The sequence below is a fragment of the Astatotilapia calliptera genome, chromosome 9, assembly GCF_964374335.1.
Source record: "Astatotilapia calliptera chromosome 9, fAstCal68.1, whole genome shotgun sequence".
NCBI lineage: Eukaryota > Metazoa > Chordata > Actinopteri > Cichliformes > Cichlidae > Astatotilapia > Astatotilapia calliptera.
Window position 1 is genome coordinate 12,663,236 of NC_137430.1, and position 72,089 is coordinate 12,735,324.

The 72,089-nt window shown below is 39.4% G+C and overlaps 2 protein-coding genes and 3 long non-coding RNA genes across 5 annotated transcripts in view; 2 read left to right on the forward strand and 3 right to left on the reverse strand.

Annotated features, from left to right (window-relative positions):
* Positions 1-7,612: 7,612 nt before the first annotated feature.
* Positions 7,613-12,972, forward strand: LOC113028799 (myelin-associated glycoprotein-like). Its single transcript, XM_080306478.1, has 5 exons — positions 7,613-7,633; positions 9,388-9,439; positions 9,669-10,052; positions 11,755-12,060; positions 12,130-12,972. Exons 1-5 carry the CDS (start codon positions 7,613-7,615, stop codon positions 12,399-12,401), a joined length of 1,035 nt encoding a protein of 344 aa, XP_080162604.1. The 3' UTR covers positions 12,402-12,972.
* A 2,029-nt stretch (positions 12,973-15,001) lies between these two features.
* Positions 15,002-16,240, reverse strand: LOC113028805 (uncharacterized). The gene is made up of 2 exons (XR_013911444.1): positions 16,025-16,240; positions 15,002-15,936 (listed from the first exon to the last, which is right to left on the reverse strand). It is a non-coding gene; the product is annotated as an uncharacterized LOC113028805 (long non-coding RNA).
* A 15,914-nt stretch (positions 16,241-32,154) lies between these two features.
* On the reverse strand, positions 32,155-37,055 carry LOC113028795 (B-cell receptor CD22-like). The gene is made up of 7 exons (XM_026179246.2): positions 36,303-37,055; positions 35,484-35,867; positions 34,844-35,149; positions 34,473-34,733; positions 34,285-34,372; positions 34,093-34,132; positions 32,155-33,935 (listed from the first exon to the last, which is right to left on the reverse strand). Exons 1-7 carry the CDS (start codon positions 36,382-36,384, stop codon positions 33,693-33,695), a joined length of 1,404 nt encoding a protein of 467 aa, XP_026035031.2. The 5' UTR covers positions 36,385-37,055; the 3' UTR covers positions 32,155-33,692.
* Positions 37,056-38,602: 1,547 nt separating this feature from the next.
* LOC145431084 (uncharacterized) lies at positions 38,603-42,198 on the forward strand. The gene is made up of 2 exons (XR_013911440.1): positions 38,603-41,041; positions 41,968-42,198. It is a non-coding gene; the product is annotated as an uncharacterized LOC145431084 (long non-coding RNA).
* Positions 42,199-67,056: 24,858 nt separating this feature from the next.
* LOC113017715 (uncharacterized) overlaps positions 67,057-72,089 on the reverse strand; it is a 5,198-nt gene continuing 165 nt past the window's right edge. The window contains exons 1-2 of the long non-coding RNA XR_013911259.1: positions 67,230-72,089; positions 67,057-67,128 (exon numbers count right to left, since the gene is read on the reverse strand). The exon at positions 67,230-72,089 is cut by the window's right edge and continues 165 nt beyond it. This is a non-coding gene — a long non-coding RNA (uncharacterized LOC113017715). The remainder of the gene's footprint in view (positions 67,129-67,229) is intronic.

The window sequence follows — 72,089 nt, forward strand, 5'->3', positions numbered from 1 at the left end:
TGAATGTTGATTTTTTTTTTAAATGTCCAGGCAAGTATATACATTTTAAATAACAAGATATAATGATACCAATTAACAGAAAGCTTCAGGTTCTTTATATCTATATTATAATTCTTCATAATTAAACAATAAGAACAAGTAGTCTGATGTCCTCTAATAATTATGGAGCTATAATTTAAAATACAGTAATAACACATTAAATGTATGTACAAAATATCAGAATCAGATCACTATCGTTGATACCACCTTGAATTTTGCTTTGTATTGCACATAACTAACCCATATCAGTTTGATATTTCCCCCCATTAACCTCTGATATGTTTTCAATCTTCCTTTAATGTTTTTGAGCGGTGTATAAAATGCTGTGAAAAAGTGTTTCCCTCCTTCCTCATATCCAATTTTTTGTATGTTTGTCGCACTTAAATGTTTCAGATCACTAAACAAATGTAAATATTAGACAGAGATAACACAAGTAAACACAAAATGCAGTTTCTAAATGAAGGTTTTTATTATTAAGGGGAAAAAAGAATTTCAAACCTACACAGCAAATTCAAAAGTGTTAAATTTTTTGGTGTTAATAGTCTCCTTGCAAAAGTAGAGTTAATTTTACTCTAAGCAGAGTCACATTCTTTTAATGTAACTCTGAGGTGTAAAATGATAGTAGTTAAAATCGAGTGTTAAAAATGAGTGTTTCTCTGTCAAATCTGGAGGTGTTAAAATGGAAACATTAACTCTTGACCTCTTAACTCTGAACTCCTAGAGGGGCTATGACACCAACAGAGTAAATTCACAGACTCCGCCCTCAGCACGGCTCCAATCGAAGCTGAAGTGAAGCCGTTTCAGAACATTTTGCTCTACATATTCGAGTTGTTTGCCATGCTTGGTAAGTCATTTTTTCAAAGATTGTTTCAATTATTATTATGAGCTTTTACTTCTGTGGCTCTTTGGAGTTGAGACAAAGCTGTGTGAAAGGCATTAGCCGTGTTGCTCGCTGATAGCATAATATTCTGTTTTAGCTAGCTGAATATGGAACGCCAGGACTGCCATAATGAATTAATTAAATACACCATTAAATAATTAATTAAATGTGGCAATAATTAATTAAAATTGGAATTAATTAATTAAATAAATAGTTATGACACATGTAATTAATTAATTATTGACACATTTAATTAATTATTTATGTATTTCACATTTTAATTAATTATTGACACATTTAATTAATTATTGACACATTTAATTAATTATTTAATGATATATTTATTTATTTCATTTTGGCAGTCCTGACGCCTGGCTCTCGTCATGAAATAATTTTATCTGTCAGCCTCACCCATCAAACTCAGGGGGCGGGGTTAACGCTGCCCATGCAGCTTCTCTAACATTTGATTGGTTGCCGTGCAAAGTAAGTCAAAACAGGTCGATCCTAGAAAATCGATTGCTTGTGTAGACTTGGGGCAGCCAGTTATCCCAGAATGCAGATCAATTCAATTCAATTCAATTCAATTCTTTATTTATTTGTCACATGTAGTTATAGCTGGTACAACATACAGTGAAATGTTTTTTCTGGCTAAAAAAGTACTCCCCCCGACTGTGCAAACATGCTAAAAAGGATTTTACATAAGCTAAGAAAAAAAGGAAAAGAAACAAAAGTTAAAAGTAAAAAAATATATAAAAAAACAATGTAAAAGTCCATATGTTTGTGCTTATAAATATATATCCATGACGTGCAAGATATTGCACTGTAATGAGTTGAATGAGAAGACTATAAAAATATACATATTTACATAGTACAGATGTATATAATAAGGTACGGATAAGGTTCAGAGAAGAAAGATAAAGTGCAAATTATGTACTGTGTGTGAGATTGTCCATCATGTTGTCCGGTTTGTGTTTTGGTTGAGGAGTCTCACAGTTTGTGGGTAAAAACTCCTCCTGAACCTTTCTGTTCTTGTTTTCAGGCTACAGAGGCGCTTCCCTGACCTCAGTGGCCTGAACAGTTTGTGGGCGGGATGGCTAGAATCCCTAATGATCCTGATGGCCCTGGATCTGCACCTTTCAGCATAGATGTCCTGCAGTGCTGGTAGAGATGTTCCCATAGTGCGTTCAGCTGTGCGCACAACCCTCTGCAGGGCTTTCTGTTGCTGTACTGTGCAGTTCCCGTACCACACCATGATGTTGTTGCACAGGATGCTCTCAATGACACCAGTGTAGAATCTCCTCTGTATATTCTTGGAGATCTTAAACCTCTTTAGACGCCTCAGGTGATAGAGGCGCTGTCTGCCTTTACTAATGAGGAAGTCCGTGTGTGTACTCCAAGTGAGGTCCTCGTTGATGTGGACACCGAGGTATTTGAAGTTGGAGACTCTCTCCACAGGGGTTCCATAGATCTGAATTGGGGTGTGAGTTTTCTCACCTCTCTGTTTTCTGAAGTCAATCACCATCTCCTTTGTTTTACTGATGTTCATGGAGAGGTGATTTGCCACACACCACTTTGCTAGTCCATCCACCTCACTCTGGTAGGCCGTCTCGTCGTTCCCAGAGATGAGTCCCACCACCACTGTGTCGTCAGCAAACTTCACAATGGAATTAGTGGGGTGTCTGGCCGTGCAGTCCGCGGTGTAGAGGGAGTAGAGAAGGGGGCTCAGTACACATCCCTGGGGGGCCCCTATGTTCAATGAGAGTGTATGGGAGTACACATCCCCTATTCTCACTGACTGTGGTCTCGTGGTCAGGAAGCTATAAATCCACCTGCACAAAGATGTACTGAATCCCAGATCTTGGAGCTTACCCGAGAGGGTGTGGGGAACTATGGTGTTGAATGCTGAGCTGTAATCTATAAACAGCATTCTCACATAGTTCCCACATCCCTCATCTAGATGGCTCAGTGTGGTATGCAGGACCTGTGCTACAGCATCTCCGGTAGATCTGTTTGTCCGGTATGCAAACTGCAGTGAGTCGAAGTCGGGAGGAAGGAGGGAACTGATGAAGGGTTTCATGAGCCTCTCAAAACACTTCATCACTACAGATGTTAGGGCTACTGGGCGATAATCAAATCACAGGCAGCAATGGTGGTGGTGTAGTTTTAAAATACCCCGTTTTTCTGTCACCAGCTACACTTTTAACAGTGTTTTAGCCGCGAATGTCGCGCCGTATGTCTGGTCAGGTTGTCAACATAGAACATGTTTGCAAAAGTGCTCAGATGTTTTCAGAGATTTCACTAGCTCTGCTAACAGTTAGCATGCAGAGTGCACCGAGGGGGTACGTTAACCGGTTTGTTTACATATTCCACTCTCCGTGTTCCACATGTTGCATTCGCAGATTCTCATTTTCACCGAACGATCGTCTCTTTCCGCCTGGTCTTGTGTCTCTGTGCTTCTGTAACATAAAGAACGAGCTGACATTTTTCTCACGAAACCAGCGATCAGCTCAACAGACCCTCAGTTTACCTGCATGCATCCTCCTCCTCATCTGTCAGCTGTTTAACACCTGCTGCTAATTCAAGAAACACGCCTAGTTACCTGGTGATAGTCACAGTTTAACTGGGCAGCCGGTGCTCGATATAACGCAATGTCAGCGCATTTTTCTGCACAAGATAAGTAAATATAGTGTTTTCCCCGAGCGCAGAGCTGCTGGAGCTCGTTTCCTTACAGAGCACTTTATAGGCGAACAGCTTTATCAGCGGCTGATGTCCAATCACCGGCACACAGCTTTGAAACCTCGCCTGAGTTTTAGCTCTCAGTGGTTAAACGCTGGACTTCATTCACTCAGGTTCTGTCTGTCGGGTCACGTTTACTTCGCTGTTTTATTTACAACTGAGCAAATCGGTTTGGCTGAGGTTAAAGTTACGTTTCATAACTGCATAGTTTCACAGACGTTTAATGGTTCACTGGCACATGTGTTAGACTGAACTATCATCTAAATATCATCTGTTTTTTAATAGTTATTCAACTGTATTCTAAGCACCAGCTGTCTGTTAGAATGTGATTTTTTTTCTCTATCTGTTGGCAGAGGTATAAAAATGCGCAGGAAAATCTGACGTGCATGGCAAACTTCACCGACGATATGTAGGGAGGAATAAACACACATCAAACATAAATGAACCATTTGTCTGTCTCCATAATTGAGAGAATTTTCTCTTCTTATGTCAACACTCTCTCTCTTTTTTTTTTTTTTTTTTTTGCTTTTTCGGTCATGTTATGTTTACCTGTCAAAGGCTTGTTACAAACTATGAAACACATGGTGCAGACTTCTGGATGTTAGAAGAAAACGAATACTGCTCATGAATGAGACTAAAGGCAGGAAGGTGTCCTTTAAAACTAAACATGTTAATAGGACCTCCCTGTTTATATCATAGTTTATGATATAGCACGTGTATTTCAGTAATAGCTGAGGCCACTATACGTGCTGGCCTCATATCAAATGTGAAGGCAGACTGAGTCTATGTTTGACGTTTTTTATATCTAATCTTCCTTTTCAAACATTTAAACAGCAGCGAGTCTGCAGCTGAGGGAATACAAATTCAAATTGTCGGAACAGGTTTGCTCGTTTCTTGGATTCATTTGGTGATTTATTAAATGTATAACTGTTATTCTAATCTGCTGCTGAGTCTCTTACACTTTTCTTTATGCTGTATATTTTCACGTCTCTGGAATAGTTGGCAGTTAGATAGTCAGCTGGGAAACTTTGTGTTAACTCATGGAGCTGAGGATATCGTGGATATGCTGACCTCGCTGCGTGGTGTACAGAGCGAGGTCAGCATGATTAATATTCACAATAAAAATATTAGCCGAACATCATGAAGTCTGTATGTGTTTCATAGTGTCGAACAACCTTTGTACAGTTAAAGCCAGCAGTTACTACATGACGGAAACACCAACGTTATCTCTTTTATGTGTTTATACACAGGTCATGCTGATTACTGAACAAAAACCCAAAGATCAGATGTTAAACAGATTTATTTGCTCTCTCTCCTCCTTAAACATGTTTTTAATGTTAGTTATAATTCAGAATTGGCGACTGAAACACGTAGGACACATAAGAACATCAGGAAATAAAACATCGATAAATATAACCTCAGTAAAAGAAGTCAGCGGGGGTTACTACAGCTGTGTACCGGGGCCTGCGCTTTGTCGGTGGGATTGCTTGCGAGGCGAGCGGGTCTATCCCACGCTTTGCCGTGAGACTGGGCAGACATCTCCGAAATCATCGAAACACTTTTGCAAAGAGGCTGTATCTTGACAAACCGACCAGACACATGAAGATTAAACCACTACATTCTCGGCTAAAAAAATATTAAAACGGTATTTGGTAACACACAAACAGGGTTTTTCAAAGCTCAGTTCTGTTAGCTTCCACATGCCGGTTGTTGTGTGCTAGAAACAATGGCCACCAGGCCAAAGCAATGGTTTTGACTCGATCAGCGTTAACCCCGCCCCCTGAGTTTGATGGGTGAGGCTGACAGATAAAATTATTTCATGATGAGAGCCAAGCGTCAGGACTGCCAAAATGAAATAAATAAATATATCATTATATAATTAATTAAATGTGTCAATAATTAATGAAATGTGTCAATAATTAATTAAAATGTGAAATACATAAATAATTAATTAAATATGTCAATAATTAATTAATTAAATGTGTCAATAATTAATTAAAATGTGAAATACATAAATAATTAATTAAATGTGTCAATAATTAATTAATTACATGTGTCATAACTATTTATTTAATTAATTAATTCCAATTTTAATTAATTATTGCCACATTTAATTAATTATTTAATGGTGTATTTAATTAATTCATTATGGCAGTCCTGGCGTTCCATAGCTGAAAGGTATTGTTTGCGGGCAAATACCACAGCCTTGAAAAAAAGCTTGCATGTGAATTTTCAGTCAAACTTTTGGTCAAATACACCTAAAACAATGTCTAGAATGTGAAATGTTGGTATAATGGTGCTACTTGAAGCCTGAAAACGATCGCCCATAAAAAAACAAAACAAAACGAGCAAACAGCAGTAGCAGACGTCCTGACTGGGTTCTACGTTAGCATTTAGATCCCTCCAGAGTTTTGTGCACACGGTTTAGGTAAAAATGAAAAAGGTTTTACATTTAGTTCAGTATTACCTGTTGCCTGTGTCCTTGTCTTTTGGGAAAATACTTTACACAAGTAATGGCTCAAAGAGGATTCCTTTTTTTTCCTTTTACTGTGCTGCAATTGATTACTGGATTATTTGTGCCATTAATTAGTGTCAACTAATTTTTATTCGATCTCCGCACAGGATATGCTTGTGAAGATGGAATATGGGGGAGAGCAGAAGTGCGTTGAAGTTCCACAAAGGGATGAATGAAGGACATGCATATTGTATTGAAGAAATAAGTGATGAGATGCTGTTATTTGCATTTACCATGTCAGACCTTTTGATAAACAAAATTCTAATGAAAGTGAGAACATGTATACTGTTACATCTTTCAGAAAATGTTTTGAAATTGTGGTGCACAGTTCAGAATAAATGTTTTTCAAAAACCATTGCATCTTTTTAGTAAATGTTTATTTCCAAAAGAAATTTCTAGAAGTTCAGAACAGTAAAATTCCCGCTTTTTAGAATGAATTAGAAGATAACTCTTACGTAGTTAAACTAAAATACTCTTTGAGAGTTAATATCTAAACTCTTAACACCAAGTGTTAAATTATCAACTCCAGACAGATTTGGTGTTTAACACTAAATCAGAGTTAACGTACCAACTCTCCAAAAAGAGTTAAATTAACACTCTCTGGTGTGGACCCATATAGACACTTTAATAGTGTTGAAATCAAATCCGACAGTGTTAATTTGGACATGCTGGATTTGCTGTGTACCTGTGTGAAAATCTTCCTAAATATATTAGCTGGTTGGGCCACCCTTAGCAGCGACAACTGCAATCAAGCATTTGTGATAACTAGCAATGTCTTTTTAGCAGTTGTCTTTTATGAAGCTTTGGAGGAATTTTGGCCCACTCATCTTTGCAGAATTGTTCCAATTCAGTCACATTGGAGGGTTTTTGAGCATGAACTGTCTGTTTAAGGTCATGCCACACCATCTCAGCGTCATTGAGTTTAGTCTTAGACAAGGCCTTAAAAAGCTCTTTATTTCGTTTCTTTTAAGACATTCAGAGGCAGACTTGATGGTTTATTTTTGATAATTGCCCTGCTGCAAAACCTGTGTGCTTCAGCTTGAGGTCATGAACAGATGACCAGACTTTGTACTACAGAAGAGCAGAGATGGAGCTGTGAATCTGAAGTATCTGAAGATTTAACAGGGGTCTAACCCTATATAGGAAATTGTGAGAGAAACTTTTTCCTGCACTTCTGTAATTTTTAGGTTTTTAGTTTTATTTATGAAGTAAATGTCTTTATTAATACAAAGCATCACACACCCCTGGCATTTTATATTGCCTCCACATATTTCCAGTTGTCTCTATTTGGGAGTGATCCTTTCTCTAAAGAAAACAAACCCTGCTCCTGCTGCAGGTATTACTATGTTAATGTTAGTTAGAAAAACTGCTTTAAACCCTGTTTGGACATTAGACTTTAATGTTGTTTAGACTTTAATAAAGATGTAACTGGTTAGTATATGATGTATCTGATGACTGATATGGTATGAAATTTACACTTCAGTGGTTTTCTTCTCGTCAGAGAGCTCTGAGTTTGATACGTGTGTTCATATATGTTCATAAAAGGCTGACTAAATCACTAGAGATCATATTTAGATGACATCATGTGTGGAAGAAAGGAAATTGCAAAGGTTTGTCACAGAAATTTGTGTGCCTGTACTCACACAGGTGGCAGAAACTTTGACTGATAACAAACTTCCCCAATGTGTTTAAATGTTTCTGCTTTTATTTAATCAGTCATTTATTGGTTGATAAATAGATTTACATGTCAGCCAAAAGCTGCCATATAAATGGGTTTCTCCATTAATCTGGAGTGGTTTTTTCTATGACCCAAGAGGAGAGAAGGATATGTAAACACGAGTGAAGGCTACGAAGAACTCTACACTGAGGTGAAGAAAATACGAGAACTGTAGTGAAGTAGCATAACATTAACAAGAAATATGAAACCTATAAATGTGTCTCTTTTACAGTTTAGTGAAATTACACAAACAACATCCTGCCCCTTTTTAAGTTCAGTTTTTGTCTTAACTTCACCTGTAATAACTGTTTTCAGGTGATTTCTTGTGGTTATAACAAGAAGCAGAAGTTGAAGGAGGAACTCTTTTTTTTTCACAAAAACAGAAATAGTTCTGCAAAATGTACTCTCCACATACTTCAGCTTTTTAAATTTGAGTCTTTATGTTCCTGCCAACATGTTTTGTATCTTCTTATGGGATTTGTTATTCATATGGGAGCTTGAAATCTTGAAATAAATGTCCAGCTACCATTGGGTGAAACTCTGTAGGCTATGGATGTATACAAAAAGTGTGACATGTTGTTAAAAGTGATCAGAATGTTCAGTAAGACAAGAAAAGCACTGTGTAAATCCAGCCAGCAAACTGAGAAGAAACATATCAAAAAGGGGGTTTGGGGGCTCAAATGATTAAATTGGAACCTGAGCTATTATTTCAATGAGTGTTGGAAACACACATGAAAAATTTCCCACCACTGCTTTGAATGTGCAGACTATAGTAGTTTGAAATAAGCAGTGCTTGTCTGGGGTAACACAGGCCGTGATACTGTGTGATAACACGTTTGGCTCCAAAAACAATTATTATAAAAATAAATTTATGTTACAGAATGATTGTGAGCCAACAGCATGTCTCAGGAGTGAGATATAATATTTTAAAAGTCTTTATTTAAGGGAAAAATGCAAGGTCAAAAAGTCAAAGCAGCCAATAGTCACAAATAATGAAGATCAGATTGTAGGACAGAAAAAAGTGATCGGATAAAACAAAGTAAGAAGACAACTGAAATGAGCGACTCTGAGTACAAGGGACATAATGAAGGAATGAGGAACAGGTTAGTGTGTGAGTGAAGGGTCAGCACAGGTGAATGTGGAGGCAGGCAGGTGGGAGTGGCAGTGTCTGAAGTGTCAGCAGAGTGCATGATGGGAACATAAAAAGCAGATTGACTGAATAAAGAAAAACAGAAAACTAACAGTTTGCTTTGACATTACAACATCTACACAGAGAAGTGTTTCACTCGCTCTGTTTCTGCTGAAATGACACATTGACTTTTACCTTGTCGTCTCTCGTCTGTAGCAGTCTGATCATTAGGTAAGACATTTGTTTTAAAATTTGAGCAATTGTGCATGTTACAAAAAACCCAAACACCTTATGAAAGATAATTTCTAGTTTGATATTTTATTTGTGTAATTATGTATTTTCTTTATACAGGTGATTTGTTTTGTGTCCAGTCTGTGAACATCATGACAGGCATCATGTTACTGAGTCTCCTCTTTATTCCAAGTGAGCCGTCTCATTACAGTCATTTACAGTCTGACAGATCAGTGCAGATAGAGAAACTTTACAAAGTCACCCACTTTATATTTGTAAGTTAAGTGAAACATTTTGTACCGAAGGTGTGGACAGAACAGGAGAAAAAAGCAAACCCACGACACTTAAAGTCAGTTTTGTAAATATGAATTTTCTCTTCATTTAGATTTGCACATTTTAATTTTGCTCTCTGGATTCCCAGACTCTTTGGCTGCTTGTCCTGATTCTACAAACCTGTTCATCACTGCACCAACAGAGATGGAAGCTCTGAGTGGATCTTGTTTACAAATCCCATGTAACTTTAGTGATGCTGGACCAGTAAAGTTTGACAGCACAAGACCTGTGTTTGGAGTGTGGATTAAAAATAATTCTGATATTTTTGCACATCCAGAAAATGTGATTTTCAACAACAGTGGGACAGTTAACATCTATCCAATGAATATTACAGGAAACCTGAAGGAGAAAAGCTGCACCACTCTGTTTTCCAATTTAACCACAAATTATACAAACACATACTACTTCAGAATTATGAACTGGCCTTTCCGAGCAACAGCTTCTTGTGATCCTCTTAAAATAACAATTAAAGGTAAGAGAGTTTAATTTCATTCTTATTAAGAATATAAAGTCCAATCATTAGCAGTTTAAACATCAAAAAGCATTATGGTCAAATAAAGAGGCTGATATCACTCTGTTTATTTGCCCACAACTGTAAAGTGAACTGGAATGCAGAATATTATAATAATATTATAATAATATTATATTTTGTATTCTTTATTGTGAACAGTAAAATTGGGATTCATTCAAAAATACCTTTAAAAAGTATTTAACAGTGCTCTGCAGTAAATATAGGTTTTAAAAATCTGTACTGCACACTGTCAACAGATATATTTACCACATATTACTCAAACCTCCTTGAGGTCAATACCAGTTGTTCAGAAGACCTTAATCAGCTTGTGCAAAGCCCTTAAAAATGAACACAACTTCAGCAAAACTGCAAGAAAACTGAAAATTAAAAATCAAAGAGAAGAAATCATTCAAATGAATAAGTAGTGACTTCTTCACAAGCTACTGCTGCATCAACACAAACTAACTTCCTGACACAAATCTATCTTTACATCTCTTTCCCAACATTCCCTGCACTTAGAGGGGACGCAAAAGGAGAAATCCTTTCTGTTAGTGATTAAAAACTTAAACAGTTTTTGCATATTTGTCACTTCTGCATGTTTGAAATGAAATAAAGTTCACGATTAAACAAATATAACCTAAGTAAATTTAAACATTCACTTTTTAATGGTCATTTTATGTATTTGGGGACATCCAGGGTTTAGGCAGACCTATCTGACCCTGTATGAAAAATGGCACTTTCTTTAAAAACACATCACAACCACATTTTCCAAAATTTTCCAAGCAAGACCAAAGCATTACATTTTTAGGGGGATGTAAGCCTGAGTTTGTTTGTTCTTTTTTTTTTCTTGCTGGTGCGTTTTGGACCTTTGTCCTGCTGCATAACCCAAGTGAGCTTCAGGGCACAAACAATTGGCTGGAGATTTTTCTTCAGAATTTTCTGGTAGAGATCAGAGTTCATGGTTCCATCAATTAGGGAAAATCATCCTGAAGCAGCCTCAGACTGTCACACAACCACCACAATGTTTGATTGTTGGTATAATGTTCTCTTGATGAAATGCTTTGTTAGTTTTATGCCCATTGTAACAGGAAATTTCAAGTTTCATCTTGTTACTCGAAAGAGTATTTTTGGCAGATGTAAGTTGTGCCTTTGTGTTCTGTTAGCTCTATTTATTTTCTCCTTAAACTTTCCCATGGAGACCATTTATTGCCCAGTTGCGTATTCTTATTTTTGAATCATGAACTCTGACCCTAACTGAGAAAAGGGAGGCCTGCAGTTCTTTGGATGATGTTCTGGGGTCTTTTGTGAACTCCTGGATGAATCATAAATACACTCTTGAGTAATTTTGGAAGGTTGGCAAGAAACTTCACCACTGTTCCAGATTTTCTCCATTTTGTGGATAATGGTTCTCACTGTGGTTCATGCGGCATCACAAAGCCTTAGAAATGCTTTTGTAATCCTTTCAGCCTATAATATGTCAATGACTTTGTTTCTCAGCTGGGTCTTTAAATCATGGAATAATGTGCTGCTGTTTGAGGAGTAGTCTGGGAGTAGTCAGTAATTGTCACATCTTGTATTGTTTTTATTCAATGTTGTCACGTTTTTCTATCCTTTTCTTGACGGTATTATCAGTGTACAAACTGTGTTTAATGTGAAACCACAGATTCTCCTTGGAGGCCCAATATTACAATCCGAGGTGATCTGAAGGAGAAGGAGTCTGTCACTATAACCTGCTCAGCTCTTACTCCCTGTCCACACTCCCCTCCTCAACTCACCTGGAATCTCCAACAAGACTCTCACAACGAAATAGAGGAAAACACAGATGGAAGCTTTACAACTAAAATCCAGCAGAACATCACTCTGTCAGACACACATGAAGGAAAGAAGATCAACTGCTCTGCCAGATATCCTGTGAACCAAGGAAACGACACCAAGACAGCAGAGACAGAAGAGACTCTCAGTGTTTCATGTAAGACAATCAGAGTTTGTTGTTGAACTGAATCCCATCGGACAACATGATTTATGTTTTTCTCTCCAGATGCTCCTAAAGACACCTCAGCATCCATCAGTCCATCAGGTTTGGTGTCAGCAGGCAGCTGGGTGAAGCTGACCTGCTCCAGCAGAGCCAAACCTCCAGTCAGCAACTTCACCTGGTTCAAGAAGAGCAGAGATGGAGCTGTGAAAGTATTTGAAGGAGAGATTTACAGCTTCAATGTAACAGATGGAGGAGTTTATTACTGTGTGGCCACTAATGATCTGGGTAATCAGACATCAGCAGAGATTAACGTGACTGTTGGAGGTAAAGGCTAAAGTCATAAATGTGTTAGATATTCTCCAAAATTTTCCTTTTTTTCTTTTTCTTTCATCTAACTTCAGGTTGTGAACAAGAACAGCCTGGATCAATGAGTCAACATTAAATCATGCTTTATTTGTTTTTTACTTGCTGTTTTCTGTAGGTCATGTTTCATCCCAGTGTCCACGTATAGGAGGAATCATTGGAATCATTGTACTCTTAATCTTACTCTGTTTGATTGTCTTTGCTTGGTAAGTATCGTCTATCTAAGCAAAACACATGAGTCAGTTAGTTAATTTTATTTTTACCTTATAATAAAGACTGTTTTTTCCATCACACTTGACTTTGCTCAAATATATATTTAAACTAAAACAGAATATAGTTAATACAACTGTCTCTGACGTCTTCCAGGTGGTTGAAGTCAAAGCATCAAACTCAACAACAGACTCAGGTAAGAAAACTGAAATACAACACTACCTGTAGTGTTACCTGACTCTTCAGATAAGTATTTATTGTAATACTTCTATCAGAGCAGTCTAACTATTTAACACTTTTGTTGTCTTCACATTCTATACATAGCTGTTGCTCTCAGGGTCAGAATTGTCCCATTATCACCAAAGATCTAAAATAAAGCCATTTAATTTTAAATGCCAACACCATTTTGCATGAAAAAAACCTGTATGGGAATACCAGAGTTTTCCTTTTTCCCAGTGCAGAATGACTGCATTCATCCAGTTGCAACCACTCATTATTATCTTAAGAAAGCTGCCACATTATGTGTTTCTCTACAGCAACACATAACAAACATTTATGTCTGAATGGAACCAGCTGCCTGTTGGGTGTTACTTCAGTGCTAGGGTTGTAGAGTTATGGCAGCCACTTCACTCAGTTGTCCCAGACCTCGCTTACGGCGGGGCATTAGTATATCTGGAATGTGTTTACAATGCTTCACTTGTCACACGCCTTATTCCTAAATGGATTGATCCATATCTGCCATCTCCAGAATGGCATGTTGTTTTCTGATAGCTAGTGAGATTACCAGATGAAATGTTTGGACAATTTTCTCAAAAGGGGAAACTGCATATATTTTGGGTCGTAGAGCCATCTCTGTGACATTTAGTGGTGCCATGCTCCCCTAGTTGTCATATGATGGTGTGGATTATGTTATCTTGCCATTTTTTGTTATACCCTTTGAATTTGAAAAACCAACATCTAAGGGGTTTTCTGTTGTTAAACACATTTTAATGCCGTTTTTGAAACAAGGAAAAAAGGAAGGTTAATGTAAAATGTCTAAAAACATGAATAAGAATAGACCCAACTCACAGAATCATAGAACCTTCTGTTGTTTTATTTCAACAGATTCAAATAACTGAACGTCAGGTTGATGAAGAGCCAGCAAGTAAAACAGAAGGAGAGGAAGAAAACATCCATTATGGAGAGATCAATTTCTCTACGCTGGGATACGAAGTGCCCTCTGACTCAGTGCAGGACAGAGGTGAGCAGCAGGATACGGTGTACGCACAGGTGAAAGTCAACAAGCCAGAAAACAGCTCAACACAGAGTGCTCTTGGCCAAGAGGAACTTTTTCCTGAAGAAAAATTGAGAACTATAGTGGAATAACAAGAAGAAACTCGTCCAAATGACTGCAAGGAAACTCTGTTACTCTGATTTCTGGGTAACATCCGTCCCTACTTTACCTTCCACCATTTAATCCTCCCCTCCACCTTCCATCTTCTTGAGTTCCAAAGTCCTCCTACAGACTACCCAATGATGCTGCCTACCTACATTCTCCTCCGACACCACCTCACTGTCTCCTGTCTCTTTTCAGATTGCAACTTCTGTCCACATGTGTACAACTTCCTCCACTTTTATTCATCATCTTATATTCCTCCTCCTTCCTGAAGTAGATGTCAACCACAGCTATTTCAGTCCTGTTCATAAAATCCACTATTTGTCCTTCTCTTCTTAAGACCATACTTACCCTAAATCTCTTCATAGCCCTTTTTAACTTCACCTAATAGGTCATGGGAATTTCTTTTTCTACTGACATCCAACCTGTGGGGAATACACACTGACAACAGCAAGACATCACAATTACCATGAATTCCAGGATTAAATGATTCTAATCCCTTTTCTTCAGCATTTTAAAAAAGTCAGCATGCTGCATTAATAAAAATAAATACTGCAGATTCACACCACCAGGTGGTGATGACCTGACATCTCTGCTACACTTTTTATCCAAGTGTTTGGATAAAACACATTTGCAGTTTTTTGATACTTTTCCTTAATCCTTCGATGTTAAATGCATCTCACTGTGTTGAATGAGTGTTTAGGATAATTATTTTGTATGTCTTGCTTTGTGGTACATAAGAATGAATGAGATTTGAAAAATAAAATGTAATATTGTTACACCTTGTGAGTCCATATGTGTCTTACTTTAATATGGAAAAATGCCTACCATTTATAATCTGGAACAAAATAAATAAATAAAATAACCCCAAACCAACTGCAGAATCATTGGTCGCTGTTTTATTTTGTATTCTGACTGAAAGACCCTGATGATATGTGGAATTACTGGAATTCTTTGTATTTCTAGGACAGCTTGACTCTGAGGAAGTTCTTTCACAGAGTTTATTCACAGAGTGTAAAAAAGTTCAGTGAAGAAGATGTTGATGAATGTCAGACTTTGCAGTTAAACACTTATAAATTTAACACGTGTGTCTTAGGCATTTTTTAGTCAGCAAAGCTTTCCACAACATCAAGCAAATAAAATCCAAGAATTTGAATAAAAGATTTAATAATTACATTAATTCCAGTTGTTGTAATGTATTGCCACTTCACATTTGCAAATGTAAAGAACACAAAATACAACTTATTAACTGCTTAATTTCATAATTGTATTGTACATATACAATTAAAATAAAGGGTTATTCTATTCTATTTGATAAGGCAGAGTTCTTAATTTAATATTTTTTAATAAAACATGCTTTAATGGCAACCCCTTAATTTTCACTAACATTTTGGCAAAATCCCACTTTGTCAAAAATTGTACTTAGTTTATTATTGTGTGATGAATCAGAAGTATCACAGTATTGCATTTGATCTTTACAGAATTGCTTTCAGGATGGTTTTGTTGCATTTGGACATCATTTGAACAACATCTTTGTTAACTCTGATACATTTATACCAAGATATCTAACATACAAATAAATCACAGGAGAGCACACACAGCATCTGAGCATGGAAAAACTGTATAAACATGATCATAAACAAAGGAGCTATATTTAATCACCAGGAAGAAATAAACAGCAGTTAAATTGAGTACAGTATTTAATTTAGATTTGAGAAAAATTAAATGTGATTTGAAACAAATATTTTTAATGTGCAGGTAACATATTTGTGTCAGCAACTTTTTTTCTGTTTTCTGCTTTGAAGTGTGATACTTACCAAACAAAAACCATTAAGCAGAATAACATTACAGAAGTAAGAGGTCAACAATCCCAATGATTCCACCAATAAGTGGCCACAGTGTGACTTCAGATGAAATGAGACCTAAAGAAAAGATCAAGTAACAACAATTAATTTTGCATGGACACAAAGAAAAACTCATTTGAGAACAGATCTTGGCTACAGCTGTTACCTCCAACAGTCACATGAATCACTGCTGATGTCTGATTACCCAGATCATTAGTGGCCACACAGTAATAAACTCCTCCATCTGTTACATTGAAGCTGTAAATCTCTCCTTCAGATGCTTTCACAGCTCCATCTCTGCTCTTCTTGAACCAGGTGAAGTTGCTGACTGGAGGTTTGGCTCTGCTGAAGCAGGTCAGGTTCACCCAGCTGCCTGCTGACACCAAACCTGATGGACTGATGGATGCTGAGGTGTCTTTAGGAGCATCTGGAGAAAAAAAAATGAAGTCCTTTAAACATTTTTTTAATGACAGGATAAAAAAAAACAACCAAACAACGAGTGTCTTACATGAAACACTGAGAGTCTCTTCTGTCTCCGCTGTCTTGGTGTCGTTTCCTTGGTTCACAGGATATCTGGCAGAGCAGCTGATCTTCTTTCCATCATGTGTGTCTGACAGAGTGATGTTCTGCTGGATTTTAGTTGTAAAGCTTCCATCTGTGTTTTTCTCTATTTTGTTGTGAGAGTCTTGTTGGAGATTCCAGGTGAGTTGAGGAGGGGAGTGTGGACAGGGAGTGAGAGCTGAGCAGGTTATAGTGACAGACTCCTTCTCCTTCAGATCACCTTGGATTGTAATATTGGGCCTCCAAGGAGAATCTGTGGTTTCACATGAAACATTTCGTTACACCAATAACGCAGGAAATAGAGTCAAGAAAAAGATGCAGATCAGTGATACCATTGGATAATAAAAAATATACACCGTATGTAGTGGACAAAAAGTATTTGCATACATTTTTAACATGTTTTTAATTTTTCGTGGTTCTCTAAATATGTTTGAAGAACTAAAAAAATGTGTGTAAAAAAGTAAATAAGATATTGTACAAAATACCATTGCAAACTATGTTATGATTTTCAATCGCTGTCAGAGAACAATGCTCTTTTTGTATCTCATTGTAAGCACAGGCAATAGTGGAGAACAGAGAGAATCGCAGTAGGATTCTAGTTTGTGATGACCATTAGTTATTTTCCTTTGAAATCAACTTGTTATACAAACATGAATATGCATTCACATTGTGTATTTTGCATTATTGCATTCATGCTTTAACTGATATTTTAATTTGTTGCTTTGAGTTTTACTAGAAGGAGCCACTAAGAGTTTTTTCTTCATTTGCATGATTTTTTTCGATTTTTAATTTTCTGTTTTCTTGCAGTTTTGCTGAAGGCTTGTTCATTTTTAAGGGCTTTGCACAAGTAGCAAAACTTGTGCAAAGCTGTTAACAGTGTGAAATATAGTTCGTATTTTAGGTTTTAAAAACTGTGTTTACTATACACTGTAAAATAAATTGTAATATAAAAGTATTTTACTGTGTATTTTACAGTTTTGCACTGTTCTTCTAGAACATCATTAAATTTACATCAATAGACTGTGATTTTACATTTCAAATGTAAATTAACGTAAAATCACTGTAAATCTAATAAAACATAATTTTCTTGTTTTTTAAATGCATGTCTGTACATATGCATACTTAGATTGTTAAAATACATTCACAAATGTATCATCATTTCACCAATATTTGTCCGTTATTTGAAAGATTGAACTGTTAAATTCAAATGTAATGCTATGGAAAAATATATAAAATGATTCTTATAAACTTTTTTTATATCAAATAATAATTATTATTATTGTTACTTAGGGCGATCGTGGCTCAAGAGTTGGCAGTTCGCCTTGTAATCAGAAGGTTGCCACTTCGAGCCCCAGCTCAGAGACTCTCGGTCGTTGTGTGCTCGGGCAAGACATTTCACCTACCACGTACTGGTGATGGCCAGAGGGGAATTATAAAGTGGAATTGTAAAGCACTATATGAATGCAATCAATTATTATTTAAACCAACTGTTAACTGTATATTTTTGTACATTTCAGTATTATTATTCATATTGCCGCATTCATTGACCTTGTTTATAGGTAATTTCATTGTTTAATCACGTTAAAATGTTCTTAATTTAATGTTTAAAAGCACTTGAAAAAGGCAAAATCCCATGTAAAATTAGGCAACAAACTGTATTGTCATTACTGAAAATAACCGTATTTTTATGAGAAAGTTATTTTCTGTTATTTTCTGGTATTATTTTGGCTCCCCAGCTGCCGGAATATTACTTTTTTTTAGGATTTTTTTTTTTTTAACGGTGTAGAGCACTTTTGAACACATTATGAATTGTTTTTTTTTTCATCCCCCATGTCTTTGTTTCTCATGAAATGAAGTTACAATTTTCCATTACAAATCAATTAAACAGGTTGATTTGCACATTTGACCACAACTGCTTTGTGTTGTTTACACAAAAGTTGTAGCTGTTTAGGATTTATGTTCTTAATAAATTGAAAGAAAACTTTCTCACCTTTAATTGTTATTTTAAGAGGATCACAAACAGCTGTTGCTCTGTAGGGCCAGTTCATAATTCTGAAGTAGTATGTGTTTGTATAATTTGTGGTTAAATTGGAAAACAGAGTGGTGCAGTGTTTCTCCTTCAGGTTTCCTGTAATGTTCATTGGATAGATGTTAACTGTCCCACTGCTGTTGAAGATCTCATTGTTTGGATGTGCAAAAATATCAGAATGATTTTTAATCCACACTCCAAACACAGGTCTTGTGCTGTCAACCTTTTCTGTTCCAATTTCACTAAAGTTACATGGGATTTGTAAACAAGATCCACTCAGAGCTTCCATCTCTGTTGGTGCAGTGATGAACAGGTGTGAATCTTGAGGACAAGCAGCCAAAGTGCCTGGAAAAGGTAAGAGCTAAATTAAAAGGTGCAAATCTGAATGAAGATAAAAATTATAATGACAAAATCAACTCCAAGAGCCATGGATTTACTTCGTAAAGTATATCTATCTTCACTGATCTTTCAGACTATAAATGACTGTAATGAGACGGCTCACTTGGAATAAGGAGGAGACTCAGTAACATGATGTCTGTCATGATGTTCACAGACTGGACTGTCACAAAACTCATCACCTGGAAAAAAAATATAAAAAGCCATAATTAGACAAATAAAAGATTAAAACAGAAAATCATGTCACAAATTTCTAAACCTAAGGAGTAAATTTAGGCAGTTACTTTTTAGAGTATTATACAATTTTATATAATTACTATATGTAAAAAAAAAAAGTCTTACCAAATGATCAGGCTGCTACAGAGGAGAGACGACAACGTAAAAGTCAATGTGTGATTTTAGCAGAAACAGAGTGAGTGAAACACTTCTCAGTTTAGATGTTGTAATGTCAAAGCAAACAGGCCTGTGATGCTTTGGGCTTTCTGTCGTTCTTTATTCAGTCAGTCTTTTTATGTTTCCATCATGCACTCTGCTGACACTTCAGATGCTGCCACTCCCACCTGTCACCTGTCCTGACCCTCCTCTCACATTTTAACGTGTTCCTCATTCCCTCAAAATGTCCCTCATACATAAAGCTGCTCATTTCCATCAGTTGTCTTTTTACTTGTCTTTGTCTGAGCTTTCCAAAGATGTCCAAAGATTTTGTTACGTCTGGTTCAGTTTGGGTAAGAAGGAAAAACAGCCGAGTCCGTGTAGGTGACAAACATAGTGATTTTATTACATGCTTCTAAGACAGAAGCATGGGAAGACAAGCGTACAGCCACAGATCTCCAAAGAGTGGACCGTTCCCCATCCTTATATAACCCATCACACAGTTAGACCTTACTGGAAATGATAACAGTCTCCCCATAGTCCAAAGTTCTCTTTATACAAACATCAGATGATACTTTAGAGAAAAACAAGTGTGTGACATGGCATGTTGTGCAGTTCTGTGAGCCTGTGTGTCCAACTAGAGAATGTCCTGACATGACCTCCCTGTATAAATAAGGGTAAACGTGCGTGTTTACATAACTCTCTATGTGCATGTTCTGATGTAGGCCTGCAAATGAATTAGAACAAGGTCCTGCTGGACCCTCCAGTTATGGACGGTGAATACAATGCTGTGGATACCATTTGAGACTTGATTACAATGATGATAACCTGCATACATTAATCTTTACTCAGATTACCATAAATATAAAACAAAGATTATACTGTCCTCAGATTCCACAATGATAAATGATTAATGATTGATACTTCTAATTATAACTGTGATCATAAGAATACAAAATAAAATATCTCCTGGTCACAATTTCCAATTTTTTTATTCCTGCCAATTCTGAGCTTCATTTTCTGTGACCACTGGCTACTTTGACCTTTGCATACTTGTTTAATAACGTAAATTTAGACTTTTCATTTTATATCCCACTCCTGAGTTGTACTCTTAGTCCATAGATCTGATCACTTAAGACAATAAAATAAAAGTCTCACTTTTCTGTGAATAATAAAGTGCGAACTCAAGTTCATTACAGTATGTGTATGTGAGTACATCCTGCAAAGGCTGCCAGTCTATCTCATGGCAGTTAACCATTCAGGCTCACATTCACAGCTATCTAAATCACCAGTTAATCTACTGGTCTACACTATCTGCATGTCTTTGTATTGTGTAATGAAGCTGGAGTACCCAGAAAGAACTCACAGACAGGCCCTGGCTGGATGGTGGATTCATACTCACGGCCTTCTCGTTGTGAGGCAGTGGTTAGTGTCTGTGTAACTGTTTTATCATACTGTTTTATCACACTTTTAATATATTTACAGAGGTGCTTTTTATGCTAGCCTCCCTGCAGTCATTTGGACAAGTTTCTTGTTATTTAAGACATTTATTTCCATCTTCTTCTATCCTCCTCTGTCCTGTGGCAGTCAAATCCCAGCACAGAGCAGCTGATCTCTTCATAGTTTTCTTCCTCTGCTTCTTTTTTAATTGACAGTTCTTAAGTAACCTGCTCTTCATTTATTTCATACAAGAAAATAAATCATAGATGATCTATCATATAGACCTTCTAATTTTGTAACCACCTGTTAGATATTTTAAAGTAAAAGAACAGATTGCTCAGGTACAGGTACTATAGTAAAAAAAAAAACGATCTGAAGAGAGAAGGAGAAGTCTGTTGAGCTTGATGCTTTAGCTTTTACTACCTGTAAGTCCAGAGAGAATTTCTCCTTCTTTATCTGGGACTGGAGACTTTTCCTTGTTCCCATCTTGAGACAATATCTCACATTTTGACTGTTTCTGCAGGACACTCACTTTTCCGAAGTCTGGTTTTTAATCTCCACTTGGGAAAACAACTTGTGCCCTTTGGGTAGTGACAGATTCCTAGAAATTAGCTGCCTCTGATAGCTCTGGTAGCTGGCTTCGTCTTTAGAGATAGGGCAAAGAGCGGGTCCATTCAAGAGGGGCTCAGTGTAGAGCCACTTTTTCACCATATCAAAAGAAGCCAGTTGAGGCGGTTCAGGCATGTGACTAGCATGCCTGCAGTGGACCTTTTGGGTGGGGTAGAACCCAGGTACTCTGGAGAGATTTGGCTGGATAGACATAGGTATATAGCATGTGTCACTTTGAGTTTGATTGATGCCTTTGACCTTGGGACTTTCCCACCTGTCACCTGACTTGAAGTTTTGTTGCATCACTGTTCTGGGTAATACACCAGATCAGGGATGCATCAGAATCTTTGGTCAAAGCACATATGGCTGCTTATAGACACAGATTGATCATGGTAGTTAGCCTGCTTCTGTCAATTTTTCCTATGTTTTCTGTTAAGTAAGTGTAGGTGGCAGCTGGCCATTAGTTGGAGCTTGGAGGAGGCAACTTTAAACTGGGACCTGACATGACTGGCATTGCTCTGCTTAGTTCCTACTGCAGTGATCCTGTTGCTTCTACTCATACTATCCTATTCTGTTATCTTGTAATATTGTACATACGTCAAAGGTTTAACTGACTGATGAAATACACATTGCTACACATATTATGCACATTATCAGACACATTATTAACTTTCTAAGCTTATTGAATACAAAGTATTCAGCAGCAGTCATGATAAGAAAGCGGCTTGATTTAACAAAGGAAAACTTTCTTCTTGCTCCATGATCAACCTCCAACTGTTAAATGTTTACTCAATATTACTGCAATGTAACAACAAAGTCAGTTTTTTCTAAACCCAAAACATCCCTTTCACATTCCCATAGACTGGGGTTGTCACCGAATTAGCTTCTGTGAGAAAAAAAAGGCTTTAGGTACTGACTTGCTTTTAGAACCAGCCTTAAGTGGCCTTTAGAGACACTACAGTTTTTACTGTAGTGTAAAAACTGTAGGAATTCCTCCTCTCTATACTTACACTCAATGAGCTCCTCCCTAACAAATGCCAAGTTATTTTCTCCATACTGTTTATATGTGCGTGTAATTTCATCGCAAAAATCCAACATCGGTGTACTCAAGTGCATAAGATGGAAGACAATTAATTCTGAAAAAATACAAACCAAGAGTTGTTTGTTGACAGTATAGTATTTTTTTTAACCTCTTACCACCCACTGGGTCCCTGGTGACAGGCTAGCCATGTCAGATGCCGGTCATTTAAGCGACCAATAATTTTTTGGAATTTAAATTGTGCTGACTCACTTTGTTCAGCACAACCCAGAGTAAAATGAAACATAAAACATAGTAGAACTTATTTTGTTAGACACAGGAACAATTCGAGCATCTTTTTTGGGAGCCAAGCCCAGGCTTAAAAGTTTTGCCGTACCCCTGGGACCAGCGCAAAGTTGTGTGGCAGGTCCTGGCATGGAAGCTGAGGGTCCAGCCAGCCGGAGAAAAGACCGGTTGATGCCTGGATGTGCATTGGAGCCGCACTACCCCCACAGCGCAGACTTTGCTACCTGCACAGAGCGTTTCAGGTGTTGCTTATGCAAAAGAGAATTGCAACAATACAGCGTGTTTCTCTACTTCAAGACACCTGCAACCTTTCACACAGTAAGCATGTCTGTTATAGCCTGCGCTTCATAAATGTCTGTTTGATTATTCAAACCTGGTTTAAAACGTGACTCATTTGTTGTTCAAAAACCTTTCCTCTTGATAAGGAAAGTTACTGGTTTAAAAATATATGTATATTTTCAAGTTTTTAGCTGGATGTGAAACATATGATAAACTCTTGAGCATATTTATATTGCAAAATCCATAATGGTTATGGCAAAATCTTTACCATAGATCATTAATAGGGAACAAAAAAAAGAGGAAAGGAGGATAAAGTGTCACTTCAGCAAAGCTGCTGGGAGACAGAAGTGTTCACACGTTTTTAACAAAAGGCTTAAAACACAAAACTCTAATATCAGTTACAACTGGTAAGATGATGAGTTTTACTTCTCACTGTCCACATTATGGTATGCTACTTTTGCTCTGTGGGACTGCAAAAATGTCTTTGTATTGATGGTATAAACCAGACTTTGTACTTTTTTACTGTTTTTTCTTCTTTTGTTCACTCCTAGGCTGATAAAAAATCCAAAGACATTCGCTAACCACAAACACAGAACCCACTAACTAAATAACTATTAGCCTTACCTTCTGCTTGGATTTTAGATGTATTCCTCATGTTTACAGTCAGTCTACTATATAGGACTTGCTGCTTACACCCTGAGTTACACAATGAGTCTTTCAGATGTCCACAATGGAATAACCAGCTGCACACGTAGTTACACTGGACACCGCATGGTCTTATTTTTATTAGCCCTCGACTCAGTGGCAAAATGCTTACAATTAGTTACGGGGTCAGTTTCCTTTTCATCAGAATTATTTGCCTTCATCCAGACATAAGTTGAGCAATGGTTTTTACCAATTTCTCATTAAATCATAAAGGGAAGCTGGATTTAAAAAGAACATGGGATGTAAGTTAAGGAAATACAAATATAAGTGTGACTATGGAGCACATCTCCTTCAGCGTTCATGATGACCCAAGTGGATGACATCAGGTGTTTCTCTCAGTCAGCTGACCAACTGTCTAGGGAAAAAAATCAGCTAATAGTTATTTAGCTAGTGGGTTCTGTGTTTGTGGTTAGTGGATGTCTTTGAATTTTTTATCAGCCTAGGAGTGAACAAAAGAAGAAAAAACAGTAAAGATGTAGACTGTGAAAGTCTGGTTTATACCATCAATACAAAGACATTTTTGCAGTCCCACAGAGCAAAAGTAGCATACCATAATGTGAACAGTGAGAAGTAAAACTCATCATCTTACCAGTTGTAACTGATATTAGAGTTTTGTGTTTTAAGCCTTTTGTTAAAAACGTGTGAACACTTCTGTCTCCCAGCAGCTTTGCTGAAGTGACACTTTATCCTCCTTTCCTCTTTTTTTTGTTCCCTATTAATGATCTATGGTAATTAATAAAGATTTGTCATATTGTCCCTATAAAACACCATGTTTTTATAGAAATTATTATGATACAGAGATTTAGATTCTTGTTGCACGTTGTGCATGAAGTAAAAAAGTAATTTTATTAAGAGTGAATGTACTTTTATGTTTACCAACAGCTCGCGAAGTCCTCGGTCCAAACTGACTTTATAGTTTATAAATGTCAACTCAGAAAGCTCCTGTCGTGACCTCTCATCTGCAAGCATGCACAAACACACACACACACACACACACACACACACACACACACACACACACACACACACACACACACAGATTTGTTTCTCTTTTCATGTATATCCTACTACTAAGATGAGTGATTGAAAAAGAAAAACAGCTGTTTCTATAAAGCAAAAAGGAGAAAAAAAAGATTTCTAAAAAGGGAAATTTATTTTATTTATTTTTATTTTATTTTAATTTTCCTCAAACGTGTCAAATATATATTTTTATGTATATTTAAATGTCCACTGAGCTGTGAGCCATGGGGCGGTAATGCACTTTAACATTGGTTGCCAACCAAGAAGAAGAAGAAGCTATGAGCCAGGAGGAAGGGGGTGAGTGAGAGAGGGATTCGTTTATGCTACGATTCAGCACAGCAAGGGCGGGGGTGAGTAACTCAAATATGCTGTTAGCATGTTAGCTGAGCGATGCTACTGTGAACTGAGGAGCTATTATCTTGATGTGAGTTTCTACTCAGGGTTTTTTTCTTCCAATTCAGAGCAGAAATGTTTTTCTTAAGAAACTGGCTGTTGTTTATTTTCCCCACAATTTTAATTTAAAGCTAGATATATTTCTACTGATGAAAATAGTTTGCTAACAGCAACAGGGATGAGTCAGTGAGTCAGTTGGGCTTGTGAATCATGATTCACGAGTCAGTAAAGTGATTCTCGAGTATTGAACAATTCGTTCACAATTCACACTTCACTATAAAGAAGAACTCAGTAAGTACAAACAACCATAGTTTAAGGACATTTTCTAAAATAAAAAGGATTCATCATCTGCAGTTTGTGGGGGAAAAAAAGGTGTCACATTAACCCTTTAAGACCTACCATAGAACCAAATCCGCCACAGCTTATATTATATTTTTACATGCTGTGGAGCCATTTTTGGGAGCATTTCAAGTTGCTATACATCAATACAACCATTATAGCCCAAATTTTAATGATATGTATGCATTAAGTGCATAGTAATTACATAAATTGCAAAAAAGTGCAATAAACTACAAAGAAATTTAAAATCGTTTTTGTTTTTTTAACATATATTTCTAGTTAAAGAAATTTAAGAGGCTTATCCCTCAAAATTCTAAATACAAAAAAGTTGCACAAAATAGTTTCCTACCACAGGAAATTTACTTTAAGTGTCTTCATAGTTTTATTTTTGAAATACACCAATTTTTATATACTGCAGGAAAAATGAAAATAATTAAATAATAAATAAATAATAAATAATAATAATAAAGAAACGACACAGAAAGTCATAGAGTCAAACATAACTTTTAAAAACACCAGCTCATAAGGTCCTGATGGTAAAAAACTACATTTCCACAAAATGACGTCACTTCCGGTTTCGGGCAGGTCATGGCGGACATGCGATAGTTCACGCTGATGGATGTAGGAAGTGTTACAAACAGCTGATCGGATCGGCAAAGCGTGTTTCTGGAACATTATGTTTTTGTTGCTGCAAGTGCATTTTATGCAGTTTTTGCAAAGCTTTATGTGGAATATGTCTGTGAAGGTTCTCAGTCATCCAGGTCATCGTAGTCAAAGGAGCTTGCAAAGAAAAGTGTCTGGACTTCTTTAAGTTGCTTGAAGACGTTTCACCTCTCATCCGAGAAGCTTCTTCAGTTCTAAGGTCAAATGGTGGAGAGTCCCAGATATAAACCTAGTGGGAGTAACAGAGGGACAAAAGGACCCCCTGATGATCCTCTAATCGCCTGAGCCAAGGTGTGAAACTGGGCGTGGGTCCCAATCAGCCAGAGTTTCGGGTGTGTTCATTGTGAAACCTGGCCCCACCTTATCATGCGAATTCCTGAGGTCAGATGGCCCAGGATGTGAGTGGGCATTAAGGCGTCTGGGAAGGGATCTCAAAACTGGATTATAGATGGCAGACAGTTGGTGTCGTAAACCCCCGCCTCTGTTCAAAGATGGTCGCTCACAGTGGACATAGATGGCTTCTTTCACTCCTCTTTCAAACCATCTGTCCTCTCTGTCCAAAATGTGAACATATATGTGGAACTATATGTGGAAGGAAACTGTGACCGAGGACAAGCTGATGGCATAAGATGTAAGTACAACTCCTCCGGTTTCATATGAAAAAAAAATTATTGCGCTAGCTTACGTGGTTGCAGTGCTACCGGGATTTAAAAATAGTTACGCAAAACAGAGCGTGCCCGCTCCGACCGGCTTTAAAGGGTTAAAAACAAATCAGTAGATTCACAAATTATGGATACAGACTCTTTTCAGCTATAGAGGTAGAGGTACACTTCATGTACTGATTAACATACAGTTCAAAGACTTGCATTAGTGTGCGCACTTGGGCACCTTTTATTTAGCGTGGTTATAACATTATGGATTTTGCTATATAAATATGCTCAAGAGTCTATCTATCTGTTTGACATACAGCTAAAAACTTGAAAATATACATGTATTTTTAAACCAGTAACTTTCCTTATCAAGAGGAAAGGTTTTTGGACAACAAATGAGTCACGTTTTAAACCAGGTTTGAATAATCAAACAGACATTTATGAAGCGCAGGCTATAACAGACATGCTTACCGTGTGAAAGGACCTTTATGCTGCGCACTGTGACTCACAGCAATGGTCCCGGGTCAGCCCTGACTTTGTGTTAAACTAATCCTAAAGTAATAATGTTATTTCTAATCACTGATATACCACAACTTTATCCTTTCAACAGCTAATGAAAGTTAGGGGACCTAGCTTCTATCGGATATTTATATAGAGATCCTCCAGCTTCAAACTGTATCACCCTTCAAGGACCTGAAGCTCCATAAAGCGCCCCTCCGACAGCCAAACCCATCTGTTCTCCGATTGAATAGTTAATTTTGTGATTGACATGACATTGACCAATCAGATGAAAGGAAAAAAATAGGCTCAAAATTTGTAGTTGAGTGCAGAGTTTCACATGTATTTTTTGGCTAAGTCCACATACAATCTTTTTTACACATACAAATCCTGATTTAAAAGTACAAAAACTGATTTACAAGTACAACATATTTATGACCACAATTTGAGCCCATAGTCTTTTCTCTGGCTGGCTGGACCCTCAGCTTCCATGCCAGAATCTGCCACACAACTTCGCGCTGGTCCCTGGGGTACGGCAAAACTTGTAACCCTTAGTCCGGCTCCCAAAAAAGATGCTCGAGTTGTTCTTGTGTCTAAAAAAAAAAAGTTCTACTATGTTTTATGTTTCATTTTACTCTGGGCTGTGCTGAACAAAGTGAGTCAGCACAATTTAAATTCCAAAAAATTATTGGTTGTTTAAATGACCGGCATCGGACATGGCTAGCCTGTCACCAGGGACCCGGTGGGTGGTAAGAGGTAAAAAAAATACTATACTGTCAACAAACAACTCTTGGTTTGTATTTTTTCAGAATTAATTGTGTTCCATCTTATGCACTTGAGTACACCGATGTTGGAGTTTTGCAATGAAATTACACGCACATATAAACAACGGACTCGTTCCCGGTGGGTGATGGGCTCCGCCAGGGCTGCCCTTTGTCACCGGTTCTGTTCATAATTTTTATGGACAGGATTTCTAGGCGCAGCCAAGTGGCGGAGGGCTTTCACTTTGGTGGCCTCAGAATCTCATCTCTGCTTTTTACGGATGATGTGGTTCTGTTGGCTTCATCGGGTGAGGGCCTCCAGCTCGCACTGGAGCGGTTCGCAGCCGAGTGTGAAGCATCGGGAATGAGGATCAGCACCTCCAAATCTGAGGCCATGGTTCTCAGCCGGAAAAGGGTGGAGTGCCCACTCCGGGTTGGGGATGAGTTCCTGCCCCAAGTGGAGGAGGTCAAGTATCTCTGGGTCTTGTTCGCGAGTTATGGGAGAAGGGAGCCGGAGATCGACAGACGGATTGGGGCTGCGGCTGCAGTAATGCAGACGCTGCACCGGTCCGTCGTGGTGAAGAGGGAGCTGAGTGTAAAAGCGAAGCTCTCAATTTACCGGTCGATCTACGTCCCTACCCTCACCTATGGCCACGAGCTGTGGGTAGTGACCGAAAGAACGAGATCGCGGATACAAGCGGCAGAAATGAGCTTCCTCCGAAGGGTGGCTGGCCTCTCCCTTAGAGATAGGGTGAGAAGTTCGGCCATCCAGGAGGGGCTCAGAGTTAGAGCAGCTGCTGCTCCACATCGAAAGGAGCCGGCTGAGGTGGTTCGGGCATCTGACAAGGATGCCTCCTGGGCGCCTCCTGGGTGAGGTATTCTGGGCATGTCCCACCGGGAGGAGGCCCCGGGGCAGACCCAGGAGACGCTGGAGAGATTATATCTCTCGGCTGGCCTGGGAACGCCTTGGTGTTCCCCCGGATAAGCTGGAGGAGGTGGCTGGGGGTGGTCTGGGCCTCTCTGCTTAGGCTGCTGCCCCCGCAACCTGGCCTAGGATAAAGCGGATGAAGATGGATGGATATAAACAGTATGGAGAAGATAACTTGGCATTTATTAGGGAGGAGCTCATTGAGTGTAAGTATAGAGAGGAGGAATTCCGACCGTGATTTCTCATTCATGTACTCTGCATTGTGCATCGTATTGAGACTGTATATATATGTCCTTGTACCATGATTATTTCTTTTCAGAATAAAGGGCTAAGAAAGAAAATATTTAAGTTGAGTTAAGTGGTAAAAAAAAATTCTTCATAGACACTGGAGTTTTTGGAAAACTTTGGAACGTTGAGATGTTCTTTTTTTTGTTAGATGTTCAGTATAGTAAGCCATGTAAATAATAAATCTTTGATATAATATATATTTTGTCACTACTTATTTTTTTTAAATGAATTGAAAAAAATCAATGTGAAGCGTTGTTTGGGAAGCTAAAGAGTGAGCTCTTTTCAGTGGGCTGAGCCATAAGAGAGCTTGAATTATCATCATTACTGCTTCGGTTCACACCAGAGAACTCTGAGTTTATTTAAAAATAATAATATGATAAGTTAACATACATGTCTGTGTTTTCATATATGAGATAACATTTCCTGGGGTGCCAATTTTTTTTTTTTCGGGTTTTTTGTCCAGCTCTAGTGAAGTTCACCTCGATGATTACTACTTAAGAATTAAAACATAGATGTGCAACATGTCAAGACTGATTCTTTCTAAGCCCTAGTTTGGCTCGCAAAGGAGTACATTTACACCAAGTGTCAGATTTTGGCTGACATTTAAATGGATTTATGATAAGGGACTCATTAAATAAAAGCGGAAACATTTAAACACATTGAGGAAGCTCGTCAACAGGAAGCTTCTCAGACAAACAAATTCCTGTAATAAAATTACCCAGTCATGTGGTCTGCCATTCTGTGTATTATCACCTCTTGCAATAGCTGCAGCAGTCACATTTGTGGTTGTGTTTATTTGGTTTAAATGACTGATTAACTGATTAACTTGCATTAATGCAGTTATAGCGTTAACATCAATTTAACGAGATTAACGCTGACAGCACTACTTAAAAATAATCAATTTGCACCCTGATGAGACTGAGCTAAAACTTTTCAACGTTTCAGTGTTCTCATAGCGGGTTTGTGATAGGAGAGCACGACTCAGGAGAGGGATAAAAAAAGCAAAGAGTTTTTAATTAGGGAAAATATAACAAAACAAAAATTTGATACAGACAAACAAAGAAGAAGTTCATGAGCATGGCAACATTAACTCATAAAGCAAAATACTGGAAAGCTGAGGCACAACAATAATGCGGAAGACAGGAAATGATGACATAAGCTGCTTAAAATACTATATACCTAATGAGAGAATGAGGAAAGTGGAAAAAAATCAATTTTATTTATAAAGTGAAAAATAACAACTATGGTCACCTCAAGGCACCTTACATTGTAAGGTAGACCCTACAATAATAAACAGGTTACTATGTAAGTGGAGGGACAGGTGAGGTGAATCTAGAGAAAGGTAGGTGGGAGTGGCAGCAACTAAAATGACAGCAGAGTGCATGATGGGAATATAAAAAGCAGACTGACTGAATAAAGAAAGACAGAAAACCAAAAGCATCACAGGTCTGTTTGCTTTAACATTAAAAGATCTAAACAGAGAAAAGTCTCATTGTTTCATCAACGACAGCAGTATTATTGTAATTCTTTCTTTTAATACTTTAAGTACATTTTCCTAATTTTAACAATTTCATTCTTCTAAAATTTTTCCTGTTTCCTATTTTATTTTCACTACAGGAGTAGTGTGCCTTCTCCATAAACATTACTTCTGTATCATTAACTGTAAAATTAAAATGAACACAAATACAAATCAGCTTGATGCGTCACACAAAGAGGTGCAGAAACGTCCCACACAACCACAACTACATCATTGCGCACACATACAAAGAGAGGGATGGATGAAATGCAGTACTTAACTCGATAAATCCAATAACAATATTTAAGGAGCTAACCTGAATGCTACAGCTCAAATTAAGTTATCTTATTTTTGAAAGGAGGATAGCATAGAATAGCATAGAGAATCATTCACTTTGGCAAACATGCCACACAGGTCAGTCATGTGGAGCAGCATAACATGTGATGGAAAAGTCCTGTTCGCTCTCATCGCTCTTCAACTGCTGTACAAGTATTTTTGCAACATCTACCACACAGAAAAGCACACTGCTCCATCTGCTGGCTGTTTAATGACTTTTCACCAAAACCCTTCAGGCAGGGAACAACTCTCATGAAACCATCCTGCCTAAAGAAGTGAAGAAAAAAAGAAAGTAATGCTCATTTTTTAAATGAGCATTTTTGGGGGGGTCCCATTTAAGCCATACTATGATCTCTGAGTGATTTAGTCAGCCTTTCATAAACATACATGAACGCTCTAATCAAATTCAGAGCACTCAAATTCAGTCGCACTGCATTACATCACAGTATTTGTTGAAATGTTACATGGTGCCTGATATTGTGTAATCCTTTGCTTTCTTAAAGACATTTGCTGCAAAAACAAATACAAAAATATACAACATCTGTTTAGTAATTCATTAGGATGCATAAGTACAGTTTTTGAGAAGGAAAATTTCCTGCAGTCCCAGAGTGCAGCTTAATGGCTGTTTTCCCAACACTCAAACCTATATCATTTGGCTCTGATAGAAAATAAATCTACCTAAATCAGTCAACATCATGTAGAAAGCTCTGTGTCTTCATGCTTCCTCTTTACACACTGAATGAAGAACTGAAGCAGATGGCACTGAAATCCAAAAAGTGACATCAAAGATGGATATGAAGAGCTTTTTAACTCTTCAAAACAAACAACACATTGTCACATTGATTTAACTCAACATTAAAACAAAACAAAAGAAGAAATGAAACAACAGATAAGACAATAATAAAGAATGAATGCTTTTCTTGAGTTTTTCCCCCTTTCTAGTAACCCAACGCTGAAAGGATTTAAAAATTTTTTTCACTTATCCAGTTTTAATGGCTAAAAATACATTTTTAAGAAAGTATTAAAGATAACATTACTGAGCACTTCCCGTTTTCAGCAGTCAGAGCCAAAGTCTGTACATGCCATGTAAATTACATTATATTTATGTTATAGTAACAAAGACAACACTGGACCATATGATAAAATATGTTAAATACTTAAATAAGATGAATTCACCAACAATTGAACATAATGGATAGTCATTTTTTATTGATTAAACCAAAACATTGCAATATGCAAAAACCCCCAAACAAAACCCTTTTTGGAATGGATGAATGGACCGGTGGCGAACAGATAAAAATAGTCTAACCTTTAACTATTTTTCACATAGATTCACATTGAATTTTTCTGTTTCTGGTTTCCTGTTTTCTCGACAGTTCAGAAGCCCAGACTCTGTAAGTTCTTAGTTTTCCAAAAATAAACTGTTAAATTGTTTCTGGTTTCTGAGTCGTGCATTTAGGTTCATATTTACTGGGATTATGACAGAGTGATCTGCCCAAACATTAGCTGTACACACAGCTGTTACACATCAGTGTTGTGAAGTACTAGCAGAGTCACAGGTTGTTAGTTGAGCACTGATGTCCAGACCAGCTGAACAGTGCTACACAAAGACAGAAATGCACTTCTGCACTGAAACTGACCCAAGCATTGCCTGAGCACAAATCCAATGATTACCAAAACCAGTTCATTGTAGAGTTTAAAAAGGTTTTTGATTTTGCTCTCTAAGAGGGTGAGGCTGCTAAATGCCTCTTTAATTCACAGCAGCTTAGTGGAATTTTAATTTGAATGCCATGTTCAGGTAGTGGGGAACAAAAGGTTTTGCACTGAACATTTTTGCATTATGCTGTAACTACCCTGGCAGTGAAAACTGATAACTATACATGGAAAGGCCAGAGAAAGACACTCCTATTGCGTGCATTTCCATTTCCTCTTTGCCTTTCCAACTCTCCAGGAGAACATTTAGATTACCCGATGCAGATCGGCAGTGTTAAACTTACCCTGGAGAAGCCAAAAGAAAATGCCCACCAGCATGAATGGGAATACTGGTTTGTGGTTCCAGTGCTGCATTTTAGACATCTGGGAACTCAGATGTTGGAACTTGGACTGATGTGTATCTGGAGTGATGCAGCATAACACTTCTAAAAAACACGTTAACGGATAGAGCCTGATCAATGCTCTGCGTATGGCTTATTTAGTGAGACAAAATACAGAACAATGGTAGTTCAGATTCAAAGTTTACAGTTTTAATTCTGTTTAGATTCAGTGCTGCCATCTTGACCTGTTAGTTCAGGGGGCGTGCCACAAAAACAATTTGGAAGCAGAACTTCAGAAATGCAACTGACAAAATCAAACAACAGCTCACACAGCGTAGCAGCATGCAAATACTTTAGGAACATAATAACTTAAAATATACTTTAAAAAAAAAGCGACAGTATGTTGAGGTTTTAAGTTTTAGTTTTGCAGAACAGCATCTGTTGTTGTGTAAAACTAGTTCTTTTTTTGGAGTGCTGCAATTTCTCACTTACTCATTTAGTCACATTTGCCATGAACACAGTTAATCATCTGAAAACAGCCGTGTAAAGTTAGCATGAAAAATAGGACATAAAAAAGCCATGGAATGGGATTTTAGTTGTTTTACTTCACTGAACTGTAGGCAGTGAAAATGACACATTTACAGGCACCATGTGTGTATTTATATGTTAATGTAAAATTATTTCACAACAGTTCTCATTTTTTCTTCACCTCAGCGTAGAGTTCCTCTTGGCCGTGAGCCCTTTGTTTTAAGCTTTTTTCTCGCTTTTTGATCTGTGCGTACACCGTATGCTGCTGCTGTCCACTGTCCCGCACTGAGTTAGACGATGCTTCATATGCCAGTGTGGAGAAGCTGATCTCTCCATAATGGATGTTTTCTTCCTCTTCTTCCTTTTTACTTGCTGGTTCATCAACCTTCTGCTCTTCATTTATTTGAATCTATAGAGTTAAAAAACAGAACGCTCGGTGAATTAGATTCATTCTTATTCATGTTTTATTAAATAAATAGACTGCTCTGATGAAGTTACTGCTGTAATCGCCAAAACATTCAAGTAACCCTGCAGCTAGAATTTTTTTTTCTTTGTAATTTCCTTACCAGAATCTGTTGTTGAGTTTGTTGCTTTGACTTTAACGACCTGGAAGACACAAGAGGCAGTAAAAAATTATCTCTGTGTATGTTAAATATATGTGAACAAAGTTAAGCTTGAAACAGAAATTTTTAATGTGTAGCTAAAATATCTGTGAGAGTAGCTAATTGTGTTTTTCTGCTTTGATGTGTGATACTTACCAAACAAAGATGATCAAGCAGAGGAGAATTATAAGTAAGAGAACAATGATCCCAATGATTACTCCAGGAAGTAGCCACAGTGTGTCTCCTAAAGAAAAACAAAGGTTACTACCTGAAGTTATTTTTAAAGTTTGGAGTTTGAATGGATAAAAAGAAACAGGAGCATGTAACACATGAGTGGCTTTTACCTCCAACAGTCACGTTAATCTCTGCTGATGTCTGATTACCCAGATCATTAGTGGCCACACAGTAATAAACTCCTCCATCTGTTACATTGAAGCTGTAAATCTCTCCTTCAGATACTTTCACAGCTCCATCTCTGCTCTTCTTGAACCAGGTGAAGCTGCTGACTGGAGGTTTGGCTCTGCTGGAGCAGGTCAGGTTCACCCAGCTGCCTGCTGACACCAAACCTGATGGACTGATGGATGCTGAGGTGTCTTTAGGAGCATCTGGAGAAAAAGATTGACAGAAATCACCATTATTCATTCTAAACAGTGGACCTCCCAATGAATCAAATGCTATGTTGACAGGATCCAACTACAAATTCTGATTTTCTTACATGAAACACTGAGAGTCTCTTCTGTCTCTGCTGTCTTGGTGTCTTTTCCTTGGTTCACAGGATATCTGGCAGAGCAGTTGATCTTCTTTCCATCATGTGTGTCTGACAGAGTGATGTTCTGCTGGATTTTAGTTGTAAAGCTTCCATCTGTGTTTTCCTCTGTTTTGTTGTGAGAGTCTTGTTGGAGATTCCAGGTGAGTTGAGGAGGGGAGTGTGGACAGGGAGTGAGAGCTGAGCAGGTTATAGTGACAGACTCCTTCTCCTTCAGATCACCTGGGATTGTAATATTGGGCCTCCAAGGAGAATCTGTGGTTTCACATCACAGACATATTAACACTACAGAGCACACTGCAGTTTATACCAGTGTTTAAAATCTCTAAACCACTCATCTTATCTTAAATTTACATATAACTTTATTAATTTCATAAAGTCATGATTTATTGAGTATTTATTTATTAAAGTATTTTTTTTAGCTTAATAATAAAACATTCGACCAATATTAAACTGTATTCTGGGACAATCATTATGACTGAAATGTAATATTTCTTCAACAAATGCTGATGAAACTTAACTGAAGGCAAGTCAAATAAACCCAATAAAGTAAAAATATAATTCTAATAAAAAACTCAAAATCACTCACCTCTGACTGTTATTTGAAGAGGATCACAAGAAGCTGTTGCTTTGAATGGTTCTCTCTCTACTCTGAAGAAGTATGTGTCTGTGTATGTGGTGATTAAATTACAAAACAGAGTGGTGCAGTCTCTCTGACTCAGGTTCCCAGTAATACTCATTGGATAGATGTTAACTGCTGCACTACTGTTGAAGATCACATTGTTTTGATTACCGTCAAATTGGGATTGATTTTTAATCCACACTCCAATAATTTTTCTTGTGCTGATAAATTTCTGTTCTTCTTTGGGTCTGAAGCTACATGGGATTTGCAAACAAGATCCACTCAGTGCTTCCAGCTTCTTTGATGCATTTATGAAGACTGCTGCTTCATCAGGACATGTAGCCAAAGCACCTGTAAACACAGTGTCACAACTAACCTATTAATTAATTAATTTTATTACAAACATTAACTTGTCTTATTTTAATTTGTCCTCCATAGGACTTAAGATGTAAACTTTAATCAAAGTACTCCTAAAATTAAATAATTGTTTATGTAAAATTAAATTTATAATAGATCAGCCAGAAGTGACAGTCACATTTTCACCATTTGCCCTTTTTGATTAATGATGCTAAATTACATAGTTGTTGCTTGAAATATAATCTATTGTAACATGAACAACATGTCTTTGATTCTGTTGGTAACAAAAAGTATTTCAATTACCTGTCAGACTATGAACAGTATGAAAAAACAAAGCTTTATCTCCATCAGCCTTTTAATTTTGTTCCTTAAAGCTGATAATGATTTAAATGAATCCAATAATGCCTTTATAGTGAACAAACAGCTCACCTGAAACAAAGAGGACCATCAGTAACATGCCGACTATCACCATGTTCACACACAGCTCAGGAGAGGTTTTTACAGTGAACATAATTTCTTAACCAGAATTACAGGGGAACACATCGCCTAACTGTTGTTAGAATAAGGAAGCACAGAAGAGGACATACTGTTTAAGAAAGTGCAATGTCAGTTTGCTTGATCGTATTTGCTATAGGTGTTGAGAAATATTCTGCGGAAGTACAATCAGTTTGCTAATATCCTGTGATAGAGGAAGTCAGGCGATAGATTTTTAAAGTTTAAAATTACCTGTCAAAATAACCCACACACGCAAATACTTTTCACTACAGTTTTTTTTAATTGGTTTGGTACTATTTTCATAACTAAAGTGTGCATTTTCAAATCTCTCAGTACAAAACTCACATTTGATCACATTTGTAACACCACTAGTCATTCTTTCAAATCTGATGTCATGAGTTCATTGTATTTGCACATATTTTCATTCCACTTAATCATTGTTGCAGAACATATGATCATTGTGATATATTCTGAGAACATTTGCTTTAATCACCCAAACAAAACAGTGAGATCTTTTTTCAACTTAGTACTTATACCAATCATTTCAGTCAGGAGCAAATAATACAAGGTAAGCGTTTCAAATTGTCCTTGGTGATGAATGAGTGTAACTGAACTGTAAAACTTTACACAGCAAATATTACACTTATGTTCAGGCATAACAAAAAAAAAAAAAAAAAAAAAAAAAAAAAAATATATATATATATATATATATATATATATATATATATATATATAAAAACACCCAGCACGCCCCTGCGGGCGGTTTATCCTTCAAGCTCGGGTCCTCTACCAGAGGCCTGGGAGCTTGAGGCTCCTGCGCAGTATCTTAGCTGTTCCCAGGACTGCGCTCTTCTGGACAGAGATCTCCGATGTTGTTCCCGGGATCTGCTGGAGCCACTCGCCTAGCTTGGGAGTCACCGCACCTAGTGCTCCGATTACCACGGGGACCACCGTTACCTTCACCCTCCACATCCTCTCGAGCTCTTCTCTGAGCCCTTGGTATTTCTCCAGCTTCTCGTGTTCCTTCTTCCTGATATCGCTGTCATTCGGAACCGCTACATCGATCACTACGGCCGTCTTCTTCTGTTTGTCTACTACCACTATGTTCGGTTGGTTAGCCACCACCATTTTGTCCGTCTGTGTCTGGAAGTCCCACAGGATCTTAGCTCGGTCATTCTCCACCACCCTTGGGGGCATCTCCCATTTTGACCTCGGGACTTCCAGGTTATACTCGGCACAGATGTTCCTGTACACTATGCCGGCCACTTGGTTATGGCGTTCCATGTATGCCTTGCCTGCTAGCATCTTGCACCCTGCTGTTATGTGCTGGATTGTCTCTGGGGCATCTTTACACAGCCTGCACCTGGGGTCTTGCCTGGTGTGATAGACCCCAGCCTCTATGGATCTTGTACTCAGAGCTTGTTCTTGTGCTGCCATGATTAGTGCCTCTGTGCTGTCTTTCAGTCCAGCTTTGTCCAGCCACTGGTAGGATTTCTGGATATCAGCCACCTCCTCTATCTGCCGGTGGTACATACCGTGCAGGGGCCTGTCCTTCCATGATGGTTCCTCGTCTCCCTCCTCTTTCTTGGGTTTCTGCTGCCTGAGGTATTCACTGAGCACTCAGACAGTTGGGGCCGTCTTCCAAATGTATTCTTGGATGTTCGTTGTCTCATCCTGGACTGTGGTGCTGACACTCACCAGTCCCTGGCCCCCTTCCTTCCACTTAGTGTACAGCCTCAGGGTGCTGGACTTGGGGTGAAACCCTCCATGCATGGTAAGGAGCTTTCTTGTCTTTATGTCAGTGGCTTCTATCTCCTCCTTTGGCCAGCCTATTACCCCAGCAGGGTACCTGATCACGGGCAGGGCGTACGTGTTGATGGCCCGGATCTTGTTCTTACCGTTCAGCTGACTCCTCAGGACTTGCCTGACCCTCTGCAGGTACTTGGTGGTTGCAGCCTTTCTATCGGCCTCTTCATGGTTCCCATTTACCTGCAGGATCCCCAGGTACTTGTAACTGTCCTCTATGTCTGCAATGTTGCCTTCTGGTAGTTCAATCCCCTCAGTTCTGACTACCTTCCCTCTCTTTGTTAGCATTCGACTACACTTCTCCGGTCCGAATGACATTCCAGTGTCATTGCTGTATAGCCTGGTAGTGTGGATCAGTGAATCGATGTCTCGTTCACTCTTGGCATACAGCTTGATGTCATCCATGTACAGGAGGTGGCTGACAACTGCTCCGTTCCGCAGTCGGTATCTGTAGCCAGTCTTGTTAATGATCTCACTGAGGGGGTTCAGGCCTATGCAGAACAGCAGTGGGGACAGAGCATCTCCTTGGTAGATCCCGCACTTAATGGTGACTTGTGCTATGGGCTTGGAGTTGGCCTCTAGTGTTGTACGCCACATCCCCATTGAGTTCCTGATGAAGGCTCTTAGGGTCCCATTGATCTTGTACAATTCTAAGCATTCCAGTATCCAGCTGTGGGGCATTGAGTCATAGGCCTTCACAGGTTGGTCAGTCTGGTCTTGCAGTCTCAGCTGACTGTTCTGTCTACCAGTAGCTGGTGTTTTGCGCCTCTGGTATTCTTGCCAATCCCTTTCTGTGCCCCACTCATGTATTGACCCATGTGCCTGTTCATCTTAGCCGATATGATGCCTGACAGGAGCTTCCATGTAGTACTGAGGCAGGTTATTGGTCGGTAGTTGGATGGGACCGGTCCCTTCTTGGGGTCCTTGGGGATCAGGACCGTTCGACCTTCGGTTAGCCATTCCGGGTGTCTCTCGTTAACTAGCAGCTGGTTCATTTGTGCTGCCAGACGCTCGTGGAGTGCAGTCAGCTTCTTCAGCCAGTAGGCGTGAACCATGTCGGGCCCTGGTGCAGGGTTTTAATAGTTTTGCAATTTTCATTAGTTTTTATTTTTATTTAGTTTTGACTTCAGATTTTCAATTTTATATCAGTTTTAATTAGTTTTTACCAATTGTTTGCTAGTTTAGTTTAGTTTTTATTTTTTTGAAAATCCTTAGTTTCAGTTTAGTTTTGATTAGTTTCAGTTATAGTTTTAGTTGTGTTTGCAATAATTAACTGTAACAAAATCCCAGTTTCATTATATCAGTCATTCTCTTCTGCTTATCCTTGGGTATGTTGCTATTCCAGCTACCATACCCTGCACCCTGTACAGGTCGCCTGTCTGTCGCAGGGCTAACACGCAGAGACAGACAACTCACATTCCCACCTATGGGTTCTTTAAATAAATAAATAAATAAAGGCAGATGAACAACCATTGATACCAGGCAACTATAAAATGTATATCTTGGCTCCAATGAGACTATTAACTCTTGCAGCACCGGGTGTTCATAATTTTGGTTCAAGTGAATTGATAAACTTTTTGAAGACAATTGACTCACACAGTTATGTAGATATCCCAGTCCTGTTGTCTCGGGATGCATCACGCTGCCTTGCCTGGGGTTAGCGTCTGTTTTTGGGGATGAGGGTTGAGTGTGCTCCCTTACCTTCTCAAGGTAAGCTAAGTTAGCCTTCTTGTGCGAGCTTTTCAAGCGCACTTTAAGGTTTGTGGGATTTTTTGCCCTTTAGAAATGTCCCTCATAATTTGTCTCTTTCCACTACAAGACACTTGCTTTATCCAAAACACAGTCATATTCAAAGTAATCCCAAATTGGACTCTGGCGCTTTCTCCCGACTTTTCCTGACATGATTCTGCGCTTGGACGGCGCAGCAACACAGACGACTCAACTAACGTACTGGCCACCTGCTGGCATAATGAGACAGCAAGAAAAAAATCTGGAAACTAAACTTCATTTTCACCTTTGACTATTGTATGACACGCACACATCAATGAAAACTAAACGCATTTTTGATATAAATTCAGTTAATTTTAGTTAGTTTTGTGAACACTCATTACAGTTTTAGTTAGTTTTCCTTTTTTTGTTTTTATTTTTATTTCCGTTAACGAAAATGTTTTTTCACTTCTAGTTTTCGTTATTTCGTTAGTTTTCGTTAACGATAATAACCTTGCCCTGGTGCTGTCCAACTCTTCATACTGGAGACCCTTTCTTGGATATCTGCCATTGTGATGGTTACTGGACCCTGTTCAGGGAGGTCGCTATCGTCTGCCCTCAGATCCACTAGCCACTGAGCATTGCCGTTATGGGTTGCATCCTTCTCCCATATGCTCTTCCAGTATTGCTCCGTCTCCAGCCTTGGTGGTGCTGTTCTCTTATTGTTCCCTTGCCACTGAGAGTACACCTTTGCTGGTTCTGTGGAGAACAGCTGGTTTATTCTCCTGCCTTCTATCTCTCTGGTGTACCTTCTCAAGCAGCTGGCCAAGGCTGTGAGTCTTTGCTTGGCAGTTTTCAAGGCCTCAGGTATGGACAGTTTGCTGTATTTCTTATGCACCTTCTTTGCCGCACCTTTCTGCAACTCCGTTAGTTGGCTAACCTCCTACTTTGATCTTGCCCTCTAGCCTCCTTCTCCATGGAGGGTACTGCCCCTTGTGGCTGTTCAAGGCTCACTGATCACTGCTGCCGTATTGTACATCAGCTTGTTAGTGTCGGTAATCGTGGTTGTAGGTATCGTCCATAGTGCTGCATTAACATCATCTAGCAGACCTTCTGAGGGTACTTCACGTAATCTTGGTAACCGGCTACGGGGGATCCAGGTTTCTTGTTTTTTTTTTTTTTTAAATGACATCAGAAACAGCAGTATGCGACATTACGTGATGGCAGAGCTTCAGTTCATCCTTTGTCTTTTTTTTTTTTTTTTTTTTTTTTTTTAATAAATAGGACAGGGGGAATGAATGAGAGAAAGAGGGGGAGAGAAAGAAAGAAAACCAAAGGGGAGAAGGGGGGGGAAGAGAGAGAGAAAAAAAAAAAAGAACTCCTGGGTCACCTGTATGGAGAAAAAAACAAAAAAAAACAAAAAAAACAAACAGAGGAGACAGCAAACAACAAAGAGCAACATAATAATAGAGAAAACAAAGCACCATCACAATAAACTAGCTAGCCATAGATATCAATATTTACTAAATAATAAACGATATTGTGCAGCACGCAAGATAGACAGCGCACAGTGTGCTTTGAGGTAGCAGCCAAGAAAGCTTTAGTCCGCGTCTGTGAATACCCATGTGTGCATACCTGTGTGGATCAGCATGCTTGCATTCCAAAGGTTTCTCCATGTAATGATCTGCTAGGGAGTGTGGGGGGGCCACAGCCCCGTCCTCCAGGGTGTGAAGCGGGTATGGAGGAGATCAAAACTCCAGACATCCAGAGGCCCCCAGAACACAAGAGACCATGGAAGACCAACAGAGGGGCAGCCGCGCCACTGTTCCAGTAAGAGCTGAGGAGAGTCCCAGATGAGGGCTCGCCCAGCAGCCGCGGAGCAGAAGTCAGGGGGAGTTGCAGTGACGCGCCCGTGAGCTCCGCCGGCCCCCAGCTGCGCCTGAGTGACCGAGCCCCAGGCCGAGAGGCCGGGGGCACCCCACCTCTAAAGGGGCCCGAGCGAGCCCCAGGCCCCAGGCCCCGACAAGCGGCCGCCAAGGAGTGAGCCGGTGTGTACCCGGACGCCCACCCCCAGACAGGGATCCAGGTTTCAAGCTTGGCCATGATCCTATTTTTCAGGTCAGTTCCTCTCGCACTCAACGATCCTTCTCCTATCGCACTTGGGGCTATGTACCCAATCTCGGGTAGGGGTGATGATATCTCCCCCCTGACCTGGTGTCCTGACTCCTCCTTGCCGTAGCATTTATGTTGTACCTCGTCAATCTCTAGCTGTGATAGCAGTCCCTTCTTTCGAATGTTGGAACACTGTTGGAATATATATATATATATATACACATACACATATATATACATACACATATATATATATATACATACACATATATATATATATATATATATATACATATATACATATATACACACACACACACACACACACACACGAAAAAGTAAGAAAAAACAGCAAGTCATTTACATATGCACAATATATTTTTATTTTATTTTTATCACTTTTACACAATTAATCAAGCCGGTCATTAACATTGGGCCATAAATTTTCATCAACATCACAGTGGATGTCTTTGTTGTTCAGGCACCGTGGGAGAAATCCCCTGGCATGACGAATCCAGGCTTGACATTGCCCAGCAGTTATATCACCACAAGCTTCACACATGGCTTGAAGAAGGGAGACATGCTCATGGGGATGGCGATCATACACCTTCCACCTCCATGTAGAGAAGAATTCCTCAATTGGGTTGAGGAAAGGGGAATATGGTGGAAGATCATGGAAGGTCATGAAGCAAGGATGTGTTTGAAACCATTCCTGAACCAGCTGTGCATGGTGGAAGCTGACATTGTCCCACACAACAACATAGACAATGTCTTCTCCCTGACACAACAACATAGACGATGTCTTCTCCCTGACAGGCCTGCTCCAGTTCATTTAAAAAAAAAAAAAAAAAACTATCAGGTGTTCAGTGTTGTAGAACTGGTCTACAGCCTACCACACCATCTTCAGATATAGCTGCACACATTGAGATGTTTCCCCCACGTTGTCCAGGGACTTGGACGGTAGCCCTTTGTCCAATAAGGTTATGTCCTCTGCGTCTAGTTTTTGCCAGATTGAAACCGGCCTCATCAGCAAAAATATACTTGTGATGATTCACAGCAGCGTCCAGCTCCATCACCCTCTAAAATGATAATTTAGGTTTGTTTTTGTTTTTTTACAACTAATAGTTGTCAGTACTGTTACAGTAATTGCATGCTAGTTTAGTGTTGTACCTGAATATATTCTGAACACAGTTGTTTCACCCGGACATTGTTCCTCTCAAAAGGAACCAAGTAAATTTGTTTCATGGAAACCTGGTGCTTCTTCAAAAGCCGGGCAATCATTGGAAGGCTAATTGATGGCACATTGGCGAAGGTGTCATTGCTGTTCTCAATAGCCTGTTTGATTTCAGACAGCCGTATGTCATTCCTTGCCCTGACCATTTCCACCACAGCCAACACCTGCTGGTCAGTCAAAACACGTGGGAGACCACCACCAGGTTGTCTCCTGTTAATTCTGAGGACAATCATATACTGTCAATATTGAAGTATTACAAATTACATTACTGTAAACTGACAATTACATGTTGTTCATCTATACAATAGAGTACTATATTTTAGAAGTGAAGTTGCTATAGCAGACATACCGGTTTTCTTGGCGAAAAGTTCTGATGATAGAGCTGACAGTTGACCTTTGTAAATTAGGCTGTACCAACCTGGCAGCCTCAGCCATGGTAAAGCCTCTGTTAACCACATGGTCAACAATGATGGCCCAGACTTCATTAGAGATGATAGTGCGTTGTCTTCTGCCTACATTTCTCTGAAGACCACCTCTCTGTTGAGGAGCACCACCACCTCTTTCTCTTTGTCTGTGCCCACCTCTCTGTCGAGGAGCACCACCACCTCTTCGATGAAGGTTTCCTCTCCCTACGAGTCTATCCTGCTCCATATTTGAACAGTGCAAAGTCTCAAACACAGTTCTACTTATATGGTAACTAATTGTGATCATCAGGGGGAAACAATTAGCAATTAGTATTTCTAGATTGAAAGCTCTTGCAGCAATGTGTAACTTACAAATGACCAGACAACAATCAGTCAAGTTGAAAATCCATGGACATAATGAAGGATTCATTGATTAAACATTAAGATCAGTTGAATTAAATGATAGACAAATGTATTAAACTGAATAATAAGAGATGCAAATCAAAAATTTGATAGTGATAACATTATGAAAGGCAGTAACTGTGAACAAAACATTTATTTAGATGAAACACTTATTTTGTGTAGTGAAAAGGATATTTTGTCATAATGTGTATTGTACTGACACAATTGAAAATATGCTGAAATGTTTGAAAAACGTGCACTTTTGATGATCTGTTGTGATATAAGTACTAAAAGTTTTGAAAATGTACCAATTGCTTGTGAAAACTGCGCCAAACCAATTAAAAAAACTGTAACTTGAGTTATTCCAAGCTTGCAGACTTTTACAGATTTTATAACTCAGAGTATCATACAGCAGGCAAGTAGCTGCACAGGTCTTGTGGAGCTATGAAAACACAAGTAATTGAGGAAAATTATGATTTCCTTAAATTTGAAAGTTTTAATCACAACTATAAGTGAATTTAAACCATTTTGGTTGTGCTAGAGGAAATTTAATTTGAGGACCCTTAAAAATAATTATATTTATAGTAGTAATCACAGAGCATCTTAGTATTATTTACTAACATTGTCATCAAATGTTATATTTTCCTAAGTTGTCTACTGATGTCAGTACAGGATAGAACGTCCAGTGTTGTTGATATCATGATGTTACAGTGCTCTCACACAGGGGGGTCATCAATCGCCCAATACAGGGGTGTCCAACTCCAGGCCTCAAGGGCCAGTGTACTGCAGGTTTAAGATGTGTCCTTGATCCAACACAGCTGATTTAAATGGCCAATGACCTCCTCAACCTGTCTTGAAGTTCTCCAGAGGCCTGAACTAATCATTTGATTCAGGTGTGTTGACCCAGGTTGATATCTAAAATCTGCTTATTTTTATTTGTTCTCCAAATAGTGTTAAAAGCGTTAGCTAATGTATCTTAAATCACTAGAGATTATTAACTAATTTGAACCTTCTGATCCACTAGTCTGCTGTTATATCGCAATTTGCCACCAAGGAGCTGATGTGCTTTAACTAAGCAGTGTGTTGTAAGATTAGGCCTCTGTTTTGATAAAGCTTAGAGTTAGTCCTCATCACATTCATCCACCCAGACCTCAGAGAGCATCTGGGTGGATGAATGGTAGGAGACTTAGGTGGCTGATGGACTTGGCAGGAGCCACTGAGCACGTCTTGTCCACTCCTTTTTCAATTCCCGTTAAGTTCAATTTATATAGTGCCAAATCACAATAACACTCGCTTCAAGATGCTTTATTCTGTGAGGAAAAGACCTTATAATAATAGAACGAAAGCCCAAACAACAACTTTGACAGTGGGAAGGAAAAACTCTCTTTTAACAGGAAGAAACCTCCAGCTCAGGGAGAGGCAGCCATCTGCTGTGACCATTTGGGGTGATGGAAGGATGAAAGGATAAAGACACTGTGGAAGAGAGCCAGAACTTAATGACTCATAATTAAAGGCAGAGTGGTGTATAAACACATAGTGAGTGAAAAATGTGAGAAGAAACATTTAGCAACCTAGGCTATTGCAACTTAACTGAGGAACAGTGCTGGTCTAGTTACTTGAAAATAGTAATTATTGACTAATTACTTCTCCAAGAAAGTAATCCTGTTACTTCACTGAATATTTTCAAAAGTAATTAATTACTTTATTACTTAGTTACTTTTTAAAAACATGATACACAACTGAGTACATAATAAATCAGTAGACCTTTTAGCCCAATTCTACTTTTTCTGCATAATCCATCATATAAAATTGAATCAAATGAAAAAGTATATTTTAAAAACTTGTTTTATTACTTTTGACAGACAGACAGCCAATCAGATAGATAGATAGATAGATAGATAGATAGATAGATAGATAGATAGATAGATAGATAGATAGATAGATAGATAGATAGATAGATAGATAGATAGATAGATAGATAGATAGATAGATAGATAGATAGATAGATAGATAGATAGATAGATAGATAGGTGGATGAAACTTTATCCCTCGGGTGGGTTCCTCCGGTAAATTCAGTTTCCAGTAGCACAACATTGACAGAAGTTGCATGTTACAGACACAATAAGGGGAATGAGAGTAAGGATATAAGCATAAATATACACATATATATATATATATATATATATATATATATATATATATATATATATATATATATATATACATATATATATATTTAAATACAGAATATATCATATGTATAAATAGGATTGCAGATTTGAGTGACTATATTGCACAGTCAAATATAAGAAAAAAAATACTGCAAATATTGCACAGTGTAAAAAAGCACTACAGCTCAGTTGTTCCCCCCTCCTTGTCCCCCTGTCTCCCCTCCCTCTCCCCTCCAGTGAGGAGTTAAACAGTTTGATGGCGTGTGGGACAAAGGAGTTTTTAAGTCTGTTTGGGTTTGCTTTGACTTTGGGAGAAGCAACTTGTCGCTGAATAGGCTCCTCTGATTGTTTATGCCCATGTGCAGATGATGCCCAGCATTGTCCATAATGTCCAGCAGTTCCTTTAATGTCCTTCTTCTCTGCCACTGTCACCAGAGTGTCCATCTTCATGCCAACCACAGAGCCAGCCTTCCTGATTAGTTTCTCCAGCCTGCACGAGTCCCTCTTTGCTGTGCTGCTCGCCCAGCACACCACAGCATAGAAAAGTACTCCTGCAACCACTGACTGGTAAAACATCCCCAGGAGCTTCCTGCAGATGTTAAAAGACCTCTTCCTCCTGAGGAAGTACAGTCGGCTTTGGCCTTTTTTATACAGGGGTTGCATGTTACATGACCAGTCCAGTTTGTTGTCCACCCACAGCCCAAGGTACTTGTATGTGTTGACCTCCTCTCCCTCTATCTGAACCGGCAGTGGACCTGGTCTGGACCTCTCGAAGTCCACAACCAGTTCCTTGGTCTTTGAGGTGTTGAGTTGCAGGTGGTTTGTGTGATTTCATGTGACAAAGTTCCTCACCAGACTCCTGTACTCCTCTTCTTGGTCATCCCAGATACACCCCATGATGGCTGTGTCGTCTGCAAACATCTGAATATGGCATAATTCAGAGTTGTAGCAGAAGTCCAAGGTGTACAGGGTGAAGAGAAGAGGGGACAGCACAGTTCCCTGTGGTGCTCCTGTGCTGCTAACCACAGTGTCAGACATGATGTCCTTCAGCCTGACGTACTGTGGTCTGTCAGTGAGGTAGTCGGAGATCCAAGCAACCAGGCAGGGGTCCACCTCCATCCTGTTCAGTTTTTCCTGAAGCATACAGGGCCGGATGGTATTAAAGGCACTGGAAAAATCAAGAAACAGGATCCTGACCGTGTCTTTTCCCTTGTCCAGGTGTGAGTGGGCTCTGTGTAGGAGGTACAAGATGGCATCTGCCTTGTACGCGAACTGTAGTGGGTCCTGGGCATGTTGTACCTGTGGTCAGAGGAGGTTGAGGAAGAGCCGCTCTAGAGTCTTCATAAGATGTTACGTCAGTTCCACCAGTCGAGGGGGATGAAGAGGAGGTTCGGGATGTCATAGTGTCAGTGTTATTTTAATCATTATTTGAAAAAGTAATTGGATTACAGCCCATCTCTGCTAAGGGTGGGCTCAGGGTTACTTGTTCCTGCCCTAACTATATGTTTTAGTGAAAAGGAAAGTTTTAAGCCCAATGTTAAAAGTAGAGATAGTGTCTGCCTCCCGTGTCTAAACTGGGAGCTGATTCCACAGAAGAACGTCCTCACAATTTTACAGGAGGCCAAGTTAATGTCATCCAGAGTAAACATCTGGATAGTGACTATTTTTTTAGGGGCAAGTACAATAACATCAATTTTATCTGAATTTAGAAGCATGCATTTAGAGGTCATCCAGGTCTTTATTTCTTTAAGACATTCCTGCAGTTTAACTGTGGTACATACCCCAATAATAGAGATAGCTTGATCTTATTTAAGATTGAAGCATTAAAAATGGTATGACTTCTTTTAGCAGTCTTAAAGGAATATGATCTAATAGACACTGATCATTTAGAGGCAGTAATTACTGAAGTAAGCTCAGAAGCATCAATCAGAGAGGGTGATTCCAAATATCAGCAGTGTTGAAGGTAATTGTTTTAAGGAGAGTGTTTGACAGTTATACCTGGGAGCCAAGTACCCAGAGTCATATACAGTGAGGATGCAACACTATTAATGAGATAACTAATCTTTGTGTGTGTACTGTTTTTGCACATAGTACTGAAAAAAGTAATAGTGGAAGTATTATATCCTTAAATTTAATTACATCATTTTCTGAAATACATCTCATTTAAATATTTATAAGAAACAATAAGACAAATTTAAGGGAACACCATTTTAGGGAACACTTTGAAATTTCTATACCATAAGAACCACTGTAATTGAAATTGTGGGTGGGGTCTTTAATATTTTAGAGAAGTCAATTGAGTCTAATGATAGATTAAATGTCATGTTGAGGCTGTAATTAAAAACACCCACAATACTGGTAGAGCTGAGGATGCTATATTTGTCATTTGTTTTATGTGCAAATTGTTTTTTGGGGGGTCTGGGAGCAGACACTTTCTCAAAGAGGATGGGTTTGGGGGGGATAACAGGAGGAGAGAAGCTGCAGTTTTCAACTCATGTTTTAGGGAGTCCAAGTTATTTTTTGGACACCAATAAGACAGTCAGCACTTTAAGAAGAACATGTGACTAAACATGTCACCCCTGGTCAGAGTATGTTTATATACCACTACTACATGCCATTTACTTTTTGTTCTCTCTCTATAACCTCCATTCACTCTTCTCTTTCCCTTCATCCACAAACCAACCATGGCAGATGTTGTTCCTCCCTGAGCCTGGTTCTGCTGGCAGTTTGTTTATGTTGAAAGGGTGTTTTTCCTCACTGCTATACCTATGAGTACTTGCTCATAGGGGATCATTGATTGTTGGGGTTATCTGTCTAATATTTGCAATATACCTCAATACTATACATATATACTGTTATTGTGAATTAGTTCTATAGAAATAACAATGAGCTGAAATTAAATGAAATTTTTTTAGCCGTCATAGTTTTTTCTCCTTCACTTGCATAAGTGACACATTTCACGTTTCCTTCTCTTTACATGTCAAGCATTTTGAAGTAGACTCTTCTGTAAAAGAAAAAGAAACTGTGAAGAAAAAAGAGGCCACTAATGTGAGGAGTTTTGTTCTTAATGTATTTCAATGTTCTTATTTTTTACATGCTTTATATTTTATCTTGTCCTTTGCTGCTTGGTTTAGTTTACAGGAGAGGTTACGCAAAGGCCTTTTATAAGACGTAGATATGGTTGGAAAGTGAATTACAGGACAAGGAAGGATTGATTGAAAACGTCACTGACTGCTGGTCAGAGACACACTGTGACCACTGTTTCTCTACATTTTTAAGATTCGTTGTCATGTTGTTTGTTTTTGTGTTTTCACTGCTGATAAAATGATAAAAGACTCCATAAAGGTTAATTTTTAGTTTAATTATTTTTTAATCTCATTTAAAAATAAATATTAAGAAGATATTACTTTGTTGTTGTATGATTTCTACTTAAATTATCTACATCCTTAAATGATATACTCGTATGCTGTGAGTTGTAAATGTTATTTTATGTAGTGCACCAACAGCTCACCCTGCTGGAATAAACGGCACAAGTAATACATAAACTAAATATAAAACCATAAAGTGAAGAATTATTAATTCCATATTTGATATTCATCAAGTCAGCAAATTAAATTACATGAAATAAATGCTGCCTTCACTTTTTCAATATTAACAGATGTGATGAGCATTTAAATTTTTCAGAAACAGCTCTTTCCACATTCAAGTCCACAGTTACAGTAGTACTGCTGTAACTTTACAGCTGGACTTCATTTGTGATAGTTAAATGTGAAATGTCAAAAGTTTGACTTCAAATGAGAAAAAGAGGATTAATGAATTTCATTTAAATACAGAATACAAACTTTAGGAGATTTTGGGAGAAGCACAAACTGGACTCCCTGTAGATATTTTTTACCACTATATTCTCCATTAACAGTTTAATAGATTTGCTATACATAAACTGAAAAAACTCTTTTGAGAAGTTTATTTACATATTGGTTTCACTCGTCACCATCACAACATCACTTTTGTTGTGATAGGCTGAGAATCATTGGTGAGTAAAAATGCTGATATGCTTACTGTTTAGCTGCTTATTTGGAATCCTCAGGAACAAAAATGAGTTTTTCTCTGGAGAAATGTCGCTAATATAAGATGAATATTTACACCAGTGTCACAATTAGCAATCATAGATGTTAATGCTGTAAAGCACTTGTGTCATCTTTGCATACGCATGCAAACTGACACAGATGTACACTCACCTCCCTCCCCCATTCCAAACGCCACGCCGACGCTTGCTATATCATAACAGAGAAAACTGGTCATTCAGGATTCACTCTTTTACCTGACAGGTGTAAAGTCAGTAAATGCAGTAAGTGCCATTTTTTTCCGTCCACTATGATCACAGTGGCGCAGAAATTGCTGAATAACCTGAACTATATGTAGAAAACATTTAAACAGTCTGATCTCTGTAACATCTGACATATTATATTAACATGAAAACTTTCTGTCCTTCAGTTGTTATTTTAAGAGGATCACAAACAGCTGAAGTCATATGTGTTTGTGTAAGTTGTGATTGAATTGGAAAACAGAGTGATTCACTCTTTCTGTTGCAGGTCTCCTGTAATCTTCATTGGATAGATGTTAACTGTCTCACTGCTGTTGAAGATCTAATTTTCTGTAAATGTTTAAAAACATTAGAATGATTTTTCATCCACAATCCACAGACAGATCTAATGCTGAAACTTTTCTGTTTCAGTTTCACTGAAGTTACATGGGGTTTGTAAACAAGATCCACTGAGAGCTTCCAGCTGAACAACAAATTAAATAGTGTGAGAGTTTTAAAACACATTTTAAAATCACCAAAAGTCAATAAAAAGAGAATAAAATTTGGGTAATGTGAGATTCCTTGCTGTAGTTTAACCCAGTATCACAGCAAAACGTGTAACAGACACACTGATCCACCCTGTCTATTTCCAAGAGAATGCTGGTAGATATTGACTCTGAATTTTCCTTTAAGCTGCTTACTTGCCACAGGTGTATCAGTAGAGTGGAGAGGAGAGTGGTCTGGATGAGTGGTAAGAAATCCAAATCTCCTGATGTTGAGGCAGGGAGGCAGGCAGGTGCGTGGAGTGAGCAAAAACCATGACCATGAAGACTGTCGATAGCTCCAGCGCCCAAATGCAGGTTCTATGGCGAGGATTTGTGTCTGGTAACCTGGTGAGTAGCTATGAATGAGAGGTACAATGTAATGCAAGGCAATTTACTATGATGTTTACAAAACACAGCGGTGGCCTGCACTAGCTGTGGTTAGCTGAGAATCTGGCCAAGAGAAGTTGAGAGCGCTGGCCTTATAAGTCAACAGCTTAATTACCCATAGTTGAGAGCAATGAGCAGGAACACAGGAACTGCCAGCTCTGTGGAAAAACACTGGCACTCACCCAGACCATAACACATTGAATGTTTAAAATATTTTCAATTTTTCTTTAGTTTTTTTTTTACATAAAACTTACAGCATAACAATGTGTGTTCATGTTTGTGTAACTGTCCAGAAAGTTCCTCTATGTTTTCTTTCCTTGTCTCCTCACTGTATATAGTTTGACAAATGACTAAATTGCTGCTTCTGTTTCTAGCTCTAATCACTGCACACATGTACTTTTCCCACAGATTGTGGATTGCTCGGACACATCTGACACTTCCATCTCTTTGGTCAACCCTTCTGCTTTTTTTTTCCCTGTGGCCGAGTTGTGGCATTTATCATCATACACCTTTCCATTGCTTCAGTGATTGGGTTTGCAGTTGCAGCAACATTCTAGTCAACTTCTCATGTGTGATGTGAAAAGCTCCTGTGAGAACTCATTGACGAAGACACATCGTGCACTGGTGACAGTACTCTTGATTTGAGGGTGCTGACCCCTGAAAAAGGTGTAGGCATTAAGGGTGGCAATGTCAAGAATGTACCAAAGCACCATGGGTCCACTCTGTGTTTGATACTTGCGGATGTAGGTACCAACCATCTACTCCATGGTGTGTACACCTTCTTTGCCCTTGTGGTAAAATGTGATCACTCTTGTCTTTTTTTCCTTTCTGGTATTTTCATCAACCATTTTATTGTGACACATTATGCTCAGGAATACAACAGCTATGTGACATAGCTGACCATTGTAAAGTTTCCAATGAATCTAATTATGTCCCTACTATTGTAGGGACTCTGGTGTAGACTGAGGATCCTTCTCCTGGGGCCTGTTCTTCGTACCGCGCTAAGTGAGTTAGCTGGATTAGATTGTTGACGATTTCGCGTGATCCTGGATCGTTCGGTTCCCCGAAGCCCATCCGGGACTTGCTGTCATAGCAACAGAGCCGTAAGCGTAAACCTGCTGGGGAGCAGGTTTACTTTATGTAAACAGGATTAGATTGCGGCCACGCAGGTATGCCCGCGTCATTCATACGAAAGCAACAGCGATATTCCACCACTGTTTCACCATAAATAAATAACATCAATGTAACTAAAGACAATGCAGCACCTGATCCATTTATTGATTTCACACAGGTCATTTCCTAAAAAAGGGAAATGTACTATTAACATTCTATTACATGTATGTGATTATTACAGATTTAATTCATATTTCAGAGTAGCAATTGTAAATTACTTCGTGTAATCAAGATGAGGGACCACGGCTATAAAAGCGAAGGTGGATTTGGGAAGTCTGTCGCAGCCATGTCCTGTCCGTATACGCGAGCCACCCATTGCGGAAGGTGCAAGATTGATAAGGAGAGTCCTCAGAATTCAGCGTATATTGCGGGACAGACAGGATCCTTTAGCTCAGCGCGACAGTGTGCTCATAGAGAGATATCGATTTTCCCGTGAGGGTATTATTTACTTAACCAACTTGTTGACGAGGGGGTGCAGGACCACCACCTGTCTTTTGTTGCTCTGCCCTTTTCTTGGTTGCTGTTATGAACAAACAGATTATTCCAGGGTCTCTTTCCAAGAGACTAAAAGCAATATAAGTGATAAATATTACCATTCTGTAGAATATTCTTATATTTCACTTTTACCTGTTCCCATGTTCTAGTGGGTCCTGTCGTGGCTCTAATGTGAAAGAGGATAAAATATAACATATTATAATATAATGTAATATAATATTGGATAATATAGTGTAATATAATAAATCTACCCTACCGCCTACTGGTGTTGGCCAGAGGGGCCGATGGCGCGATATGGCAGCCTGGCTTCTGTCAGTCTGCCCCAGGGCAGCTGTGGCTACAACTGTAGCTGCCTCCACCAGTGTGTGAATGTGAGAGTGACTGAATAGTGGCATTGTAAAGCGCTTTGGGTGCCTTGAAAAGCGCTATATCAATCCACTCCATTATTATTGTTATTATTAAATTACTTACGAGTTTAATTTGTCAGCAACTTCCTGCCAGCCCTCGCTCCTTGCTTTTGCAGCCTTTGCAGTGTTCCCTTGCGTTCTGATTAAACTCTGAAACTCCTGAAATCCCTCACTCAAGAGTTCTTGCTCTGCTGCCGAAAAATACCGAGCCGAGCGCGCTCCGTCGACATTTTCGCCGACCAATCAGAGGGTTGCCGATCAATGTTTCTACTATCGATGCGTAGCCCCTTTTACGACACCCAGTGATGTCACATTACTGCGTCCAGCTGTACTAATCGTCAACAGCAGGTGTGTTCGGGGAACCGGATTAGCGCGCTCACGGTTAGCGCGATGGTTTGGTCTTGGATGTTTCATTTGATCTTGGATGTAGTAAGCGACGTACGAAGCACAGGGCCCAGGAGACGGCATAAAGGCACAACAAAAACAAAGTTATCTGTGGTGATGTTATGCCCTGTGTTTCTGAATCTACTGCACAACCTCTGGACAATATTTCCCCTTTGATAGTTCTGAACCTTTTCTCCTGGTTATATTCCCATATAAACCATTCCATCTATTGCATAGGAGATGTGTGCATCACAAAACCAGAAGATGGCATGTAGTGAAGCTAATGCGTACGTTTAATAAGATCTTTAGTCACTCATCTCTGCTTCCCAGGTGTTTGTGGCTAATCTAAGATTTATATCACTTCCACCTTCTGACACTGTAAAGCCGATTGTGAGATCACTACTCCAGTCATCTTTCTGCTGAATTCTTTACATCAATAAATCATGTTCAATTCCTTCTAACAATCTCTCCGTATTGCACTGTCAGCTCCCATTGCGTTTGCTGAATTGACCATGTGTGCGTTACAAACCCAGAGGATCTTAAGGCCATACTAGGGCTTGTCTGGCATGTACTGAAGAAACTTTCACTTCCCTCCCGATGGTGCAAGCTGTTTGTTTGCAGTGACACAATCACCGATGAATTGCTCTCTGAATGCTATCTGTTTATTGTTGCTGTGTAAAATAACTCTGTGAGACACTGTGGTCAACAAAATCCATAGTATTGACAGTCACAACTGACAAGAATTAAAGGTTCACATGAAATTTTATAGGAAATAAATGTGGGTCATTTTTAAACCACTTATAGAAGTTTAGGGTAGTAATACAAAAAGAGAAATTTTGTCAGATTTATAAAAGATAAGTCGAAAAATGTAAATGGCCTGATTTTAATAACATGCTTTTGAAGACTAGCTGAAATATGAAATAATAACAACTTTTCATTTGAAAGAATCCCTTATACATCTAAGAACTAATATATGGAGAGCTGTAATATGATATAATTAAGAAAAGAAAAACCCTCCACGGCATACAAAAAAGAACAAGAATACTGTTAGGTTTTGTATTGTTGATTGTCATTTATGCTTAGAAATATTTAACCATATATGCTTAGAGGTGTATAATCATTGTGTAGTGATAGGATGTGTGATCTTTAGCAGGCTGCAAAGGCTGGGTGTGTATTCCACACTGGAATGCACACCTACATCCTAGGAGCATGAGAGAGGTCGTACCTTGTCTTATTGTTTTACGGTAGGATTAACGTAGCTACGTCTGTTCTAGTCTAAGTGCTTTTTGTTTAGATGAACTGTTGGATTTTCCAGACCAGCAGGTTAAGGGAAGTTGTTTATGGGGTCACACTCTGACCCCCCCCCCCCCCCCCCCCCCCCACACACACACACACACACACACACAGTATTCTTTGTTCACATGTATACCTATGTAAGATGTTATATGTTAATGACCCTATGCATGTTCATGTAACCACAATAAAAGGAGTGCTATGGGGAACCTGGCTGAGAGTCTGATGGAGGTCAAGTGGTGGAACGACACTTGGCTCCAGGCAGGTCTCCCTCATGCATGAGTAACATGAAGAACTTTGCCTACTTGGTGTTCAATGCTTTTGCTGTGTAATTATATTGTCTTCAACGTTCCAGCGAATAGGTTCAAGCTACAAACCTATCAAATACTATGGAGGAAATTTATATCAGTGTTAAAGTGGGAACCCAAAGACTCGAATGGAAATACAGAAAGTTTCCACCGAGGTGCAAAACACTGGTTACACTCAAGAACAGGATGGCCAGATTAGGTTAAAAAATATTCACAGTTTTCGAAATAAAATATTTTCAGACAGATGAAACCAAGATGAACTTGCACCACAATCATGAGGCAAAAGTATAGATAAAGATAAGATAATAACTTAAGATGCATGCAGGATTATCTGCCAACCATGATGGGGGCAATGGTATGGTTTAGGTGTAGCATGAAACTGCATCTCTAGTATTTATTGACAATGTGACTGCAAATAGAACATACAAGTTTCTTGAAAACAAAGAAATGAGATAAGAAAGGCCGAGCTAGTCAAGCCATCAGAGCATGCTTTCAGTTATTACACACAAAACTGAAGGCATAAGAGACCCACAAACAAGCAGCAGTTGAAGGTGGCTGCAGTAAAGGCCTAGCAGAGCATGTCAACCACAGGAGGAACCACAGCTTTTCCCCTACCCGTTCTGATCTTGATCATATTCATGTCCTTGCATGTTTTGCTTCTTAAGCTTTACCAAAATAAATACTTTGTGTTTTATACACCAGTCTTGATTCAAACTCAAGTGGGTTTTTTTACATTTATTTTTAAGATTTTTACTCTGGCCTACAAGATGCTTATTCAAATACTTACGGTTTTCATTGTTATTATTGTATTAATCTGTGTATAAAATTATTATGCACATAATTAGGACTTTAATACACTTAATTGACATAAAGATCTAAAGAGTACTTTAATTATTAATGACGTTATCTTGTTAATTGATTAAGTGATTCAACAAAAACTGTATTAGTCATTTACTGACGGCAGAATTCACATCAATCAGACACAAAATTGAAAACCACTGAGAGGTGAATTTTGTTCCAGTGTCATTTTCTGCTACAATTCCTCAGGTCCTGTAGTAAATTTCTTGAACACATAACTTTCGTAGTTGCTTAACAGATAGTAGGCCACATAATTAAGACATTTGTTTGCAAAATATTGTGTGTCTGCTTTCTCACAGCACCTACAAACAGTGTCAGAACCCCACTGACCAACTTCCCCTATGTACTCTAATGTTCCCTTTTTACTCTGTCAGGAGTTCATCAGTGAAGTGAATCAGCAAAAAGCAGGCACTTTATCACTTTGAGTGGTTCGGTCAGAATGAAAACTATACAGTAACACTGCAGTAAATACAATTAAGCAGCAGACAGCTGATTGTTGATACCTGAGCTTAAGAGTTCCAAACAATAATTATCTTCTCTTGCGGATTCTTTAGTTACTGTGTTATGATATAACGCCACGAGATTTAAATCCCCTTTGTCTAATGGAATTAAGACTGAATAACTGACAGCTTGGTGAAATGTTTACTGTATGTTTAGTAGATTTTTAACATGTGCAGGTAATACCATGACTGCCAAATCCTGTTCATCTAAAAAAAAAAATTGCAAAACTGCAGATTTAGACAAATTTACAGAGCAACTGGACAGTTTTGAAACACTTATGGCCAACGATAAAGTTCGTACTTCCCCTGTAATTAAATGGAATTTCAGTGCATTTCATTTGCAATTTTCATTTGCAATTACAGAAAATAAGGAAATTATTGAACTGTAAGTAATGTTAAGTACTGGGTAAGTCATTTTAATTTTTAAGTAATTTTCTGATAGTGTAGGGGAAAACGAACAATTATTACTCATCTTATAAGCATCTTGTCAGAGTACTTCTAAAAATGCAGTTAACTTGATCTGTTATGTGCTATTTGCAAAATATATGCAGCTTATTCTGTGTTGACCTGCTGTGTCTGTGTAAACTGGTGGACTGCACAAGTGTACTTCATTTTGTCAGTCTTGTCTTGAAAGGAAGGGAGGCTTAGCAGTTATTTCAGATGTTTACACTCAATATTTATTCAGATTTAATGGAAAGATAGATGTCTCATTAATGTTTTATTTTGGCCATGTTCTAGTGGTTGCTGACAGATCATTGATGCTGAGGCATCTTCTCATCCTCTTCCCTCATCTTTCCTGGGTTGGGTTTGAGACTTGGAGCCCAGTGTTGGGTCCATCTGATCCTCCCCCATGAACAGCACCTGCTCCTCTGTATTATCATTCTTGCCCTTCTGTTCATGGCCTGGCACCTTGGTCTCATCTTCATTGCCCTTGGGCTCCTTGCTGGTCAGCCGAGTTGAGGTCCTGCTGGGCAGGACAAAAGACAAAATCTAAAGGTAATAGTAGCTTGAAAAACGAATTAATATCAGAGCACCAAATGTGATTGTTTGAATCAGTACAGGGTCATTTTCCTCCTCAGGCTCAGCTGAGGCTAATGCATCAGGTGAGGAAAAAACTGTCACATGTATAAATTTAATTTCTGTTCATATGATCTAATTATAATATAATAAGATATACTCATCATATACTCATCATATACTCATCATAAGATATACTCACTCCAAACACTCTAAACCAAGGCACAATGTACATTTCAAATTCCTTTAATTTTAAATATGTTTATATTGTCTATCCTGTAAAATAGTCAGATGTCTATTCACATTAATGTACAGAATTCACCTGCTTGCTGCTACTACTGCACATTCACCCAGTGTATATACTATATGTAGATATATATAATGTTCTTCCTCTACACCCCCCCCCCCCAATTTTTGCACATGTCGAGGAGCGTGTCAGGCTACATTTCACTGTGTGTTATACTTGTATAACTATGCATGTGACAAATAAAGAACCTTGAACCTTGAACCTTGAATATACCAAGGAACTTGTTGATTTTAGTCAAATACATGTAATTTCAAATATTCTCAAGCATTTTTCACTTGTTTTCACTTGTTGAATTAAATTATTGTTTCTACACATTATTGTTGCAATTACACTTTTTGTACACACTTTACATTGTGGAGGTAAACATTACCATGTTTTCAGAGGCGGATGATGTCCTTCGACATCTGTTGGACAGTGCTCAGGGTATTTTATGAGTGTGTTGTGATCAGTGCCATCCTCTATGCTGGTGCATGCTCGGGCAGCAGGTTAAGAGTTGCAGATGCCAAAGGACTCAATAAACTGATCTGCAATGCCAGTAATGTTGTGGGGACGGAGCTGGAGCTCCCTTAGGGTGGTGTCTGAGAGGCGGATGTTATCAAAAATAAGGACAGTGCTGGATAATAACTCCCACCCACTCCATGACACGCTGGCTAGTCACAGGAGCACTGCAGTGAGAGACTGAGATTACAAAAAAGGACCACTGAAGAAAAGAAATCATTCCTGCCTGTTACATCTCCCTGTACAACTCCCCCATCTAACACACCGTACACACTCCAATAGTTACACCCTTTTGCACATGCTTTACAGTAAAATAACAAATGACAAAGTTTCGCAGGTTAGAGTAAAATGTCCATCATATATACTTCACCTCTGAAATATTCTTGAAAGTTATAATTGAGCGATTTGTACTGAAATGTTCTGAAATGTTTAAACTTTGTAATATATTGTATTAATCTACTGTAATCCACATCATTTCCTTTGGGATTATTAAAGTATCCCAATTCTGATTATCTAAAACTAAAAAAGACAAAGAATGGTAAATGGCCTGTATTTATATATTGCTTTACTAGTCCCTAAGGACCCCAAAGCGCTTTACATATCCAGTCATCCACCCATTCACACACTGGTGATGGCAAGCTACATTGTAGCCACAGCCACCCTGGGGCGCACTGACAGAGGCGAGGCTGCCGGACACTGGCACCACCGGGCCCTCTGACCACCACCAGTAGGCAACGGGTGAAGTGTCTCGCCCAAGGACACAACGACCGAGCCTGCCCAAGCTCGAACCGGCAACCTTCCGATTACAAGGCGAACTCCCACAATCGCCCCAGAAGAAATAAGTTTATCTATTTCATGTTTGTGTATTTTGTTACATTTAGTGAGCCAGTGACATTCATTATCCAAGTTGTAGCTGACCTTAATACCATTTTAGATTAAAAACCAGAGATGGGTAAAAACCTTTCCAGGCTGAAAATTGAATTTGAGGTTTTATGCATCACTTTTCTGTAAGGGAAATTGCTTCAATTTTTTTTTTAAACATTATTAAAAAAAATTCTTCACATTTACAAATCTGTTGTATGCTTTCATGACTGTGGATTACAATTTTACAACTTAGAAAATGAAATAAGTTTATAATAGGAGTGTGAATGATCATTATTCCGTATTATCAACAGGCAAAACTAATTTTGCTTTGGGCTCTGACTCTTTCAGCTCTCTGAGGCCATCCCAGGCATTTTTTGTGATCTGTATCACATACTAATGTTTCAAGAATTAGTGAACATATGAAACATTCACACAATTTTAGACCAAACTTTGAACCTAACCCACTGTGGACCAGCTTATGTTAACCATGAATATCTTTGGTGATCTGGGCAGAATAAAACATCATCTTCAAGACACTGAAAACTGACTTTAAGCTCAACATACCACACTACCCTTTGTAATACACCTACCCAGGATTTACTGTGTCACAAAACCCTTACTGAGAATTCTGTGACTGTACTGCAAACACAAAGCATGTAGTTTTTCAACAACCGAGCAACCCAATTTTGGTGGCTATTGTCAAAGTTGGCAGACAGGAGCCAACATGCAGGACTCAGAAAACAAGAAACAAACTTAAAATCAGCTTTAATTACAAGACAGATCAGGAATAACAAACCCCAAAGTACTACTTTTCGGAGAAAAAAAACCCCCTATAGCAAGGCAGGGCACCAGTAGATAAATAGTGTATGAACATGATGATAAGAAAACTAATTTTAAAAATGCTACAGTATTTGGAGGTTTTGAGTCTTCTGCTGAAACTTCCTGAGTTTCATGTAAACTAGTTCGTTATTGGACAGCTGCGACATCTATTTATACACTTTAACAGTTACCTAAAAACAAAAGATGTGAGAGCAGACATGTTGACTTTCACCTGTGCATACACTGTATCCTCCTGCTGTCCTTTGTCCTGATCTGATGCTTCATTTCTCAGCACAGAGAAGCTGATCTCTCCATAATGGATGCTTTCAGGAGCAAAGTGAAGGAGGAGATGAAAGCAGCACAGCGGGAGGTGAAACGCTGCCTGAGGGAAGCAGAGGACACCTACAGGAGGAAGGTGGAGCAGAAGTTGGAGAGGAACAATATGAGGGAGGTCTGGAATGGTGTGAAAACCATCACAGGCCACAACACCAAGAAAGGCACAGTGGGGGGGACTGTGGAGAAGGCAAACGAACTCAACGACTTCTTCAACAGGTTTGACCAGCCCACAACCCCCCCACCCTCACCCTCACCTTCACTACAGAGTCCTCTCCCCACTCTCCTGCCTCCCTCGCTTCCCCCCCTTCCTGACACCATGACACCCCCCTCCTCCAATCCCTCTCTCAGCAGCAAGACATCTCCCCCCCTCCCCTCCTCCCAAACATCTCCCAGTGTCACAGTGGATCAGGTCAGGAGGCAACTGAGGAAGCTTCGCCCCAGAAAGGCAGCAGGCCCAGACAAGGTGTGTCCTAGGATGCTTAAGGCGTGTGCTGCTGAACTTGGGGAGCCGCTACAACGAGTCTTCAACCTCAGTCTGCGACTGGGGAGAGTGCCCGCCCTATGGAAGACATCCTGCATCGTCCCGGTCCCCAAAAAGAACCGGCCCAATGAGCTGAATGACTTCCGACCGGTGGCACTGACGTCACATCTTATGAAGACTCTAGAGCGGCTCTTCCTCAACCTCCTCCGACCACAGGTACAACATGCCCAGGACCCACTACAGTTTGCATACAAGGCGGGTGTCGGAGTGGAGGATGCCATCCTGTACCTCCTACACAGAGCCCACTCACACCTGGATGGGGGAAAAGGCACGGTCAGGATCCTGTTTCTTGACTTTTCCAGTGTCTTTAATACCATCCGGCCCTGTATGCTTCAGGAAAAACTGAACAGGATGGAGGTGGACCCCTGCCTGGTGGCTTGGATCTCCGACTACCTCACCGATAGACCACAGTACGTCAGGCTGAAGGACATCACGTCTGACACTGTGGTCAGCAGCACAGGAGCACCACAGGGAACTGTGCTGTCCCCTCTTCTCTTCACCCTGTACACCTCTGACTTCTGCTACAACTCTGAATTATGCCACATTCAGAAGTTTGCAGATGACACGGCCATCATGGGGTGTATCTGGGATGATCAGGAAGAGGAGTACAGAAGTCTGGTGAGGAACTTTGTCGCATGGAGTCACACAAACCACCTGCAACTCAACACCTCAAAGACTAAGGAACTGGTTGTGGACTTCGGGAGGTCCAGAGAAGGTCCACTGCCGGTTCAGATAGAGGGGGAGGAGGTGGAGGTGGTCAACAAGTACAAGTACCTCGGGCTGTGGGTGGACAATAAACTGGACTGGTCATGCAACACAGAGCACCTGTATAAAAAAGCCCAAAGCCGACTGTACTTCCTCAGGAGGCTGAGGTCTTTTAACATCTGCAGGAAGCTCCTGAGGATGTTTTACCAGTCAGTGGTTGCTGGAGTCCTTTTCTATGCTGTGGTGTGCTGGGCGAGCAGCACAGCAAAGAGGGACTCATCCAGGCTGGAGAAACTGATCAGGAGGGCTAGCTCTGTGGTCGGCATGAAGCTGGACACTCTGGTGACAGTGGCAGAGAAAAGGACATTAAAGAAACTGATGGACAATGCCAGGCATCCTCTGCACACGGCCATTAACAATCAGAAGAGTCTGTTCAGTGACAGGTTGCTTCTCCCCAAGACAAGAACTAACAGACTTAAAAACTCCTTTGTCCCACACGCCATCAGACTGTTTAACTCCTCTCTGGAGGGGAGAGGGAGGGGAAACAGGAGGACAAAGGAGGGGGGAACAACTAAGCTGTAGTGCCTCTTCACCTCACTGTACAATACCTTGTGCAATACTTTTTGTAAATAGTCAACAGTGCAATAGACTCAATACTTGAAATGTGCAATTCACTTGTATTTTTATTTTTATTCCTATTTATTCTATTTATCCCCTTTGTATATTTTATTTATATTTGTCTCTGTATTTATATATATATATATATATATATATATATATATATATATATATATATATATATATGTGTGTGTGTGTGTGTGTGTGTGTGTGTGTGTGTGTGTGTGTATATATATATATATAACAATTCTGTAACTGTAACTTCGGTCGTTGCTGTGCTTTTTTTTTGGAAGTCGAATTTCCCAGAGGAACCCACCCGAGGGATTAATAAAGTTCTATCTTATCTCTTATCTTCTTCTTCTTCTGATTTACTTGCTGGCTGCTGACGGGAGGTTTGGCTCTGCTGGAGCAGGTCAGGTTCACCCAGCTGCCTGCTGACACCAAAGCTGATGGACTGATGGATGCTGAGGTGTCTTTAGGAGCATCTGGAGAAAAAAATAAGAAAGTCATATCCCACAAATCATGTTGTCCTATAGGATTCAGTTCAACAATAAACTCTGATTGTCTTACATGAAACACTGAGAGTCTCTTCTGTCTCTGCTGTCTTGGTGTCGTTTCCTTGGTTCACAGGATATCTGGCAGAGCAGTTGATCTTCTTTCCATCATGTGTGTCTGACAGAGTGATGTTCTGCTGGATTTTAGTTGTAAAGCTTCCATCTGTGTTTCTGTCACGATCTGGTACAGGGATTCAAGCGCAGAGCGGTAAGGTATCTCCAAGGTGTGGTTTATTTACAGTGCAGTGCAATATATGTACAGTGAAGGGATCCAAAACTCCGGGGGGGAAATCACAGGGGTAACTCGCTCACGTCTTCTTCTCTCACACTCACACACTTTCCCGCAGCAGGGAGGTCGCAGGTCCGGGGGGGGGATCTGAAGCAGACGAGAAGGCAGGTCACCAACTAATCACAAGTCACGGATATGAAGCACAAGAGCTGTGAGAACACTAACGTTAGGGGTACAATCATCCAGCGACGAGAGGATCTGTGTTCCAGCCTCAAATAGTGCTCCCGGTGATGATGGGTGAGTGTTGTCAGGTGTGTGTGTGGGCCAAGGGCGGGAGCCCACAGTGAGCTCCGCCCAGGCAGAGAGGGAGAAAACAGCAACAGCAATTGTAGCCTTGTGGGGCCGACCGGGCAGGCCATGACAGTTTTGCTCTATTTTGTTGTGAGAGTCTTGTTGGAGATTCCAGGTGAGTTGAGGAGGGGAGTGTGGACAGGGAGTGAGAGCTGAGCAGGTTATAGTGACAGACTCCTTCTCCTTCAGATCACCTGGGATTGTAATATTGGGCCTCCAAGGAGAATCTGTGGTTTCATATCAAAGACAGTTTGATAAATCAATAATGTGAAAAGATGTAGCTCAGTGTGGATTGTTGAAAGCTTTCATAACATATTGAAATTGTTTGTAATCAGGAACATAAATGTATATCTAAACACAATTATGACAAATTAGTTTAGGACATGTGTTTATTTTTTCTCCAACAGTAGACAGTTTTCCTTCAGTATACAATGTGTGACTTTGTAAAGTTTCTCTATCTGCACTGATTTGTCAGACTATAAATGACTGAAATGAGACGGCTCACTTGGAATAAAGAGGAGACTCAGTAACATGATGTCTGTCATGATGTTCAAAGACTGGACTGTCATCACCTGGAAAAATATATATAAAAAGAAATCCATTATTACACAAATATAAGATCAAACTAGAAATTCGCTTTTTATAAGGGGTTTAGTTTTATATATATATATATATATATATATATATTAGGGGTGCAACGATATTCGTATCGATATTGAACCGTTCGATACAGTGCTTTCGGTTCGGTACGCATATGTATCGAACAATACAAAATTTTTAATTTATTTTATCAACTTTCCTTCTGACGATGCTGTCTGTGTTGAGCGCTCAGTGGATCTGCACTCGACAGTGCAGCCTAGGCGGAGCAGTCGAATGCAGATTCACTGAGCGCAGGGCAAGCTAGCGAGACAGAAGTTAAGCTCTCCTTGCAACATGGCAAATTGAACCTCCCCCATCCTCATTCAGATCTGGCGTTTGGAACTATTTTGGTTTTCATGTGACGTATGACCCTGAAGGTAAGCGAGTCATGGACTAAAGTAAAACAGTATGTTGGATGTGCCACACAATGCTCAATTACATGGGTGGGAGCTCGTGTGTTAGCGCAGTTAGCTCGTTAACGTGTTGGCCGTCCAGCCCCACGCTCAGGGCGATCCGCGGTAGCTCGTTAACGGAGATTTGCCGTGTTGTGGCGTTAACGTCATTTCAGATTAACGCTGACAGCACTAGTGGGAACACAACGAATATGACTGCACATTTACTCCGACATCATCCTAGTGCAAAGACAAGTGGAAGCCGACAAAAACAACAAGCACGCATGCTCCAAACTTTACCTGAGTCATTTAGACAGCCGTTAGCACATGATTCTCCTCATGGGGACCTGGTATGTTTAATATGCTGCTGAGATAGCTCAGAAGAAGCGGATAGTATAGCTTTTATTTTGGAAAGAGACATTTCTCTGTAATAAACTCTCTTTTCCAAAGATGAGTGATTCCTCAATCAGATACAGGGCTCGCAAAATTTTTCCAGTCGGGCTACCAAAATCTCTCTCTTCCCTGCCCGTCGGGCTATTGTAGGAAGAAAAATATATGTCAATGCTTTTGCATTCTTTCAGAAATGTAGCTGGGTAATTATGTCATTGGCATCGGTGAGCCACTGTCAATATGTGACATATTGAAATCGCGTTTGAATTTGCGCTTGTTTTTTGCTTTCACTTTGCAATCGCGTGAACTGTGTATAGAGAGCGACAGTACTGATTGGTGAGTGACGATCATTTGCGCACCAATTCCTCTGACATCGTCTTATTAATCGTTAGCTTACTATGCAAACATGACAAGTGAAATCTCCCGCAGCTTAAACATGTGAGAGGTTGATCACGCAGAGAATCGCTGAGTGTTATGTGTGTAAAAGCAGCAGGATATATATTTTAGTTCTGCTGAGCCAAATAAGACAGGTCAGGGTGAAGAAGTGACAGCCAAAGAAAAGCTTACCACAAAACGGAAAAGTTATGACAAATCAGACTATAAGGCAAAAAGAAAGTGCAGCTTTATGGTTTCATGGACAAAAGAATTTCTGTGGCTGCAATATGACGAGCTATATAACCGGGGCTGCACATAAGTGGTCCGCAGGTGCGCATTCGCTGTCAAAATAAAAAATGCGCACAAGATAAGAAGTTGCAACGCGTGTTTGCGTACATAAGATTTTCAGGAGGAGGACAGACATTTGTTTAGAACTCTTAAAGATGTTGAAGAAGCTCCTTTAAGCAATTACTTTGGTGTTCCTCCACCTCCAAAGAAATGTCAGAAGGAGTCTGAACCACAAAAGAAGCGCGTATTCTTGGAAAAGTAGTTGCAGGAGGTGAGCTGGCTTCAAACAAATGATGAACGCACAGAGATGTGGTGCAGAATGTGCCGTGAAAATTTAATAAATGACAAATTAAAAAGGCATGAACATTTTTTTTGTATCGAAAAAATATCGAACCGTGACACCAAAGTATCGAACCGAACCGAACCGTGAATTTTGTGTATCGTCGCACCCCTTATATATATATATATATATATATATATATATATATATATATATATATATATATATATATATATATATATATATATATATATACACACAATTATTAAAATGTAAAAAATGATCAGACTGCTACAGAGGAGAAACGACAAAGTAAAAGTCAGTGTGTCATTTCAGCAGAAACAGAGCGACTGAAACACATCTCTGTTTAGATGTTTCAATGACAAAGCAAACCGACCTGTGATGTTTTTGGTTTTCTGTCTTTTTTTATTCACTCAGTCTGATTTTTATGTTCCTATCATGCACTCTGCTCTCACTTTAGAAGCATCCGCTTCTGCCTTCCTACCTCCTCTAGATTGACTTGACCCACTCACACACTAACCTTTTTCTCATTCACATTTGTATTTGTATCTCAGATTTTCTGTGTTCTTCTTTGTCCTGCAGAAACGTACATACACATTGTGTACGTACACAGGTTACAGAAAATGTGTCTGCAACTTGCTGTTGATGTACTTCCTCATTTTGTTTAAATGTTTCTGCTCGTATTTAATGAGTCATTCTTCATTTGAGCCACTAGATAATACCAGTATTATTTATTGTCAGCAACTATAGCTAAAAATATGTAAGTAAAACACAATAGAGTGGTTGAGTACCATGAGCCTTTTTCATTGTTTTGTTCATTTTGTTTTTTTTAATACTCTGAGCTGTGTTTGCTCTCCTGGTGTCAGGGCTCTGTGTGCAGGCGGATGGAGATGAGGATCCAAATGCGAGACTCGGACACTGAATACAACTCAAAACCTCAGTATCACTCCCTCCAGTTAATACACGACACCACGGTTCTTCATTCACAGATGGATTTATTCTTCTGTCACACTTCTCCTCAGAAACACCATAAAATCCACCGTCAAACTGTTATTACATAAAAGTACAGAATGACCAACATAAATATTACAAATAAACATTTAAACCCAAGTTAACAAATACGCGATAAACAAACACAGTTAACGTACCTCGCTGGCTGCACGTAACCGTGAGGGAATGAGTCCGCTTCAGGAACAAAACTTAACAAAAATAATTCCCAATTTCTTCTTCTTTGCAGCTTTCTTTTACTTTAAACTGCTTATTTATTCCTTCTTCTGCCTTAGTTAACTTATTAACTTAGCTTCTTGCACATGCTTTTTACTTCCCTTTACGTCACTTAAAAAGGCCTGTGTGCAACACAGAATGAACCTTAGTTCCTACCCCAAAAGGAACAATAAATAAAGAAAATAAATAACATAAATGAACACAATAAATTAAACAAACTGACATAATTTACATTTATGGCAGTTAAACTCCCACCAAATCTCAACTTGAGATTTCTTCACAGATTTGCATCTTCAAGTTATAAGCATTTAGTTTAACACATGCTTATTCTGCTTCAACAAGTAGTACTATTTTTTGCACTGGCCTTTCAAGATAAACTGGCCTAGTTGTGCGTTTTCCCTGTTTGTCCAAAGTTGAGTCACTAACCAACAGCTTTACCTTTCTGACCCTTCCATCAGAGCTGGGGTACACCTCCGTGACTCTTGCTAGTCTCCAGTGATTTCGCGGAGCACTGTCCTCTTGAAGAATAACAATGTCATTGACATTGGTGTTCCTTTTATCCCCATGCCATATCTGTCTTTGCTGGAGATTAAGAAGGTACTCCCTCCTCCACCTTGTCCAAAACTCATTCGCCAAGAACTGCACCTGACGCCATCTCTTACGCAGGTATAAATCTTGACTCACGAACTGACCCGGAGGTGGCAATATGATGTTAGACTTCATCAGAAGAATGTGATTTGGTGTGAGCGGTTCAAGACTTGTTGGATCATTCAGGTGCTCTGTTGTCAGCGGTCTGCTATTTATAATAGCCATCACTTCATACAAAAAAGTCCTAAGTGAGGCGGTGTCAAGTCTTTTAGCAGACTGATCAAGAATTGCTGTTAGAACACTTCTGATTGTCCTTATTTGCCTCTCCCAAATTCCTCCCATATGGCTTGATGATGGGGGATTCATTACAAACTCACAGCCATATTCCTTCACCTGCTCATGATCCCAGTTCTTCATTGAGTCCATGAACTCTCTTTTTGCACCCACAAAGTTGGTACCTTGATCACATCTCAACTGCCTTACATTCCCACGTATTGCAATGAATACGCGCAATGCATTGATGAAGGCATCTGAACTGAGGTCATCAAGCATTTCGATATGTACAGCTCTGCAACACATACAAGTGAAGAGAAGACCATACTTCTTCAGTTCCTTTCTTGCATCCCTCACATAGAATGGTCCAAAGCAATCCATGCCACAATATGTGAATGGAGGGGTCATTTCCATTCTGTCCTCTGGCAAGTCTGCCATTTTTGGATCTTGTGTGTTCCTTCTATACTTTCTGCATGTGACGCACTTAAAGATATGTGAGGCAACTGCACTGCTGCATCCAATGACCCATATCCCATTAGATCGCAACTCATTTACAGTCATACCTCTTCCTTGATGCTGTACTTTCTCATGATAATGCTTGATCAATAAAGAAGACACGTGACTTGTTTTTGGCAGAATAGCAGGATGTTTAACATGTGTATGAAGATCACTTCTTGTTAAGCGTCCGCCTACTCTCAGCACACCCTGCTCATCCAAAAATGGACTTAATTTGCATAGCTTGTTTGCTTTGTCTTTGGATTTTACGTCCTTGGATTGCTGTAAATTCTTGATTTCACTGCTGAATACTTCTGTTTGGACCAATCTGATTAGGAAAAGTTCAGCTTGTTGTCTTTCCTCAACACTTGTACTTCCATTGAGTTTGGGACTAAGACCCTTAACTTGCTTAGCATGACGTTTAAGACAAGCAATAGCCTTAACAACTCTTTTCCAGTCAGAAAACTTAGTCAGGCGGTCCAACAATGTTCTATTTATCCTTGCGCTGGTGTTGAGCACCTGAGCCCTTCGAAGTTCTGGATCAGTATCACTAACCTCTCCCACCTTAGCATCTCTTGTGGGTAGCTCCCTTTCCCACAGAAAGTCTGGGCCAGTGAACCAATTTGAAGCAACGAGCCGATCTGCCGATAACCCTCTCGAAGCATGGTCCGCCGGATTGTCTTCGGACTGCACATGATACCACTGGTTGACATCTGTGGTGGCTTTGATTCTCTGGATCCTATTTGCCACGAAAACATGAAAGCGTCTGGCATCATTATTAATGTACCCGAGAACAACCTTTGAATCAGTCCAATAATATTCCTTAAGGTTGTCTATTTCGAGCTCATGTTTTAAGATGGCACCCATCTTCGCAGCAACCACTGCTGCAGACAACTCAAGCCTTGGAACTGTTGTGACCTTAGTGGGGGCAACACGTGCTTTCCCCATGACAAGTGAGCAGTGTACGCTGCCATTAGAGTCCACTGCTCTTAGATAAGTGCACTCCCCATAACCTGTGAAGCTAGCATCTGAGAAGTGATGTAACTCGTACTGCTTGACATCTATGAAGCTTGCTGGTATGTAGCACCTCTTAATCTTTACTTGACACAAGTTATGGAGATCTTGTAACCATGACTGCCACTGTGATCTGCACTCCTCTGAAAGTGGTTCATCCCAACTAGCTTTCTCTCGACTCAACTGTTGCAAGATCAACTTCCCACGCAAAACAAACGGTGCTACGAAACCCAAAGGATCGTAGATGGAAGCTACTGTGGATAGCACTCCCCTTCTCGTCATTGGGTGTTTCTTGACAGTTACTCTGAACTGAAAGTCATCAGAGGATACGCACCATTGCACGCCCAGTGCTCTTTCTAGGAGTGGCTCCCCTAAATCTATGTCCAGTTCTTTGACACTGTCTGCACACTCTTCCTTTGGTATTGACTCCAATACCTTCTTGCTGTTGGAAATGAACTTGTGTAGTCTAAGCTTGCCTGTGCTGCAAAGCTCTCTTGCTTCCTTGATCAGCTTGATTGCCTCAGCATCAGACCTTACACTCACCAGTCCATCATCAACATAAAAATTTCTTCGGATGAACTTGACAGTGCTTTGGTTAAATCGATCTTGACCTTCTGTGGCTAGATGTTTAAGTCCAAAATTGGCACAGCCAGGTGAGGAAGCTGCTCCAAACAAATGGACTTTCATCCGAAAAACTGATGGCGGAGACTCAAGATCACCATTCTCCCACCATAAGAACCTCAAGTAGTCTTGGTCTTCAGGCTTTACATGGAATTGATGAAACATTCGTTCCACATCACACATAATAGCGACTGGGCCCTTTCGAAATCTACAAAGAACTCCCACCAAGGTGTTTGTGAGCTCTGGCCCTGTAAGAAGGTAGTCATTCAATGACATGTCTTGAAATCTTGCCGAGCAATCAAAGACCACTCGCAGTTTCTCTGGCTTTTGAGGGTGGTATACGCCATGGTGGGGAATATACCAAGCTGATCGTTTATCAAGCTCTTTTTCTGGGACCTTTTCTGCTTCACCACGACTGATAATGTCTTCCATGAAGTTCATGTAGTCTCTCCGATATTTCTGGTCTCTCTTGAGCTTCTTTTCCAAGCACATGAGGCGTTGAACAGCACTTGGCTTGTTATTTGGTAGCTCTGGCCTGCTCTGTTTAAAAGGCAGAGGCATTTCAAGATGTCCGTCTTCTTTGTGCTTAATTTCTTCTTTCATTTTAGTCAAAAACCGGAGATCTTCTTGCGAGAGATTTGTCTCTTCTCCAAGCCTTTCACTGAAGTCAGATTCCAGCACCTTAAGTATGTCTTCTGGAGCAGTCATCTCCTTAATTCTTGTTTTGCAAACATAATGAACTTCGCTCTTCAACTTACTTGTTACTTTGGGTTCAGGGGTCACTTGCTTTACAATGATGCGGTGACTTACTCCTATTGCATCACTGTAGTGTTCACCTGGATCACCATAGCTCACTATGCTCCAGCCTACGTCAGTTTTCTGTGCGAAGGGCTGGTTGTCCTCACCACATACAACTTCTCTAGGCATTAGTGCTTGTGGACAGTTATACCCGATAAGAAGACCGATTTCACATTTCTTCGGCGGGGCAATGTGTTCCGCAAGATGCTCTAAATGAGGCCATGCCTTTGCAGTCTCTGGTGTTGGAATGTGTGTACGATTGGCAGGTATGAATTCACGAGTGTAGACCGTTGGCACTGTGATCTTCTTAGAAGAAGATAACCCTCTTATTTGTAGACCTTTGAGTCTTTTGCATGGTACAATTGTCTCCTTGGAAGACATTGTAGACAGCTTCAACTTGACTGGCTCTGCATTAACATCAAGAGCATCTACCACTTCTTCAAGAATGAATGAAGAATCACTTTGTGAATCTAACAGAGCATAGACAAGGACTTCTTTGTTTGAATCACTTGGCATTGATGCATAAACAGGAACTATTGCTGAAGTCTGAGCACTGTTACCATCATGCACAACTCTATTGGATGTGGTTTCGTGAGTGGTGTCTTGCGGCGATTGTGGCTTTCTTTCTTTACTGCAACTTGTCTCGTCATTTTCCTTTTGCTTTGAGCGACCCTCATGTAAGCATGTGGGGTGGCGCTTTGAGCAGGTGTCGCAGACCATCCGGTTGCTGCAATGCTTGGATTGATGGCCAGGACTCAAACAGCCAAAGCACAGTTTCTCACCTTGTATGAACTTCACTCTGTCAGCAACTGGCCTTGCAGTTAGTCTACGGCACTTGTGCAAGACATGCCCTGTTTTCTTACAAAACATACATGTGCTTATGCTCTTCTCAGTGGTGTTAGTTGTAAAAATCCTTGCATTTGCTGCTTGGTTCTTAGAGGTCACTACATTCTGAGGTTTAGATCTTGTCCTTTCTGGCTCCCCTTGCCGCAAAG

Excerpts from the sequence above, each read along its gene's own strand:
- LOC113028799 (XM_080306478.1), top strand. The coding sequence starts at position 7,613 with ATGTATCTGATGACTGATATG. Across the intron at positions 7,634-9,387 it reads TGTATCTGATGACTGATATG|TCTGTGAACATCATGACAGG; the intron begins GTATGAAATTTA and ends TTTTGTGTCCAG. Across the intron at positions 9,440-9,668 it reads GAGTCTCCTCTTTATTCCAA|ACTCTTTGGCTGCTTGTCCT; the intron begins GTGAGCCGTCTC and ends CTGGATTCCCAG.
- LOC113028795 (XM_026179246.2), bottom strand. The coding sequence starts at position 36,384 with ATGTTCACTGTAAAAACCTCTCCTGAGCTGTGTGTGAACATGGTGATA. Across the intron at positions 35,868-36,302 it reads GATGGTCCTCTTTGTTTCAG|GTGCTTTGGCTACATGTCCT; the intron begins GTGAGCTGTTTG and ends CTGTGTTTACAG. Across the intron at positions 35,150-35,483 it reads TCTTCAAATAACAGTCAGAG|ATTCTCCTTGGAGGCCCAAT; the intron begins GTGAGTGATTTT and ends GTGAAACCACAG.